This window comes from Ambystoma mexicanum, chromosome 14, assembly GCF_040938575.1.
Source record: "Ambystoma mexicanum isolate Mex_15411 chromosome 14, UKY_AmexF1_1, whole genome shotgun sequence".
NCBI lineage: Eukaryota > Metazoa > Chordata > Amphibia > Caudata > Ambystomatidae > Ambystoma > Ambystoma mexicanum.
In genome coordinates this window covers 21440458-21512546 of record NC_090940.1, presented here as the reverse complement: position 1 = coordinate 21512546, position 72089 = coordinate 21440458, and positions in this window count along the sequence as shown.

Below are 72089 nucleotides of genomic sequence, written 5' to 3'. Positions count from 1 at the left end.
ACTTCTGATCAATTACCTCTTTGTTGATGCCTTCAACTTTCTTAAGAATCACCCATTCGAAAATTGTGTGGTCATGTTTCATATCTACAAAATGTTTAACCATGGGTACTGCTAGCACCTTGTTTTTAATGCAGCTACGATGTTCAATAAGTCGAATACGACATTTACTGTTAGTTTTTCCAATGTAACGAAGTCCACAAGGACAGGTGATCATGTAAACCACATTCTGTGTATTACAATTAGTCATACTACTCATAGTCCATAACACGTCTGGATTAATCTGGACAGACTTGGTGGCTTTGGTAAAATCACACATGACACATTGGCCACACGGAAAATGACCCAAGACGGGAGGGAGACCCCACAGAGTAGTTTGTTTAGCTGGCATACTAGGTTTAATGGTGACATCATTCCTAATCAGTATATTCCTTAGATTCTGACGTCTTTTGAAAGCTACCAGCGGGGGTGATACTTCTTTGTTGTTGTAAACTTTCTTCCAAGTCTTGCTAATAATGGTCTTAATCTTATAAGACAAATTCGAGAAGGTGTTGACAAATACAATACCCACTTCTCTTCGTTCTTTGTTGGTCTTTTCCAAAATCACATCTCTATTATTGTTATATGCCCTTTTGGAAGAAGTCTTAACCAGTTTGGCTGGATAAACCTTATCCAGCAGTTTGCGAGACAGAAGAGTGGCACTCGAAACAAAGTCTTCCTTAAGGCTACTGTTGCGTTTAAGCCTTAGGAACTGTCCAAAAGGCAAATTAGACTTGAGATGGTTGGCATGGTGACTGTTATAATGCAATAAGGCATTTTTATCAGTCTTTTTGCTGTAGGTTTTAATTTGAGGAAACCTGAATGATGGAATATGGTAATGTCCAAAAAATCAATTTGTTGTTGTTTCCTGTATGGTACCAGTGAATTTCAAAAATCTGTTTTGTAGGTTGAGCCAATTGACAAAATCATTAGCCTGTTGTATAGATCCGTCCCAAACAATACAGATATCATCTATGTATCTCAGCCACTTTCTCAGAAACTGTTGAAAAAACATACATTGTGTAATTAAACATCATGCTGTCACTACTTTATGATGATTGACGCTAATATTTGAGCATTCAGATACATTTTATCTCATAGCTTTTCCCTCTTTTTGTCCCCCCCCCATGGTGTGAATTTGTGAATTAATGAATTACTACTGGACAAACTCTTGCTCGTAAATGTATTATATATTTGATATATAAATATATATTTTGTGAGTGATGGTCTAACCTGACAAATTACTGCCTGTGTGATTGTGCAATCCAGTCGTGTCTATGTGTGTTCTTTCAATATCGTGCACCATAGGGAGCTCTACTAGTTGTTGGCCAGTCAACTTTTGTTTGCCATTTTTACTTTCAATATGGCGCGACCCGGACATAAATATCGGGCAGTGTCCTAGTCCTCTTTTGCTGTCCCTGATTTTCTGACAACGCGGAAGCTGCAGGACCGCACTGTGCCAGACGAATACGTTCCACTGCGACACTTGGCTGTGTACTTTCCTAGTAAGTTTGACCGACGGGCGATCTACTTCAGAATAATGCTGTGACTCATCTTTGCAGTCTGTTGTAATGTGGAGCGGACCACGGTTAGGGTTGTGGATGTTTCCTTTAGCCCGGACACTTCTACATTAGGCGGCATTCATTCACAGGTGCCGTGCTCATTTAAGATGTTTTCTTGTAAGCATACCGCCCTGCATATGTTTTGTGTCTACACATGTTGCTCCTTATATAAACCCAGTACACACGTTGTCCATCTATCTATTATATTTGGACCATGGAGTGGATTCAGAGTACTTTTAGTAGGTTGCTGACCCCTCCCATACTACAGTCGCTGTACTAGGCTGTTTTTCTATTTTATTAAATTGGCCCACTCCCCTCTGTTTTCAGAGTGACTAGTACCAGTTTGTTGGAGCGGAGTGAGTTTACGCGGGATTGATGTGGATCGGCTCTGCGACATCAAGGCCGTTAGTGATGATATTTGGCTGTTGAAAACTGATCAGCCTTTGAGTTATTCCAGGTAGTTTGCAGTTGCACTTACCTTGATTCTTTCCTTCTTCTTCTTCTGGTGATGGTACTTTTCTCTACTTACCTTAGGTGACATGTCCACCTGTTACATGGAATTGACCACATTTATAGTGGTTAGGCGAACTAATCTAGTGATGTATCGCCCCAGAGGAAGTGATTATTAATAACTCTTCTTAATGTTGTGAATCCTTTTTCACGTCGAGGGTGACTTATGAGACTCTTGAGAATACTATCATGGTGATGGGTTTTTACCTTCTCTCGCGCTTGAGGCCTTAGGTCCTCTTCAGAGGTGAAGTTGGTAAATGGTGTTTAGTAAATTATATGTGAATTCTGGGAATTTAAGGCGGTTTTGCCTCTTGTATCTTGCAGCTGATTTGAGGACATCCGTTGGTGGATGTTTCTAGGACCCCTACTGCACAATATTGAAAGAATTTTAAAACAACAGAAAAGAAGTGTTTGTTTCCACTGAAGAGAGTTCGGCCACATAAAGGCATCAAGAACTGAAACATGTTACATGTCGGGAATATTGTCAAGAACACATTTGTTTTATGATATTGTGATGTGTTGCTTTGTTGTGTTTATGTATTTGTTCAAATGTTTTTTATGAAAACTGAGTAACTTTGTTGTATTTTATATGATTATTTGTTGTCCCTATTGTGGCTCATTTCATTCATTTTTTCATTCTTGTATAATAAATTATATATATTTTTGGATTTTTTGTACTCCATCTATTTTTTCAAGGTACGAGTATGCGGTTTATAGCAAGAAATACGTGTAGGTTCCCAGGAGTACATTTGGATTTGATGATTTTGTTGTCCTATCTCTTTGTTTATGATTATTATGCATGCTGCCATTTGTCATTTACACATTTAGTGGTGGTTCCCACTGCCATCAGTGGTGCCACTGTCATCTGTAATGTACACATTTGGTGGTGGTGCCCAATGGCAGCAAGCACCAGCCAGCTGCCAGCAATGGTGCCTGCTGCCATTTGTGATTTACTCTTTTGATGGTGCTACCCACTGCCATCGATAGTGCATGCTGCCATCGGTAGTGCATGCTTTCCATAGGCAGCGCCTGATATTATCAGTGTTGCCCCTTCCATCAGTGCTGCCCGCTGTCTGTGCCCTGCTGCCGGCAGTGGCGGCTCTGGGGCCTGTCGTGTGCACTTGGAGGAATGTCTTGACACAATACAGAGACTTTTTGCAGCCTGAACCTCCTGCCCTGGCCCCTCTAATACTCCCCTGTAGCCCTGCGGGGTCTTTGCCCGTCTCATTCAGGCCCTGAAATGCTCTGCAGGGCGGCACCTGCACAATGGCCAGAGCCTGACCCGGCCGCTGATTTCCTCAAGTGTCCCAGGGTGGCACCGTGACATTGTGCGGGCCATTTTCCAGCCTGCCAAGCCCTCCTCTGAATGGAGAGACCCTGGCAGCGACTCCCCTGAACCCCCTCCCACAAGCCCCTGCTGTAGCACACCGCATTCCCGAGCTGGGGCCTTTGTACAGCACACTCCTGGCATTTCACAGACTCGAGGCGCTGCCCATCACATTCCGAGCAGTTGAATAGATGCTGTGGGGGCGGGGTGCAAGTCTTGGTGGTCTGACCCTTGAAGCCTCTTAATGCACATTTAATGATCTTGGAATGCACTCTTTCTGGCGCTCGCTCAGGGAACACCCACCCCAGCGCTGCTGGGTCCTTTCCCATGGTCCCCACTAGCCTAGTGCGCTGCGGGCATAGTGTGTAGGTGAGAAGTGGATCCCTGGATCCACCGTGTACGGGACCAGATCCTCTTTAGAGATTCCAGCCCATGCCAGGGCTAGGACCTTGAAAGACTTCAGGCCTGCAGTGCAGGCTATGTTCCTTATGATTAGATTAGAATTATGGGACAATGCTTGAGGAAGAACTGTTGCCTGGTGGGGGGGGGGCGCGGAGGGGGGGGGCAAGGGACAGCCCTTTCCCCGAAGATACCCGCTTTTGAGCTACTTTGCACACCCAGAGTGCATCGCTCAGTGGAGCAGAGCTTCCGGGGCGGGCCAGTGTGTGGCCTTGCATTATGTCTGTGCTTGTTTGCTGAAATGGCCTTTGGATATTCACATTTCAGGTGCAACCTTTATTTTGTGTATATTTCTTAAACCCACCATAACTTTGAAGGTGTCCATTGGACGTGGGAAAATGATCCAATCAAATGCATTTGTAACAAAAGGGACCGCCTAAAGTCGGGCAGGACGGAAGGCCTGAACTGGTATTTTGCACTAGGGGGTAGTCCTGTCCTCAGAATTTTACAGACTGCAATGATTTGCAGTCTGTAAAATCCTGAGGACAGGATCCCCCCCCCCCCTGCAAAATGCCAATCACATGCGTGTCAGACTGCACCTTGAAAACTCTCCTTCTTGGCTTATTCAACTATGTATACATCTATTTAATCCATACATGTTAGATCTCCAAGACAACCAAAAAGATGTAAGAGGCTTCCACCAAGAACCCAAGACAAAGATCTCCCCTGGTTCCTCTATGCTGATAAAACCCCTGTAGGTCTACAACCCAACGACTTAAAGATAAGTGTGTGCAAAACCTATGTTATGGAAGCGACTAGCCTTGCCAAACAATCACGGAGAAATAAATACAGATTCTCATTAAAACTTGCAGACGAAAAAATCACCCAAACAAACGTGTTAACATACTTGGCTGTCTTAGTCAATAAATCAACAATCGACCTAGATTGGCAGAACCTGTTACGAGTCGAAACCAAACACCTATCAGCACGTGCAAAAGTTATTTTCAGTCGCTACGGGTCTTACACAATAACACCAGCAATCGCGTGTTATAAACAAAAGGTCATTCCGGTTGTCACATATGGTGCTGAAACAGCCCTAACACTACCGTGGGAAATTTGGGGGTGCCTGGAAGGCCTATTTTGGAGAGATCTACCACATCTACTAAACAGCTTACCCATATACCCATAGACTCGATTCGCTATGAGCTTGGATTCAATCATTGGAATCAATCGTCCTAAGGAAAGCTCTCTCCTCTACAGAAACACCATGATGATTGACCACGTTCCACTAGTGGAAATGATCAGAAACGCGGCTCTCCCGAACACCGACCCTATAATTAAAGAATGCGGAAACAAATGGGCGCTCTGGCTCAGCGCCATCGGGACCACACTCCCCACACTGCCCGGTTACCCTGATGCGGTTAAAAAGAAATGAAAAGAACTTGACTGGATTCTAACTCAGGAACAAAGACAGAAATATAAACTGACAATACATCACAGTCTGGAAAGGAGACCGATCAACTCAGTCCCCACTTACCTGACGAAATTTCCATCTCGACACTACAGAAACGTATTCCTACGTTTCCGGCGTAACATTCTACCTACAGCTGAAGTCCTCCATCACAGGAATCACCTTAAAGAATCCACTCCCCGGTGCCGATTCCGTAATGATGGTTCAACAACTGATTCACTATTTCATTTGATAACAGAATGTAAAACACTTTGCGAAAGCGAACCAAGCACCTCGACAAATTTGTCCAGGAATCGACATCCCTAAATGCCATAGAATGGCGGGACCTCTATCTCGCAGCACACACCCCCAAGATCCTAGCAGCAATGACGTTTCTAGAAGAGAACATTCTGAACCTCGAAACTACCACGATTGCTGCAGTTTGCTCAGGAAAGCCTAATCAAACCCAGTAAGGACCAGGATTCAGTCTATGTTCTATAAGAAGTGCTGCAGAGTCCTACATTGTAAGGTTTATAATAAACCAACCCATAAAAATAAAAAAAATGAAATTAAAAAATAAGTCTTTGGTAATTAAACTATGCATAGAAGTTTAGAAGTGTGACAAAAAACCTCTCTGTGCAAGACTTGATTCTAAGGTGCACCTAAATATCCCCTCTGTGCAAAGTTGAATAGAGAAGTGGGCTTAATAGTGTTCCCCAGTCGCCCCCAAGAGTCTCCCTGTTCAAAGTTGAAATTAGAAATGTGCCTAATAGCGTGCCCTGGTTGAATTTAGAAGGGCACCCAATAGTCCACCCTGGTTGAATTTGGAACAGTGCCCAATTTCCGCTCTATGTAAAGTTGAAATTAAAAATGTACCGAATATCCTAAAACCATACCTGTGGTGTTGCTACATTCAATTTCTCCCTAATAGCTTACCTGCATTCCAGCTTACTAGAAGAAAGCCTACCCAACAGCGTAACTGTGTGGTAGTTGCAACTAAATAGGCCGCCTAACCAACATATCCTAAGGTCTAGCTACACTTCAAAACAGCCTAGTACAACTAATACACTAAAACCTAGCATAAGTGAATAATATCACCCTGCTTAGTGGAACCCTGAAATCAAGACTAAACTCACCCAGTAATATAGCCGAACTTATAAAGTTCAATAAAGTGTAAGTTGCACCTGAAACTACACCTAATAGCTCGTACTAACCATGAGTGCACACACTCCACCAGGGTTTGCCGGAAACGACCACTGTGGACTGCCTCCGCTCTCTGTCTGCCTCGCCTCCGGTCCCCCTCTTCCCAAATCATACCACTCTCCTTCACATCCCCTACCCTTCCCCTTTCCAAACACCAAACCAGAGGGGCACGATGGCGAGCCAACCATCCTAAGACCACTACTCCCCCGAATCCCACCACCGACCAGCACACATTGATCATGCCCGCTCCCCTCACTATCATCCCGGGCACACCCCACTCTGCAATCACCTACCCCGCACCTTTCCCACAAACCCCCACCATATTCCCCCCAACCACACCCTTTCCCCTCCCTAAAAACTGCACACCTAGCCCTAGCAAGAACAGAAGCTTCATCCCTCTCCCCCTCTGACCCCCCTACCCTCTCTCACACACCAATCGCAACAAAGACACTAAAGAGGAAACGTACCTGGTCCCCCTCAATCTCTCAGCACTCCTCGCCTCCCCTGTCTCGACCCACCACCTCTTTCCCCCAATCACCACCTTCTCCCCTCGCATCACCCTTCCTGAAACCCCTCTCCCTCGATTTCTCACCAACTTCAACTGAAACTCCTAAATGCCCACACCCCACCTTCCAATCCCCCCGGCCAAACCCAATCATCCTAACACACGCATCCACCCACTCCCACCCGAAACCCGCCACCTTTTCTGCTCACCCACTTTTCCCATCGATCATCAACCACCCTACCCCTCTTCCTCTCCAGCTTCCACTCTCTCACCCCCACCCCCTTCCGCTCCAGCTCCAACACCAACCTCACCTACCGAAGTGAACTGCATCCTATTTAATGCCCGATCCATAGCAAAAAACAGACACTGCATCTTTGACTTCCTTGCCTCTGACAAACCAGACCTGGTTTTCATCACCGAAACTTCGTTCTCTGACGACTTCGCCCCAATCGTCAATGAAGCCTTCCCTCCTGACTACTCCATCATCCCACTGAACCATCCCTCTAGAGGTTGGGGAATAGCATTTGTCTTCAAATCTCACTTCCACGCCTTAATCATCGACAACCAACCTTCCATTCCTTCCTGCGAATCACTCCTCGTTAAACTATCCCTCTCCCTGTCGTTCTCAAACAGCTTCCTAATAATCTACAGACCCCCTGGCTACGATAGACAATTCTCAAACAACCTCTGTCACTCCATTGCCACCCTTCAACTAAACATCCCAACCTCACCCTCCTTGGAGACTTCAACTTATGGCTCGACATCCCCACCAACCCTATGACACACTCTCTGGTCGAAGGTCTAGACACAATAAACCTCCAACCCCACATAAACGGCCCGACTCACTATAAAGGACACACTCTTGACGCCATCTTTATCTCCCACAACCAAATACATCTAAAGCAACCCAACCCCAATCATCTGATTCGATCACTTCCTTGTTTCTTTCGACATTCGCTCACCCGATCCCCTTCCTGCACTCGAATAGGAACCTCCGAAGATACGCAAATGCGGGAAAAAACTAATCATCGTTCCTGACCTAGCCGACGCACTCCTCTAATCTCCACCACCTATCTGCCAACTCAACAAACAACTAACCCCCGACGCCTTTGACTCATGGCTCAACACCTCACTAATGCGACTCACACCCTCTTGCAAACCATCAGCCCGCCGTGGCCTGTTCCCTAGATGGTTCACACCTGAGTTGAAGACCACTAAACAACTATATAAATACCTAGAACGCAAATGGCAGAAAGACAAAACCCAGGAGAGCAAGGCCACCTTGGCCCAACACCTTCATCAGTACAAAGCCAAAATCTGGAAAGCAAAAAAAGCCCACTTCAACTCCCGAATCCTAAACTGCAAAAACCCCAGCAAAGAACTTCACAAAATCATCTCCGAATTCACCAAACCAGCATGCACTACGACCGTCCTGACCCCGTCACAATCACTGTGCGACTCTCTCTCTCTCCAATTTTACGCCACGGCTCTCGAAAGAACAAATGTCCTAACCACCAAACTGGCTCTCTTACTTCCACCAGGCTACCCTCCCCCTATTCCGGCCAACCCACCGCCTGCGACCACTACGCAACCAACGTTCAAATCCTTTAGTCCAATATCACCTGACCAATTTCTCAAACTTCTATCTGCCTGCAAACCATCCGGCTCTCCGCTAGACCCTCAAAGAAATGTTTGCTTCCACCTGCGCAGGAGAACACGCAAGATCCATCATAAATGACTCCCTTTCCTCCGGTATCTTTCCAGATGCATTCAAAACGGTTCATGTCAAACCTCTAATAAAAACATCTTCACTCAACCCTCTCGAGCCCATAAACTACCGCCCCATCTCAAACACCAGGTTCCTTGCCAAACTCATTGACCGAACCCCCTACTCCCAACTAAATGCCTTTATCGAAGCCAACAATCTCCTAGACCCTGCACAATCAGGTTTCAGAGCCCGTCACAGAACTGAAACCACCCTAACCTCAATCTGGGATGAACTTAAAATGACGGCAGACTCCGCGGGATGCGCCGCATTAATCCTTCTTGACCTATCCGCCGCCTTCGACACAATCAATCACTCAATCCTCCTTGACAGCCTCCACTCCCTACGAATTTGTGGAACCGCTCTTAAATGGATAGCTTCATTCCTCAAAGATAGGTACCAAATAACGATACTCTCCACCTATTCCTCCCAAGCCCAACCAGTCGACACAGGAGTCTCTCAAGGAGCATGCCTATCTGACCTCCTGTTCAATCTCTACTTGATCACCCTCCCACCATTAATGCGTTCACACAACATCCTGTGTTACAACTACGCTGATGACACTCAACTAATTCTAAAACTCCTGAACTCAAAACCCAACTACCGACCTGACCTCGCCTCCTGCCTCCTTGACATTGAGCTCTGGATGACCCAAAACCACCTCTTGTTAAACCCCTCCATAACTGAAATCATGGTATGTGGCAACTCCAAACTTCTTCCACACCCACTACCGTGGCCATCCGCCATGGGCAACTCACCGACCCCTTCTAACTCAGTGAAAAATCGTGGATGCACCCTTGACTCTGACCTAACGCTCTTGCGCCAAGTCAATAATGTCTCAAAATCCTGCCACTACCACCTTAAAACCCTTAAGCGCATCTTTCCATATCTCTCCTTTCCCAACAGACTCTCCGCAGTCCAATCAATTGTTATATCAAGACTGGACTACGCAAACCCCCTCTACCTCGGAGTCCACGCCTACCAACTGAATAAACTTCAAAGGGCACAAAACACCGCAGCCAAACTGCTACTTGCACTCCGCCCAAGTGACCACATCTCCCCAGCCCTTAAGACTCTGCACTGGCTTCCAGTGGCCCGAAGGGTGACTTTCAAAACCTTATCCATCTCCCATCGAGCATTGCATAAAACCGGACCTCAATATCTTCAAGACAAGCTAAAACCCTATCACTCTCCATGCACTCTAAGATCAAGCTCAGCCGGCCTCCCAGTTATACCTAAGACAAACTCAGTCAGGTTAGGCAGATCATCATTCTCAGCCTTGGCCCCCACGCTGTGGAACGCACTCCCACCTCACATCCGCCTAACAGAAGATCTAATGTCTTTCCGCAAACTACTGAAAACCTGCCTCTTCCCCTAAAACCAACCTGTACGCAAACTAACCCTAACAGAATAACAGCATCTCAATGAAACCAAACCAACAAACTACTAGATGCGAGAAATTAGCATCTAATAACCGCTAATATAAAATAAAAGGACAAACAGAATTAAACGAGTAAAGTAGATCAAAGCAGTGAAGTGGATAATAAGAATAAATCATACAAAAACAGTAACAAGATTTAAATTAATGAAATGGATGAAATGCATGATGAATGAACAAAGTGAATGGAGTGGATGAAATCGTTAGAATGGATGAAACGTGTAGAACGGATGAATGCGCTGAGCGGATGAATGCGTTGAGCAGATGAGTGTGTAGATCGGATGAGTGTGTAGATCGGATGAATGTGTAGATCGGATGAGTGTATAGAGCGGATGAATGTGTTGAGCGGATGAATGTGTAGAGCGGACGAGTGTGTAGACCGGATGAGTGCATAAGTACAGAGAAGTGTGTAGAATACAGGAGTGCGTAGAGCAAATGAATGCATTGAGCAGATGAGTGTGTAGATCGGATGAATGTGTAGATCGGATGAATGTGTAGATCGGATGAGTGTATAGAGCGGATGAATATGTAGAACGGATGAATATGTAGAGCGGATGAGGGTGTTGTAACGCTCACCTGGTTCCCACGGAGGCGCGGCGTCGAAGGCGCAGAACTCTGAAGATGGACAGGAAGGGCCCCTCTATTCTGGCTTCCCTGGCTCGTTGGATACCCTCCTGTGCGTGAAAAGGGAGTATTACCTACTGACGGAATAATGCTCAAGCCTCCCACTCCCTTCCAACCCTCCACGATACCCTTCCACGATTCCCCGTGAAGCCTCACCTTAGGGTTTGGAAGGATGAGCTCTCCATCCTGCTTCTGATGCAGGGGCGCGTTGAAACCCAGTTACTTCACTGGATTGAGGATTGATGGGAGTTCAGGTAAGCTTGACTGTTCAGGTAAGGCGCTGTAAAAGTTCTGTTCAAAAGTTCAAGCTTAATAATAATGTTCGTTGTCTAATTGCAGCAAGCGCTAATGCTTATGTCTTTTTCCCCTTAGGGGCCGGGGTTCGGAGTGCCGGAGATATGGCGCCGACCCGAAGTGAAACAGTTCTGGATGAGCGCTCAGGTAATGTCTTTGCATTCGCTCATTCAATGTCTTTGTCTTTTTTCCCCATAGGGGCCGGGGTCCGGAGATGCCAGGAAGCGGCAGGACCCGAAATGCAGTGGGAATAATCCAACAGGTAAGACTTAAAAGGAAACTGAGCTTTCCTTATTCCTTTTCTCCCTCTCACCTTTGTTCTCGTCTTTTTTCCTCTAGGCGCCGGGGCGTAGCTGAATCCGGAAGATCGCTGCTGAAGATGGAAGCGCCTTGCAAAGGTGAGTAAAATGCAGCGCTGCAGCGATCGAAACGAAATGCCTTTAAAATGATGTCTTCCTTTTCAGGGCCGTTGGAGAAATGACTCCGGGATGCAGATTTAGCAGGTAAGGGCTTTTCTTCTCCTATTCTCTTCGTTTCTCCCCTTGCAGGTGTTCCAGGGTGCTGGCAGGCGTGGCTGAAGTCAGGATGCAGGAGCTGACACGGTGAGCGTCCAGCTGCTAGGTGCAGAACAACGCGAAGCATGTGTGGCTGTTCGGGTGGGGTTTAAATAGCCTTGGAAGAAGTTCCTGGTATGTATCCTTCCACCAATCAGGTATGTATCCTTCCCCGACCACACCCGGGTGGTGAAGTAGTCCTACAGGTTAAGTAGTCCCATTCAGGCCTCAAGAGGGCCTGGATGAAGCAGCAAGGTCTGCATCAGGTAAGTGTGCACCCAAGCACTTAAACACATATCCTCTTCTATGAGCCTGGCGCCTAAGGCGCCAGGACTGGGGTCCGCTATGAGCCTGGCGCCTAAGGCGCCAGGACTGAGTCCAAAGGGCCCCGACTTGGGCCCGCTGAGACTTCCCTGGGGAAAATGATGTCTGCCTCTGGGGTTGCTGGGTCCGGCCTGGCTCCTTAGAGGTAGGCATCATGACAGGTGTAGAGCGGATGAGTGCAGAAATGCAGAAGAATGTGTAGAACACTGGAGCAGATGAATGTGCAGAGCGGATGAGTGTATAGAGCGGATGAGTGTATAGAGCGGATGAGTTTATAAAGCAGATAAGTGTATAGAGCGGATGAGTGTATAGAGCGGATGACTACTTATGAGCGAACGACTTTGTAGAACTGATGAGTGCATATAGCAGATGAATGCGTGGAAAGAACAAGTGCATAGAGCGGATGAGTGTGGGGAGCGGACGAGTGCGTGGAGCAAATAGGTGAGCAGAGCGGATGGGTGAGCAGAGCGTGATGGGTGAGCAGAGCGTGCTGGGCGAACAGAGCGGAAAAGTGTGCCGAGCGGAAAAGTGCGCCGAGCGGAAGAGTGCGCAAATCGGAGGAGTGTGTAAGAATGGAGGAGTGTGTAGAGCGGATGATTGCAGAAGAGTGCGTCGAGCGGAAGAGTGCGCAGAGGAGAGGAGTGTGTAAGAATGGAGGAGTGTGTAGAGCTGATGATTGTGTAGAACAGACTAGTGGGTAGAGCCGACGAGTGTATGGAGCAGACGAGTGCGCATGAGCGAATGAGTGCGCAAGAAAGGAGGGGTGCATAAGAGCGAGTAAGTGCGTAGAGCGAGTGAGTGCATAGAGCGAGTGAGTACGTAGAGCATCTGAGTGCGTAGAGTGGGTGAGTGTGTAGAGCGGGTGAGTGAGTAGAGCAGGTGAATACGTAGAGCGTGCAAGAGCATAAAGCGGATGAGTGCCTAGAGCGGGCGAGTGCCTAGAGCGGGCGAGTGCCTAGAGCGGACGAGTGCCCAGAGCGGACGAGTTGCGTAGAGCGGATGAGTGCGTAGAGCGGATGAGTGTGTAGAACGGATGAGTGCGGAATGCATGTAGAGTGGATGAGTGCCTACAGCGAAAGAATGCATAGAGCGGACAATTGCGTAGAGCGGATGAGTACATAGAGCCGCTGAATGCGTAGAGCAGACGGAACAGGTGAAGTATGTGGATGGAATGAGTGACGTATATGGACAGAACGAGTGATGTATGTGAAACGAACGGATGACGTATGTGGATCGAGCAGGTGACGTATGTGGATGAAACGGGTGACGTATATGGAAGAAACGGGTGACGTATGTGGTTGGAACGTGTGAAAATATGGATGGAACGGATGAAGCATGTAGATGGTACAGACGAAATACGTGGATGAAGTGCATAAAACAACTTAGAATACACGGAACGGATCGGAGTAAATAGAACAGATTCGAATGCATGAAACGGATTGGAGTGCGTGGAACAGATTGGAGTGCGTGGAACAGATTGGAGTACGTGGAATGGATTGGTGTGCGTGGAGCGGACTGGTGTTCGTGGAGCGGACTGGAGTGCGTGGGGCGGACTGGAGTGCATGGGGCAGACTGGAGTGCGTGGAACGGATTAGAGCACATAGAATTGCGTTACGTACGTGGAATGGGTTGAGTGCATGGAACGTACAAAAGAACGTGTAACCCATCATATCACATCACCACGCTTACTCTCTTCTTTACACCACCATTCATCTAGAACACAGAGGTACTATGACACCATTCGGTATAACTGTTCTCATACTAACATCCGCCACATACCTCCCATCACTCTAAGTAAAAACTGCTGGTTACACCCCCCCCAGCCAGGCGTTCTCCTCCAGCCTAACGCAGCCACATTTGGTCTGGATAAATCCTGCCAGAACGAACACATTCTCCTGATCTCTCAACCACCACACCTACCACTAAGAAGCAGCTATTACACGAATGCCACACCAGCTGCACACATATCCAGTGCTCCCACGCACCTTTGACTCCCTCTACTCTCTCTACTGACTCGAACTCCGGCTCCCAAGGTCGTTCAACCTACCAACGCCTTCAGACCATACCAATAAGGCGCTATATAAATGCAAAGTAACATAGCATAACATAACGTAGTGCTGCCATATAAGACTCACATGGAATAAAAACGCATGGATGCCAGCAAATGTGCACACCCACAATGCATTGCTGCATGGTCCTGGGGTGGCTGCTGGGTGGTGCTGTGGTCTGGTGCTTGTTCGCTGGAATGGCATGGTCTACTCCTACTTTTCTAAGAAGCAGAGATTAACAGGAGACCTTGAGCAACTGCTCTCCAAAGGGAGGAAACCATGCACAGACAGAACTGGAGGAAGAAGCCAGGAGGCCAAGAAACTGGTGTCACAAGCACCTGCGCCCCGCCATTGGCCTCTTTCCTGCCCCATGCGGGTCAATGATGGAAATGAAGCATGTGGCCGTGAAAGCACCAACCTGATCCCATGCATCAGGCCCCCAAAATGATGGGGATAACCCTACTGAACATCAGTGCTATTTCTACTCTCGAGGCACTCTAAGACCCACCTAGGCTTCCTTGCTGGACCCGGCACCCCCAAATATCAGATTGACCAAGAGGTTGTTTGGGGCCATACTGGAATGACATCCTGGACTAAGCACCCCCTAGCACCCAGACATCCTGATATCCTAAGCTATGAGTGCCCCACCGCTCCATACACCCAGAAATTACAATACACCCCCACAAAGGCACCATTGGTATAGGCTTGAAGACTCCGTTACTGTGCTCATCTAAATAAAATCCCTTTAACTTGGTTTTCCTTCTGCAAAAAAGAGTAGGCTCAGGGGCACGATGTGAGTAGGCCTCAGGCACCTTAACAGACTTAGGAAGCGTCCAGTCTGACACTGCAGCCGCTCCCTACGTGGGGTCCTTTGACACCCAGACCCAGAATGCATACTTGCCAACCTTCTGTGACTAAAAAGATGTAGGATTTTTTAAAGTTTATATATATAAAATTTGCATAACAATGACATCACGGGAAAATACAAAACATACATTGTTGGCACGCTTCAAGCATTCTAAAATACTCAACTCATCAAACAGCACAAAATGTAAAAATGTACAAATTCTGAATCGTAAGTTAACACCAAATTCAATTACCTGACTTTACAGAAGTAGGTAGAGCTGGTAGGCAACGTTTGCCACTGCTCTGTAGCAGCAGCCTGGGCAATACATATTTATTGCAAGTTAAACACTGAATGACATGGAGACTGATACCCCCTCAGTCTGATAGGCAGATGTTGTGTGATGGTGTTACACTCTGCCATTTGCTTTCACTGCTGGTTCACCTAAGGGTTGTACCGGCAAGAGTGCAGGACAGAGTCACGCAGCTGTCGGGTCAATGGATTGGTCTGAGCCCAATCAAAGTAATCACCTACCAGCCCACTGCACAGACAGACTAATGTGTTGCATGCTCTGTCCTGGAGCCTGCCTTAGAGTCGCATAAATGACCTGCCACTGTAAAAAGCAGTAGGATCTGTACCCAAATCTGTAGGCGGTAGGACTGCTTAAACAGCAGTAGCCTACAGCCTAAATCTGTGGGTTGGCAAGCATGAGAATGTATGAATCTCAGACATTCAAGGCCTAGTTTTTCTGGCTAAGCTAATAACTGATTCACACATACTCGCTCTAGAACTTTGCACACATGACAGAATTCTCCCAGAGTAATCCGCATCCTGAGCCATGCAAGTATGGCGTCAAATATTGATGCAGAATTGTATGGGTATGTCGCGCAGTCTAGTGTGGTAGCAGAGTGTTGTGAGACTCTCATCGGCGAAACAGCGTCACTGTGCGCTGTCCCTTAAACTGCTGAACGCCTCCATAAAGACCTTCAGGCAGGGAGCGCGAAGTGCAAGCTGGGGCAGCAGAGTGTTGTGGTGTTGAGGTGTTGAAGGGCTGGAGGGGGCGCCCTACACCTCGCCGATACCTCCTGTCCATGCTCCTCAGAGCATACCAATGCGAAGTGCAATGAGGGGTGAGTCTGCAGGCAAAACCACCACGTGAGCAGCGACTCGTCTGTAAAACGACAACGTTGAAAGCCTGTTCAAGGGGGTCACGGGGGCAGGACGGCGTAAAGGAAAAAAACGGCACCGCAGCAAATGCCAGTAAAATGACTGACTTTATATGCAGTGCAAACGTGGGCAGCAGGACGATAGGCCCCCAGAAAAAAGAAAGACTGGGGCTGTCCCTAAGGTTTCTAATTGTGGCTTTGGCGACATGGACAGCAACTCGCTGTTGGCCATGTGCTATACTGTGCAGGAAATGCCTAAGCGTGCTGAAACAGGGGTGCCTCCCACAGAGGTTCTGATCTCGCATCCCGAAAGTCCCAAAAGTCTTCAACAACACCATTCCATGACATGCTGCCCCCCCCCCTATGATGAGAGCCAATGGTTGTCTATATCCCCTGGTTTGTATCAAGCATTGGAGCCGGTTCACAGGCATCTAAGTATCTCAAACGGGTGGGATGGCTTCAGCCTACCTGAGGCAAACAGAAGCCTGGCCGACGTGGGGCATTCTAGGGTAACGCTGAAGCTTTCAGGATAATATTCGAGGGTGTGCAGTTAGAGCCGGGGAAACACCCTGGCCTTATTGTGCAATAGACTAGAAGAATGGGTGGAAGCAAGCCTGAAAAAGGGGGGGGGGGGTGATTAATCTGGCGCAAAAGGGCTGTTTTGTAATGGATCTGACAAAGGTGGGCCCCTCTGAGCCTCTCTATTAATGAATGCAGCATTGTCTGGAGCATAGATAAGGCTGGCAAAGAGGGCAAAAGCGCGATCTTGCACTCCCCAAAATGTTGCAGTGGGCACTGAAGTCCTTTCGCCTGAACCTTTGAACTCTAGGGCCATATCCCACGAGGTGGGTTTTAAAAGGTAGGCTAAGAGAAAAGTGTCCAGAAAACAGAGGAGGCTGCCGGAAACCACCGGCACATTGACTAGCTGGTTATTGGACGATGGTGGTCCTCAGTGTCAAATTGTGCTTGGTGTATGCGAAGCTGTGGAAACCATCCAACCCCCGGCTCCAGAAGTAGTCGAATGTGTCCTTGTAAACATTGCCCTGTGCCGACCACCCACTGACCAGCCTATAATGTCCATGTGGTCATTTACCACAGGCAGTTGCCGGCGAAGGTGAATGCGAGAGATCACCTGGGCACCTGGACGAAAAGATTTTTACTCTGGGAAGGGGAGACCAGACTTTATCTGGAAAGAGAACAAACAGATGTGACCTCCTATTAATCTGTAACAAAGTGCTCCCATTGCAGGTCTTGTCTTCGGCTGACTTTAGTTTTGTAGAACCAGTGACCCCGGAGGGTGGCAGCTATGTCAGGGTTCACTGTGTTACATCTGAAGTATCGCACTTGCCCGAGTGCACCAAGACTCTATCTTAAAGGTGGGGTCTCTGCTGGATGCACCATCCCAGGCCCAAAGAAAGAGCCAATACAGTTGCTCTCTCAGGTCGTAAAGGCAGCCCAAGGAGCTCTAGGTGCACTCCCTCACAGGAAGATGGGGGACGGACAAGCCTCGCAAATGAGCACAGACGATGCCCAGGGATGGGAGTGGTTTAAAAGATTCACGAGGAAAAACCTGACGGAATGTGCATGAACAGTAAAGCTACTAACATGGAACACTAGGGGGCATAGTCATTTCCTGGGCAAAACTGGGCATTACCATTTTTGTGTGAACATGATATTTTATTTTTCCAGGAAACCTGGTTGACTAAACCGATACAAGTAGAAGGGAATGTGGTGTTTGAATGATCGGCGGTAAAAGGCCTGTGTGGCCGGCCATCCAGGGGATTGATTGTGGCAATCAGAGACAGTTTGGATTTGGAGAGTGTGAGAATGTTATTCGCATCTGACAAAATGTTGGCCATTGAAGCACGGGTTGGAAGTGGCAGCGCTTGTTGCCCGATACTATTGGTAAACCGGTATATGCCACCAGTACTAGCAAGCATGGAGGCTGAGCAGGAATCCCTAGACAAAGTGGGTGCCGAGTGGCACGCCACCAAGGGCAACGAATGCGCAATAGTTGGCGGTGACCTAAATGCACGCTGTAGGGATCCCGAATTGTTTGGAGGCTGCGAGTCTGTATACCCAGTTAATGTGTTAAAACAGAGAGGAAATGCTGAGGGGGACAGTTGGGTATCCCTGCTGAAGGAATGGGGAATGTTTATACTAAAAGCCAGAACTGAGCGTGATCAGCCGGGGAAGCCTACATGGTCTCCAAATAACAAGACATCTACCCTTGATTGCCTCTTTCTTAGCAATGAGTGTGCTGTGATGGTTGAGTCACTAAAGGTCTGGGGTCAAAGTACAGTGATCACTCTATGATGGTATTAGCACTCAAAATGGGTTCTGTACAACAGGGCAAAAAGATAAGGGTGGGGCCGGTGCAACCAAATTATTTGGACACAAAGAAATATCAGCAAAGCTGTGTGGGCCACAAGGTGCCTCTATAAACACGAGTTACCCAATTTTGCTTTGCTCAGTGCATCCAATATGGGTGATCGATTAAGCAAGCTGGCTGAAATGACAGGTTCTCTACCACAAAGACAGCTCGTGGTTCGCCCCCACAAGCACAAAAATGCATTTGACTATGAAGTCCAGGTAGGAAACAGGAATAAGCACAAAGGGCGGTGGAGCCACAGAATACATCGAGATGCAAATGAGAAAATATAAAAATCAACATAAAAAAATAATCAAATACAAAAATGGCTTACAGGAAGGCGGGGAAAAATAAAAAATGCCCACTGGCAGAACATGCTACAAGCTATGTGCCGTAAAAATACCCTAGAGATTTGGCAGCACCTGTCAAAAGCAAAGGGTGACGAGAAACGGGATCTAGTAAACCCTGTCCCGGCAGCAAAATGCGTCCAATACATAGTGTCTAAACATCCAAACACTCAATCACAGGACCAGGGACATTTGATCACACCCCACCTGCATCCTGGCTGCTACAATTCACGACAGAAGGATATACAACAATTGCTTGTCTTAGGATCCTGTGCAGAAGGGCTAAATGGTTTGTCAAATGCTGTCTTGAAGGCCATCCCTGCAGATTGGGCAGAGTTGCTGAAGATACTGTTCAATAAGATTTGTAACGAGGGTGCATTATTAAAAGCCTGACAGCGTGCTATATTGTACAAAATAGGCGGTGGGGAAGCACTGGAAAACTACGGATTGCTTTCTCTACTCCATGTCTCTGGAAAACTATTCTCCTCTGTGGTTCTGGTTGAATTGCACATATGGGTAGACAATTTAAATGTTCTGCATCTCACACAAACTGAGTTTAGGCCTGTGAACTGGAGTTCCTAGCCCCTTAAAATGAGGTAGCAATACCCCTGAGATGGATGGTGGCTGCAGAAATTATTCAAACATCAATAATAGGAACGACTCAGGTAGTTGGTAAAAGGATGACTGTTTTAATATCAATTATCTAAAACAGGGAGCACAACGGACATCAGCAGACGTCCCTCATGACGATCTCAACGCATTTCATAAAAAGGCTTGTTTATATAACAAAAAATCATCATAGGCGACGTTAACCCACATACTACTAACGTCATCCTGCGTGGCAAAATGCTAAAACCTGGTGGCAAGTGTGATAGGGTCTAACAGGATCATCTAGGGCCGTGGAATAATCTGATTCACTTCTTAATATCAGGTGGGGCCACTAAGCCCTCCCCTAAAACACGTCACTATGAACGTCACTAAAATCACAACGTTCATTTGGCTAAATAACTATAGGACCCTTAATCGTGTGGTCCCCTATCATTGGTTGGGTTCTAACCTCTGTCAGTACCTTCCCACCTACGTATAGCAGCACGAATGTTGGGCGTCCAGGTGCTGGTGAGCTTGTTTTAACCACAGCTTCCCACCAATTAATATATCCATCCATCATCACCTCAGAGGTCTGCTGTCTATTAGGATTTTGAACGTGTCATTGCAAGTGTTCTTTGCTCTGGGAAATTCAGGGGAGTGAAGGTACGCTCTGCCCTCGTGCGTAGGTGTGACCATCATGCTCGTCCAACTTCTTCCCCCCACGTGACTGAAGACCACGGAATTGAGATTCTAGTGTATTAAAAATACTATTTTCTAATAGACCTCTGACTTCTTCTTGTTTTTGTCCATGCCTTCTGAACAGAAGCTCCATTCATTCACAAGATTTGTATCCAATATCAGCTCAATCCAGCCTGATGCGGCCTTGGCTTCTTGGCTCATCCAGCCTCGCCTTTCTGAGATTCACCTGTAATTCACTTGTTTTTCTAACTGCGACATGCTGGAAAAATGGCCTTACTTCTTTTGCTCAGCTCTGCTATTGTACGTACTGGAAACATCTATTCTTTATATATATATATATATATATATATATATATATATATATATATATATATATATATTGGCGCATGCCACAATCTATCCACTATAAAGCTAGCCTCAGGAATACTTCGTCTGCTTGCGTTTCTTTGCATACATACACGTGTAACACAGCTCGACATTTTCATCTATCTCGTTACATAAGCTTCTTCATTTTGATTGATCCCAAATGGCACTTATCTCCAATACTTTCTTGATGCCTTATAGAATTTTCTATATCATCTGGTCTCTGCATCTCTTCTATGCACGTCAGCTCGACTCTGTACGACGTCACCATTCATCTTCGCCATTCATTTGTCCTGTTTCTTCTGGAATTTCATTCAAATGACCATCGTACTGTCTCGTATGTAGATATGGCTTTCTCAATGGGAACCTTGCTTCCCAGATTCTCCTATGTATCAGTATTTTCACTGGTACTACGCATGTCTGAAACTGACTCGCAACATATAGGCACTATGGGCGAAGTGGTTGAGGGGGTTACTTGACTCCTTCTCTACACCCCCCCTCTGGGCGATTCATCGACCACTCTCCCCTCATTCTTCATCTCTAATACACCAAAGTGCAAAAGAGAAGTACAAGGTGATCAACATCCATTGAGCCTGACCCCACGATACAGGGCGGCAGCCGTACACAGATGCAAAAGTCAAATCAGTGGGCAAGTACATGGTGCCTACTCCCTGTTACAGGGCGGCATCAGCACACAAATGCGAAAGTCAAATCAGTGGGCAAAAGGTGCCTACCCCATGTTGCAGGGCGGCAGCAGCACACAGGTGTGAAAGTCCAGCAATAGGCAAGTATATTGTGCCTACCCAATGTTGCAGGGCGGCAGCAGCACACAGATGCAAAAGTCAAATCAGTGGGCAAGTACATGGTGCCTACTCTCTGTTACAGGGCGGCTGCAGCACACAAATGTAAAGGTCAAATTAGTGGGCAAATACATGGTGCCTACCCCATGTTGCAGGGCGGCAGCAGCACACAAATGTAAAGGTCAAATTAGTGGGCAAATACATGGTGCCTACCCCAAGTAACAGGGCAACGGCAGCATGCAGATGCAATACAAACATTAAATAAAGGGCATTATCGGGCTAGGAAGAAAGGGATGGGGGTAGGGGCACACACAGCAACACAGGTGACCGGGGTGGCGGTGGGCGGCACACACAGCAACACAGAAAACCGGGGGGATAGGGGGCACAGGCAGCAACACAGGCGACTGGGGGGGTCGGAGGCACACACAGCAACTCAGGTGACCAGGGGGGTTAGGGGGCACACACAGCAACACAGGCAACTAGGGGGGGTCTGTCTCTCCAGTTCCCACCTGACACTCTCCCCTACTCTTCTTCAGCTAGAAACCTCAGCATCATCTATGACCCCTCACACACCTGCTCTACCTTCATCTCCAAAATTGGACCAGCAGCTCGCCTCAACCTCCTAGATATTAGGAAAATCAGGCACCTCCTTCCTTTCAACACTGCAAAGCATCTCTTAATCACTCTTGTCTTCTCTAAACTGCCCTACTGTGCCAGCACCCATTGGTCTCCCCAACTATGCTTTCTGTCCTCTCGACAGGATCATTAACTTTGCTACCCTGACTCTCTTTAATCTGCCTCACTTCACACCTACTTACTCGTACCGTCACCAGGCTGGATGGCTGATGATGAAAAACAGGGCCAGATTTAAATTTCTTTTCCTGGTTCACAAATGTATCCACGGTAAGGCACCACCAAATATATCCTCCTCTATGCAACTCTGCAAGCCTTCTTGTAATCTCTGATCTGCCTCCTCAACTACCCTTGTGGCTCCTGCCCTCCCTGTGCTTCCTCTCGCTTCTGCTCCTTCTCTCTTCTAGCTCCACTTGCATGGAATTCCCTTCCCCTGAACATCTGAGAAACAGTCCACATAGATTTGTTCAAAACCAAACTGAAAGCATACCTCCTCACCTCTGAGCTACCCTCTTAACCTACCTCTCCCTGCTAGTTAACATTTTTCCCTTGCTTCTAACCTACCTCTGTCCCTCACTTCCTCGGCCTGCACTCTAGCACTTCACACATCCCGAGCACAGCTGACCGTACCGCCTACCTGCGCTTAAAAATGTACAATGTTGGTTGTCCTTAATCTATGTATGTTAACTTGTATTGTCCCTGGTGACTGTTCCATTTACTCCCCTGCACAACCTTTTCAGAATGTCCCTCAAACTCACCCCATTGTAAGAAGCTCACTGCTTCCCAGAAAATCTGATTTCTTATCTATTGTGTGCTCTTTTGGTCACATATAAATACATTAAAAAAATATCTTGGGAATCTCCACTCAGAGCGCAGAATGCTTACACTTCCATAATATCTGGGTGAGAAGGTTAATATTACCCCAGAGTAGGTCTGTAAATACCTAGGGCATCTCCACCCAGAGCACTGAATACTGCACTCCCATAATATCTGGGTGAGCCCGTTAATATTACCCCAGAGTAGGTCTGTAAATACCTAGGGCATCTCCACCCAGAGCGCTGAATACTGCACTCCCACAATATCTGGGTGAGCAGGTTAATATTACCCCAGAGTAGGTCTGTAAATACCTAGGGCATCTCCACCCAGAGCACTGAATACTGCACTCCCAAAATATCTGGGTGAGCAGGTTAATATTATCCCAGAATGGGTCTGTAAATACCTCGGGCATCTGCACCCAGAGCATTGAATACTGCACTCCCATAATATCTGGGTGAGAAGGTTAATATTACTCCAGAGTAGGTCTGTAAATATTACTCCAGAGTAGGTCTGTAAATACCTAGGGCATCTCCACCCAGAGCACTGAATACTGCACTCCCATAATATCTGGGTGAGCAGGTTAATATTACCTCAGAGTAGGTCTGTAAATATCTAGGGCATCTCCACCCAGAATACTGAATACTGCACTCCCACAATATCTGGGTGAGCAGGTTAATATTACCCCAGAGTAGGTCTGTAAATACCTAGGGCATCTCCACCCAGAGCACTGAATACTGCACTCCCAAAATATATGGGTGAGCAGGTTAATATTATCTCAGAATGGGTCTGTAAATACCTCGGGCATCTGCACCCAGAGCACTGAATACTGCACTCCCATAATATCTGGGTGAGAAGGTTAATATTACTCCAGAGTAGGTCAGTAAATACCTAGGGCATCTCCACCCAGAGCACTGAATACTGCACTCCCATAATATCTGGGTGAGCAGGTTAATATTACCTCAGAGTAGGTCTGTAAATACCTAGGGCATCTCCACCCAGAGCACTGAATACTGCACTCCCATAATATCTGGGTGAGCAGGTTAATATTACCTCAGAGTAGGTCTGTAAATATCTAGGGCATCTCCACCCAGAGCACTGAATACTGCACTCCCATAATATCTGGGTGAGCAGGTTAATATTACCCCAGAGTGGGTCTGTAAATACCTAGGGCATCACCACCCAGTGCACTGAATACTACACTACCATAATATCTGGGTGAGCAGGTTAATATTATCTCAGAGTGGGTCTGTAAATACCTAGGGCATTTCCACCCAGAGCACTGAATACTGCACTTCCATAATATCTGGGTGAGCAGGTTAATATTACCCCAGAGTAGGTCTGTAAATACCTAGGGCATCTCCACCCAGTGCACTGAATACTGCACTCCCATAATATCTGGGTGAGCAGGTTAATATTACCCCAGAGTAGGCCTGTAAATACCTAGGGCATTTCCATCCAGAACGATGAATGCTTACACTCCCATTATATCTGGGTGAGCAGGTTAATATTATCTCAGAGTGGGTCTGTAAATACCTAGGGTATCTCCACCCAGAACGCTGAATGCTTACACTCCCATAATATCTGGGTGAGCAGATTAATATTATCTCAGATTAGGTCCGTAAATACCTAGGGCATCCCCACCCAGAGCACTGAATGCTTACACTCCTATAATATCTGCGTGATGTAAGGAACTCATGGTGGCAACAGTAAAGACAGACACAAGTGATCACACTTCAAGGGTGTTTATTAAACTGTAAAATGGGTGAGATAAACGCCTAATCTAAACCTAAATCTAAATGGGAGCAAGCTACGACCATCAAATAATAATAAGGCAGTCCTAGTGGTCTCTTGTCAAATAAAAAGGGCCTATACTAAAAAAACTATTGCCAATCCTTAGTGCTAAGTTACTAAATAGTGTGGGATAGTATTCATCAGAAAAGAAAGAAGTGTTCTCAAAATAATAAGTCAGGATGGTATGGCTGGGGTCTCCCTTCCCCACGTTTTTAGCACTGGCCAAGGTGGGGCTCCTGAGCGCAGCACACTCCTGGACCTCGCCAGCACGAGGTTACAGTTTGTTTCCAAAATATCAGGGCCTTCTGTGGCCAAGTCTCTTTTACATAAAGTCTCTTGCCTCAGAGGACCTGATGTGTTACAATCAACAAAAACACAAGTTCCTTCAATAAATCTTCATGAAGCAATTACTCTTCACCTTAGAATCCCCCTGTGTCGGGGTCCGATCCCTCATGCAGCGTGGGCCTCCCTCTGTTGGGTTCACTACAGCCTTTCATTCACAATGTAACATTCAAGAGTCTCAATGTCTTTTCAAACAACCATTCACTGCGGGCAACCCTCTGTCGGGTTCACTCTTGTCAACACAATGTTCACGGGTGTATTACTGTTCATCCCAATTCGCAGGCATCCCTCAGCCGGGATCACATTTGCCAAATATACAGTTCACTTTGCTTTCTCACAATGTGGGATTCACTTCCCTTTTCTCTCCTTCTTGTCAACGTGTCATAGACTTTCGATAGTAAAAGGGGTTTGACTCGACCCTTGTAGGACCCCCCTGACTCCTCATGCCAGCCTTTCCTCTGGCCTCCTGGTGCTTGTAGTTTCAACAAAGGGGACCATCCAGAGTCCTTCGCATGAGCACCCACGTGGCGCTTGACCACTCTGCAGCTGGTCTTTTACTGGACTTTCTTTGAAGCTTTCACACACCCACAGGTTCTTTGTTCAAAAGTTCATACAAGTTGCTGTTTGCAACCTTGGGCTCAACACAGTCCGGTTTTCTATCAGCCCTCTCTACAACTCACCAGCTGTGCTCAGCCCATTGTCGTTTCTTGCCCTTAGAGTCAAGGACTGCACCACGGTAGCAAGCGCGTCTCCCCACCTTGGTTATCAGTGCGGGAGGGCTCCAGGCACCGTTGACATCTGATACATGACACGCCATCTGGACTCCGCGGTCTTATGGCTTCTCTTTTGGATGCTTTGCAGGTCTGAGTGGAAAAGGGCAAGGGCAATTCCCTCCTCATCGTCATTTCAGGTCTCGCCGCCTTTCTCCTCCATTTGAACTGCCGGTCCGGAATAGTTGCTTCCTCGTGTGTTAAGCCTTGCTCGTAGCGTGCGCTCGTGCTCCTCCTTTTATCCCTGTGGGGAAGACAAAGGGTCGTCAGATGGCTGAATGCTTACACTCCAATTATATCTGGATGAGCACGTTAATATTATCTCAGTGTGGTTCTGTAAATTCCTAGTGCACCTCCAGCCAGAGTGCTCAATGCTTAAACTCCCATAATATCTGCGTGAGCAGTTAAATATTATCTCAGAGTAGGTCTGTAAATACCTATGGAATCTCCACCCAGAGCGCTGAATGCTTACACTCCCATTATATCTGGGTGAGCAGGTTAAGATTATCTCAGAGTGGGTCTGTAAATACCTAGGTCATCTCCAGCCAGAGAGCTGAATGATGAAACTCCCATAATATCTGCGTGAGCAGTTAAATATTATCTCAGAGTAGTCCGTAAATACCTATGGAATCTCCACCCAGAGCGCTGAATGCTTACACTCCCATTATATCTGGGTGAGCAGGTTAAGATTATCTCAGAGTGGGTCTGTAAATACCTAGGGCATCTCCAGCCAAAGCGCTTAATGCTTACACTCCCATAATATCTGCGTTAGCAGGTTAAAATTATCTCAGAGTAGGTTGTAAATTCCTAGGACATCGACAGCTAGAAAGCTGAAGGCTTACACTCTGATAATATTTGGGTGAGCAGTTAAATGTTATCTTAGAGTAGGTCTGTAAATACCTAGGGAACCTTCACCCAGAGTGCTGAATGCTTACACTCCCATTATATCTGGGCGTGCAGGTTAATATTATCTCAGAGGAGGTCTGTAAATACCTAGGGCACCTCCAGCCAGAGAGCTGAAGGCTTACACTCATCTCAGAGTAGGTCTGTAAATACCTAGGGCACCTCCAGCCAGAGAGCTGAAGGCTTACACTCATCTCAGAGTAGGTCTGTAAATACCTAGGGCATCTCCACCCAGAATACTGAATGCTTACGCTCTCATTATATCTGGGTGTGCAGGTTAATATTATCTCAGAGTAGGTCTGTAAATACCTAGGGCATCTCCACCCAGAATATTGAATGCTTACTCTCTCATTATATCTGGGTGATCAGGTTAATATTATCTCAGAGTGGGTCTGTAAATACGTAGGGCATCTCCACTGTAAGGAACCCATGTTGGCAACAGTAAAGACAGACACAAGTGATCACAGTTCAAGGGTGTTTATTGAACAATAAACGCAGGGTGTAAAAACACCTAAGCTAAACCTAAATCTAAGATGGGAGCAAGCGTCGACCATCAAATGAAAAATAAGGCTGTCCTTTTTAAACAAGTTTTTGGCCTTTGCCCCTTGTTACTGGTTTCCCTCTTCTGGGTTCACTCGCGCCACCTTTTGGTTGTTGGTTCCCTCTACCGGGTTGACCACTTTGACCTCTTTTTAGCTTCTGGTTACGGTAGTCTTTCTACCATTAGGTGATCGCCCAGAGTCTCCTGCTTGAGCACCCACGTGGTGTCGGCCTCCTCTGTTGCTGGCTTTGCCCCTCTTTCTTCAATCGTATCTTTACAATTTCAAAGTTCAAATGAGCCATTTGCTACTTCTCGTTCAAGACAGTTTGGTTTCTTATCGATTCTCGACTTACCGGCTGTGATAACCCGCTTGCCTTTCTTTATCCTTGGAGTCAATGTCGGTATCTCCGAGACCAGTGTCATTCCCTGGCTTGGTTATCAGCGGAGGAGGGTCTTGAGTACTGTAGACATCTGCTGCAACTCATGCTGGCTATTGTGCACGCTCTTATATTGTCTGCGGAGGTTTCACGGGTCTTGGTCGGAAAGGGCAAGGTCGCTTCTCTCCTTGTCCCCCTCTCTGTCTGCACCGTCTTTCTTCTAATTTTGAACTGCTGTGCTGAGTTAGCTCTTACGTCGTGCAGTCTCCCTTGCTCGTCCTGTGCTTTCGTGCTCCACCATTTATCCCTGTGGGGAAGGGAAAGGGCCATCAGGTGTGTGTGTGATTCTGGTCAATTGCCTGACTTTGCCTGACCCTTGTATTGGGACATGTCAGGTAAACGGCTCTGGTGTTAGTCCGTTGTCTTCTGTGTTGTGTGAAAGTGTTCGTGTTGGGAAAGGGGGGGCAGTGTTTTGGAATAGCCTACGTGGTAGGATGGGGAAAATGTGTCATAAGGAAGGGGGATACCGCATCACGCCCATCTGTGTGATATGATATGATAATGTATTTATATTGCGCTCGTACACAAGTGTTTCAGAGCGCGACATGGCAAGGGAGGGGAACAACAATCTTACTAGGCTCAGTGGCATTGAGAATGCGCAAGTGCATGGGAAAGGGAAAAGGAAAAAGTGCATGGAAGGTAGAGAAGTGGAAAGTGCGGAGCACAGGAGAACAGATAAATAATCAATAAAAATAAATAGATAATAAAAGCAATAAACAGTGGTAGTGCAGCCAGCAAGTGGCAAGTGCTATGTATAGGCAGCAGACAGGTTAAGTCTGATGAGTGCAGAAAGAAAAAGAAAGGGGGTGGGGGACTGTATGGGTACAGATACAGTCCGCAGTGCAAGAGTTGGCCCGGGGGCAGCGCAGGATGGTGGCAGGGTGAGCAGATACCTGGGTCCAGGGGACCGAGGGTGACCAGGTGCATGGTGCCAAGAGAGAAACAGATCAGCAGGGGAGAGGGGAGCGAAGGCAGAAGCAAAGAGGAGGGTCTTGAGGTGCTTCCGAAACCAGAGATGGTTTTCATAAAGTTTCAGAGTGGCAAGGGAGGCCCCAGCCAAAGAAACAGATCTACCCCCAGCTCATTTTTTTGAAAAATGACTGACGTTGAGGGAGTTAGAAGTAGAGGAACGAAGAGCTCGAGAGGGGAGGTATTTGCAGAGGGATAGTTGAAGGCATTCTGGACCCAGGCCCCAGAAAGCCTTGTGGACAATACAGAGGGTTTTGAATGTAATCCTTGCATCCACTGGGAGCCAAGCAAGGGATTTCAGAGCTGGAGAGATCCAATCATAGGGCTTGAGGCCAAGGACAAGTCTTGCACTCCTGTTCTGGATTAGTTGTAGAGGGCGGAGAGCAGAGGTAGGTAGATTTAGAAAGAGGCTGTTATAATAGTCCAACCTGGAGAGAACCAACCTGGAGAGAACCAGAGCTTGGGAGACAATGAGCTTCTGGGGGAAGGAGAGGAAAGGCAGAGTACCTACAGTACAACGTTTGAATTTTTAGAGACATCTGAGATGTGGGCGAAGAAGGAAAGTGTGGAGTCAAAGATTACCCCAAGGTTCTAAGCCTCCCAGGTAGGGGTAGGAGGAGGGCCAAGGGAGGCCGGCCAGAGAGTGAGGGGAAAGGATGGTGAAGATGCACCGATGCGGAAGATCTCATTCTTGTTGGCATTTAGACAAATATCATTGGCTGTGCACCAATCTTGAATTGCAGTTAGGCAATCAGAGATGAGAGAAGGAGAGGAGGTGGCCGAGGGTAGCCTGAAAATGAGTTGAGTGTCGTCAGCATAGCACTGGAAATTTGAGCAGAAAATGGCAATGCAGTGAGCGAGAGTTGCCAGGTATTGATTGAAAAGCCAGGGCGAGAGGTTAGACCCCTGGGGAACCCCACAGGTGGAGAGGTAGATAGTTGAAAGGAAGGACCCAAATTGGACCTGGGAGGGTCGGTTACAGAGGAAAGAGGTCAGCCAGGCCAGAACCTGATCAGTGATACCCAGGTTATCAGACGGTTGAGCAGGGTGATATGGTTGACTCTGTCGAAGGCAGAACAGAGATCGAGTAGGATGAGGACAGAGGGAATGTCAGAGTCAAGGTTGGAGAGCAGATCGTCACGGATGTTCAGGAGAGCAGTTTCTGTGCTTCTGGCAGATCTGAAGCCAGACTGGTGGTCATGGAGAGAGCCAACAGAATTGGAGTGAACATTAAGCTGAAAGATGGCCAATTTTTCCAGGAGTTTACCAAGAAAGGGAGTAATAGAAATTGGGCGATAGTTAGCCAGGCAAGAAGGGTCTGCTGTGGGTTTCTTGAGAAGAGGATGCACAAAGGAGTGCTTCAGAGGAGAGGGGAAGGAACCCGAAGCAAAGGAGAGGTCGCACAAATCAGCACGGGCCGGAGCGAGGATATCAATGTGCTCCTTGGTGGTTTTAGAGGAACAGGGATGAACCTGTTTTGATGAGGCTTTCATAGATCTGACTTGTCTAGCAACCTCTTGAGGGGAAAAAAGAGGAAAATAAGAGAAAGTGGGAGGGGGGTGGTTGAAGGAGGGTCAGTAAACGCAGGCTGAGGGGGATAGGAGGGGGAGGGGATGAGAGGGTGGACAGGATGTCCTGGGTTTTTGAGATAAAGTGAGAGGCAAGGGCATTGCAAGAGCCTGTGAAGCAGGAGAAGGGGTAGAGACTGCAGCAGGATTGGCCAATTCCTTGCAGATTTTAAAGAGTTTGGCCGAGTTGTTAGATGCCGCAGAGGCACAGGCTTGAATGTGGACTCTCTTCTTGGTGCGGACAGTGAGTCAGTATTGCCTCTGGAGCAGGCGACAGGCCAGTTTGTCAGAGGACGAACAAGAAGCTCTTCATTTCCTCTCAGCCGCCCTAAACATTCGTTTAAGTGTAGCAAGGTCAGAGTTGTACCAGGAATTGCACTTGGCTTTGGTCTTCAAGCGGATCCTCATCACAGGGGCAAGAGCATCGAGAGTATCATAAATAGAAGAGTAGAGAAGAGACAGGGCTGTGTCTGGGTATGAGTCAGCCAGAGGAGGCGGGGTGGGGAGAGAAAGTGGCAGGGCAAGCCTCAACTGACACACACTTCATGGGTCGGATGTCCAAGAAGGTAGGTGGCAGTGTTGGGGTAGGCTTGGCTTGGGGGGAAGAGAGTGAGAGAGGAGAAGAGAGGAGGCAGTGGTCACTCCAGGAGAGAGGAGTGGTCAGAGGGATAGAGAGGGGGAGGCCAGAGAAGATCAAGATATCCAGTGTGTGTCCTGCAGAGTGCGTAGGGCCAGAGGGGAGGATAGAGAGGGAAAGGAAATTGCAGAAGTCGCTAAAGAGCAAAGAGGAGGGGCAGGGAGAGTCGAGGTGGATTTTAAGGTCACCAAGGAGGAGGAGTTGAGTAGTTGAGGCCAGGAAGGAGGAGGAGAGGTCAGCCCACTCAGAGAGATAAGAGGTGATTTGACCAAGGGGCCGGTAGATAGTAGCAACCGTAATAGAGTGGCAGACAAGGCATTCGAAAGTGGAGTAAATCTGAGTGGGAATTATAGTGGCAGGAATCCACTCAGGAAAGATTAGGGGTACACCCCCTCCGGGCCAGGTGGATCTGGGTGCGGAGAGGATCTTGTAGCCATCAGGGAGGAGAGTGTCAAAGCTTGTGACAGAGCTGGCCATGAACCATGTCTCTGTAAGAGCAAGGACTTCAAGGTCCAGTTCTTCAAGGAGGTGGCAGATGTCAGAGGAGAGTTTGACAGCAGAGCAAGAGTTGAGAGTGGCAAGATGAAGAAGGTTGCCGGCCTTAAAGACTTTCCGGGGAGGGGTACAAATCAGAGGTACACCATGCGAGGTGTGGAGGTAGCCTGAAGAGGGGCAGAGGAGGAGGGTAGAGTTGGCCAGTTAGCCAAGGAATGAGAGGAGGGGACAGCCGGAGATGAAAGGAAGTTGATGAGGCGAGGGAACCGCTTATAAAAGAGGAGGCAATTGGCTTGAGGACCTTGAACCATGACAGTGCCATTTAGGTAGACCTTAAGGATGACTCAGGAAGAGTCGAAGGAATCCATGAGGACTTCCCAGCGTATGCCACCATTAATGGGAAAGGAGGAGACAGGAAAGAGCACAGAGATCATATATGGGGTCCATAGATCTGGCAAAGGAACGACAAAGAGGATGTCAGTGAGGGTCTGTCTGGAAGAGGTGCTGGAATATGTATCAGCGATAGGGAGACCAAGGTTTGATGCCAAGATATCCTTTTTAAACACAGACTTAGTGAGAAGGGAAGGATAGCTGATAGAGAAGCAGTCCGAATAGATGGGAGAAAAAGAAAGAACCATGGGTGGGAAGAGAGAGGAGGCAGAGGGAGGAGTATGCAAGTACAGCGGAATGGAACAGTCACTGGGCTAGCAGGTTACAATCAATTGCCAATCAATGCTGTCCCACTCCTACTCCCCAAAGACCCCTTATCCAGGTGATCCTCCCTCACTAGTCCACCCCCAGGAACTGGATCCAATAGCGATGGCCGTGTCCTGGCCACCTGGATGACAGATCCCCAGGGACTAGCCAGGGAGACACCTTCAGGTTTCTCACACCACCCAGAGCGCTGAATGCTTACACTCCCATTATATCCGCAGGAGTAGGTTAATATTATATCAGAGTATGTTTATAAATACCCAAAGCTTTTTCCCCCCATAGAGTTGAATGCATGTACTACCTTACAGGGGAAGTAAGTAGTCCTCATGCTATTGGGAGTCTGTAAATACCCAGGTCTTTACACACCATGAGAAATGAATGCTTACACCTCCGTAGTGTCTGGGGGAAGAGTGCGTTGTTGAGGTAAACCTCAAGCACAGATTCATCATATCCAGGGAGAACTGTTGGTTACACCACCTGCTTGCTTTATGTTACCTACGAGAAGGTTTGTCTTTACCCAAAGCACTGATAACTTAAAAACAGGCGGACCATTATCTGAGGGAGACTTGTAGATAACCAAAGCATTGATCATCCTAAGAGCTGAATGGTACTACCCACTGTAATATTATTCAAAACCAAACTAAAGGCCTACCTCCTTGCCTCCGGGTTACTGTTTTAAACTACCTCTCATCTGCTTGCTAGCTAACATTCCCTCCCCCGCCCTGCCTCTAACCTGCCAATGTCCCTCACTTCCTCTGCCTGCACTCTAGCACTTCACCCATCATGGTCACATCCCTAAATGGCTGCCCGTACCGCCTATCTGCACTTAGAAATGTCAAATATTGATTGTGCTTAATCTATGTATGTCCACTTATGTATTGTCCCTGGTGACTGTTCCATTTACTCCCCTTCATAACCTGGTCAGAATGTCCCTCAAACTCGCCCCATTGTAAGGAGCTCACTGCTTCCAGTCAAATCTGATCTATTGTATGTTCATTTGTGATGAAAACAGCATTGTTCCTCCTTTATATAAATAATCAATAAAATAAATATATAATACATTTATTTATACATTTGTATGGCACCCTTAACCTGTGGGCATCTAAACGCGAGATACATCTTAGGTAGCTCCAGCAATTAGCATGCAAATAGTACCACAAACGGGTCCTGCCCTTTTGGGCTATCACCTGCTGGATATTCCCCTTTGTCCACTGATGTTTGAATATCTGCAGTCTTGTCAGTAGGTTGTGATTCCAAAATCTGCGGAAACTGCAGGGACAGTGGTAGTTGGAGGCGGGGATAGAAGAGAAGGAGGAAAAGGAGGCGGTGGAGCTGGAATGTGTGGTACTAGCAGTTGCGGCTGCAGCTCCTGCGGAAGCACGTCTTGTATCAAGCCCTTGAGGATGTCTGACATGTGAGTGGATCTCATGAGATTTAAGAATCGCTCAGAGAACCTATCCTCACAGGCCAGTGAACTCTGTACCGTAGGCCGAGGCACTGCTGCAGTAGGGGTCCATGTAGATGGGACAGGCTCCCAGGAAATATCTTAAACGTACTCGAGGTTGGTGGATATGGGGTGCAACACGGCACATCTACAGTAGACCAGTCAGCCCTGGGTGTAAATTCCTCACCGGGTACTGATCTCCCCAAATTCATTGAGTCAGGGCTCTTGTGGATGATTCTGTGGCTTTTTCAGATGGTGAGGAGTCGACAGGTGACCATTCTCCTCTGGCTGTATTTTGTGTGGCTGGGGGCGCTGACTGGCTGCAGGCCTGCACAGGAAGGTTTTGCCTGGCCTACAGCCCTGTAGAGGAGGTCTCTATGGACCACCAGGACATTGCCATGTTCTCTTTGGATACTTGGAGCAGTCTTTGAAACACTTGCTGCTTTCAGCTGTAGAGCTGGTAGTCCCCGGGGCGAGGCTTGGCGGCCATGCGATAGGCGGCAGCATCTTGGAGCTCCCGTTAGATCCTGAACATAGATAGCTCAAGCTGGCCTGATTTATTAATGAAATTGTAAAGAAACATAACAGAAAGGTGTCGGATGGTCCAGAGAACAGCAGGGAAGAACCTCGACAAGAAACAGGACGTGGACGGACACAAAAAGGCCAGAGTGAAACCGCTGTGCCGACAATCAAAATGCCGGTCGCAAACAGTCAGGCCTGTTGATAAGCAGACAACGAGGTGGCGCCTGGCGGAGTATCGGAGAGTGGAAGAGGAGTACGCGACAATGCAGAGCAGGGGAGCAGAGCACACTAAGAGCGGTGGCCGATCAACATTACCCGCAAGCAGGGTAAGCCCACCAGACTCTGCGGCAGAGAACAGAGAACCCGATCTCTGCATGAAGATAGCAGGCACGGAGCCGCAGTGCACAGCGAGCTAGCAGAGGGACGAGAAACCCGCTGGCTGAGAGTCTTCAGGTGAGCAGAGGCCCGGCGACGAGGCGGAGTGGTGATCGGAGGGAGACCACAAGGACCCATGAAGGGAGCAAGGCCTCCCTGCCCCGGGACTCCAACAACATGAAATCCCACGCAGACTAGGGACGCAACTGAAAGCCGGTATCGCAAGCCAGCGTGTTCACAAGATCCTTGGCAGGCAACACTCCAGGCCACCGCATGTTCGTATTGGAACATACGCTGGGTTCACAACAATACACCCCCGACAAGGGGCAGCCGACGATCCAGAGTGGATACCCGGCTGTAACTCAGGATTACGCCGGAAGGCAGCACACACCGCACTAAACATTAGCCACACAGCAGGAAGGTAAGGGGAGGGATGGCAGAACATTAGACTGCAGCTCACAGTACGCTGTGGGAAGAGCCGGGCTGGGGCTCCCAACCTTGGAGACACGGAGCAGCGGAGGAAGCAGAATATGCGCACAGTGAGATCACCTCCACAGAAGCAACAGGAGCTCCAGGAGAAGGGAGAAGGCCCACCAGCATCAGCAGCAGAGCTCCCGCGACCAAGGCCATAGCACAATGAATAACGGAAATGTGCAAGCTCCGCAGCGCCTACAACAATCAGTGGGTGGCTCTTGAGGAAGTCGGAACCGGGAAGGAGCTGCAGCTGGATGCGCTCTGGTGCCACCGAGAGAACAACATAAGCGGGTGCCCACATAAGAGGGAAGAAGCACCCTGGTTGTATTTGAAAACAGTACAAGACTATGAGGGCGAGCACACCCCATTGACCCACCGTACCAGCGATGTAGACCACAGCGGGTAGCCGGACAAGGGCGAACAAGGACAGTGGGTGATACACCACTACGGCTCTCATGAGCTTACAGCTTCACCTCAACTAGCAGCAGGTACGGGCTAACGTACAGGAAGGGGGGGAAGCCTGTCCTCCACACAAGAGGTGCACCGTTGGAGCGGAGAACGCTCAGACAAACGCCGGCTCAAACAACACGGCAACAACTCCCAGAAACACCCGGGGAAGGCAAGCGAGAGTCATAAAGAGGACAACGACATGCAGCAGAGGCGGCTATCCAAATACTGAGTCGCATTAGTAGGGAAGAGGCGCAAGAGGGAAAGCTGAGCAAACTGATATTGGTGCAGAGAATCACCGACAAGGGGCACCGGAGGGGAGGAGTGCAGTAGCTCGCACAGCATCACAGCATCATGGTGCAGCAACTCACCCCAGGAAAGAAGACAGCACAGTAATCTCGAAAAGAGAGCTACGCCATCCAACGTGGGAGTGACAAGAATTAGTACACGCAAACCCCCTGGAGGTCTAATAAGACATCCAGAAGTGCACACAAGCAAGAGCCAGAGACATGCTGGATAAACAAAAGGGAGGAAAGGGCAAGCAGACCAGTATGGAAGCATACGCCCGTACAAATGAAATAAATCAGCCCTCCGCATCAGACGCCAGTATGAGCACAACAGACCCTAAGCAACCAGAAGAGAGGCACGAAGAGGGTCCCATACCTGAGGCTATTACGGCATTGAAAACATCACTTCAGCACAAATTGGATGCCGTCATAGTGGCGGTGGGCCTCCTTAGACAGGACATGCGGGCCCTGGCAGACCGAGTGAGCATGGCGGAGCAACAGGTGCAGACTAACACCACGAATATCACGACTGCCCAATCCCAAATTACAGATGTGCTGGATCGTATAGGCACCCTTGAACACAGGGCGGAAGATGCAGAAGGGAGGGCCCACCGAAATAACATGCGCATCGTAGGACTGCCAGAAGGAGACAAAGGCAGAGACCCCACAAACTATATAGAGAACTTACTGCTCCAAGAGGTGGGAGCCGAGGTGTTGTCCCAAGGCTTCATGGTGGAAAGAGCACACAGAGCCCTGACCAGAAAACCCCCGCCTAGTGTGCCCTCAAGACCCATGATTGCCAGAATCATGAAGTTTAAAGACAGCGAGAAGATACTGACATTTTCAAGAGAGGGCGGGGTGATCACAAGAAATGCTTCCAGGATAGCAATATACCTGGACTACATGGCATTGGTGCAAAAGCAAAGAGCAAGATTCGGCCCGACTAAAGAACGCCTCAGAACCGCTAATGTGAGATGTATGCTACTGTACCCCGCAAAACGAAAGGTGATACATAATGGCAGATCATACCTCTTTGAAACTATGGAAGGAGCCCACGAATGGATGGACCATCAAGAATCCCACAACTGAGAACCAGAAACAAGCATAATAATAGGAACGCCCCTCAATGAGGCATGGTTGCGAGACAGAGATTAGGACGACACCAGGAAAACGACATGGACCAATTGATATACAAGTAGGAGCTAAAACATTATGACAGCTGCCCGACGGATGCCACGACAAGGAACCCCATGGAGTGAAACGACTCAGGATGCCAGTTCCGAGGCATCACGCTGCAGCGAGCACACCCCCAGGAACAGAGGTGATGCGCGAGACGTGGCAGGGCCCGATCAGCGGGAGTGTGACTGGGCATTTGTTAACAGTTAAAGTTTGTTTGTTGTTTTGTTGGTTGGAGGACAGCATGAGAAGGGGAGCAAAAAACCATACATACAGAGGACAACAGGGAGGCGCAAGTGGCGAGGGGACCGAAGCACGACAGAAGGAGCATTTCCAAGGCACCTCCTCAGAACAACAAAACTTTGCAGAACCCACGCAGAGCAAAGATCAAATGTACAAGAAAGGAGAGGAACATCATGGAGGGGAATCGACCACACACAAGTGTGCTAAGCAGCTCGAAGGCAGGTTTGAGAGTGAGTGCATGCCCATGGGAATGGTCAGGCCTGGACATAAACAGGGAAGATGGGCCCGGAAGAGGTTACGATAACGACCTGGAATGTCTGTGGGCTGAACGATTACATCAAGAGGTTGAGAGTATCCTCCTGGCTAAATAGGTCAAAGGTGAAAGCGGCAATGCTGCAAGAAACCCACCTGACAAAAGAGAAGCAATCCAAGATAGCCAAGAAATGGGGCAGACAAATGTACGGCTCAACCTATTCCGACAGAAGTGTATCTGATAAACACGTATGCCCCCAACCATGACACAACCGTGTTCTTCAAGACACTGGCACCCAAACTTGTTCCATACAGGGAGGCGTCCTTCATCTGGGTGGGAGACTTTAATTGCACACTTAACCCGCTGAAGGACAGGTCGGACAATAAATACAAAAAGCCAGCACCACCAGCTAAGGCCCTGCAGATGATCCTGAACCAGCTGGAATTGGAGGATGTTTGGAAGAATATACATGCAGAAACCAGAAGGTACACGCACTCCACATGGAACATTTACACGTATAGACTATTTGCTCACGGGTAGAGAAACGCTGGGGTAATTTATGAGCGCGCACATTGGGGCACGAACACTGTCAGACCACGCCCCCGCTAGTGGCAGCGTGTGCTTACACATACAGGAAGGACCCCATACAGACATGGCGACTAAGGGCGGAAGCACTAATGGAAGGGGAGTTCCAGGAACACCTGCAGGACATGATAGATGACTACTTTGAGCATATCACTGAGGCTACAGTGCACCACCATGTTGGAGAAGCTGGGGAAACTAGATTACGGGAAATACATACAGAAACTACATGCAGAAGGCGATAATCCCAGGAGGCTTTTAACCTGTTTATCAAGTTGTTATACAAGGACCCCAGGGCAAGGGTTAAGACGGGTAGACATATTTCAGAGGCCTGGAGAATCTACAGGGGCACGAAGCAGGGTTGACCACTGTCCCCAATGCTATACATATTGGCCTTAGAACCACTGGCGGCCTTCCTAAAAGTAGAGTACATGGACACTGGGATTGAAATAGACAGCGTCATACATCAGGTCTCACCCTACGCAGACGACATGCTCTTATTTGTAGCAAATCCGCAGGTGCACTAACCAGTTCTACTGGAAGCAATGGACGCATATGCTAAACTGCCGGGCATCTCCATTAATAAAGAAAAATCGCCACTGTTCCCCCTGGCGGGACTGCGACAGGTCAACCTGGACCAAAAACCACACCTGGGTCTCACATGTGCGCCACGCACGTTCCTCTACCTAGGGATAGATATACACTGTGACCCCACAGAAACACATATGGCCAACACACTAGTGGCCCTAGACAAAGCAAGGAATGCTATGAAGTTCTGGAACACGCTCCCACTGGGAATGATAGGAAGAGCAGCCCTGTTGAAAATGACGGTACTGCACGCCTGTTTTACTACTTTACAAATATACCCCATAACATACCCGGGATATTCTTCTAACAGTTAAACACAATGGTACAGGAATTCCTGTGGGCAGGGAGAAGGAACAGGATAGCCCTAAACACTTTACAAAGGGACTATGAAGTGAGACGGATCAGATTGCCAGACTTCGAACGCTGTTATCTGGCAGGTCAGCTGCAATTTGTGGTCCGATGGCTGGCTGACGACATGTCCATTGACTCATTGTTATTCCAACCAGCGTTGCGACATTACTACCTGATAGAAGCATTATGGATGGAGACGTCCCTGACCAGAACCCTCCCCACCATGGTCAGACTGGCCCGGACCTTGTGGAACAGGGTGTGGAATGACCAGGGGATCCGGGAACCCTGCTCCATGCAGATCCCCCTTGCGAGACTGGCGGGTGCCCGGACCGAGACCCTTGTGACATATCGGAGGCACTGGGAAAGCAAAGCTGTATCTCAGATTAGGGACCTAAGGAGAGAAGGACTGTGGGTGGACTTCCGAACCTTGACAGAAGTGTACGAAGTGCACTAAGGCCAGTTCAAACTGCACAATAGTATGGTCCAAACGATCAAAAAGAGATGGCCAGAACTATCAGAAGAAGAGGAAATTGGTGGAGTGCTAGACGCATAGTATGATGTGTTGGAAGGAGGACATACAGTCTCCAGGCTCTACGAACAGCGTCAGAAATGTAACAACGGACGTGAACTACCGGCACGAGGAAGATGGGAGGAGGAACTTCAAAAGACCTTCACTGACTAGGAATGGTCAAGGGCCCTAAGGTACACAAAGGAGGTCTCCAGAAATTGGAGATTTAGGCAAGCACAGCTAAATCTCATACATAGAGCATACCTTACTGCTAGAACAATGTCTGCCATGGGAGACAAAGAAGCCTGAAACTGGCCATGGTGCGCAACGGAAAACGCGGACATGCTGCACATGTTTTGGGCCTGTCCGGTGATAACAAAGTTCTGGGAAGATATTAAAGAAAGTAGCGGCAGAGGGTGGAATTCACATGCAACTGTGGGCTCCGGAGTCTTATCTGCTAGGTTTGTTCCCAAGAGGAGGCAAGCAGAGGACACGTATAGCTAAAATGAAGGACTTGATGAGCATTCTGGCTAAATGTCGCATTGCAATGGCGTGGAAATCCAGTTTGAGACTGAACATAGAGGCATGGTGGGCCGACCTCAAGAAATGGACACTAGCTGAAACGACGGCATGGCCCAGAGCTTTGCAAAGAGGGGAGAGCGAGAGCGGGGAAACGATACTGGCATGGAACTCACTGATACAGAGACTGTTCGAACACAGAGATGCAAATGACACAGACAATCTAAGTGAGACAGGAAATGCTGACGGGAGTGCAGCAGGCACTGAAGAGCACCCCCACTGAGGAGTCGACCCAACTGAGAAGGGCCTAACAAGTATCGGATGACCCGGAGGGGTAAACATGCAGCTGTGCAGGACTACCAGGGATCCGTGCAATGACGGCCATGGCAGAGCGCCAGAACTAGGGACAATGATGTGCGAACCCCTGGCAAAAAGTGCTTGATTGTATGTCGTGTTATGTGTTGTTGGTTATTGGTCGTGTTATGTGTTGTTGGTCTGATCTCCAAACTGCATTGAGAGCAGGGCCGCTGTGCCCAAATTGCACTGTGTGATATTAGACTGCATAGTACGATATTCAGATTGCACTGCTAGACCTCTCTCCCACTATACAGGTCTCTCAAATCTAGCTGGGGTTCTGTCCCCAATTGCACCTGTGATATTAGACTGCATAGTACGATATTTAGATTGCACTGCTAGACCTCTCTCCCACTATACAGGTCTCTCAAATCTAGCTGGGGTTCTGTCCCCAATTGCACCTGTGATATTAGACTGCATAGTACGATATTCAGATTGCACTGCTAGACCTCTCTCCCACTATACAGGTCTCTCAAATCTAGCTGGGGTTCTGTCCCCAATTGCACCTGTGATATTAGACTGCATAGTACGATATTCAGATTGCACTGCTAGACCTCTCTCCCACTATACAGGTCTCTCAAATCTAGCTGGGGTTCTGTCCCCAATTGCACCTGTGATATTAGACTGCATAGTACGATATTCAGATTGCACTGCTAGACCTCTCTCCCACTATACAGGTCTCTCAAATCTAGCTGGGGTTCTGTCCCCAATTGCACCTGTGATATTAGACTGCATAGTACGATATTCAGATTGCACTGCTAGACCTCTCTCCCACTATACAGGTCTCTCAAATCTAGCTGGGGTTCTGTCCCCAATTGCACCTGTGATATTAGACTGCATAGTACGATATTTAGATTGCACTGCTAGACCTCTCTCCCACTATACAGGTCTCTCAAATCTAGCTGGGGTTCTGTCCCCAATTGCACCTGTGATATTAGACTGCATAGTACGATATTTAGATTGCATTGATAGGCCTCTCTCCCACTATACAGGTCTCTTGTGTGTTAGGGTTCCGTCTCCTTATTACATTGTATCATATTCATACTGCATTAATAGACCTGTCTCTCAAACCTAGCAGGGCTTCGATGCCCTGACTACATCAAGGAAGTAAGCCCTAGCTGTAAGATTACACGAGCCCAACCGGTCAATCCAGGGTAGAGATACCAACTAACCAATACCACTAACAATTTCCTTCTCTGCATACACCTCTCAAACTCCAAACCAAACACATCCACAAACCTCCAGCACAACAAACCGCACTAACTTCACTACACTGCAACAACAAAACAAAAAACACACATAGACTTGCACATCAGCACACAACGACTACCGGCCGCATACACCCCAGGCCCAGCCGACGGAACCACCGGGCTGAGGCTGCCAACAGCACATCACTGCACTCTTGCACTTTACCAGCCTCCACCCACTAACCCACCTCTCCCTCCCTCTTTCAGAGCCGCCAGAGCACCAGGGGACCACTCCGGTGGTGATAGTGCGCGGTACAAATGTCCTTTAACATTAACATTAACATTATATATTGTAAAACAATAAAGAGTTTTAAAAAAAAAGAGCTGGTAGTCCCAATGCGTACAGCCGCCCGCAGGCCGAGGCCTGGTGATACGACCCAAGGGCCCCTTGGAATGACGTCCGGTAGTAGAGCTCTCAAGCCCCTCAGTAGCATAGCCGGAAGAGTCCAAGGACCCTTTGCCATGTATGCTGGAAGCTTTCTGAGTATCGGGTCTAGTACTGGCAGAAGAGTCCTTGTGACCCCTCCGGCAAGAGTGCTCCCTGAAAAGGACTGCCCCTCCTGGAAAGAGGTGTACTTACCTTCTCTGTTCATGTCTTTCCGTGCCTGAATATGTTTACGTGATCTGGAGGCGACTGTGAGAAGATGTCTCTCCATTGTGCAGGCCTGCTCCTCAGCGACCTCAGTGTTAAGGTGTCACAGGCTGAGCAAGAGTCCCACCATGGCTGGCCCCCAAATGCTCCAGTAAAAATCCCAAGCCGGAAAGGGACTCTGGCATCAGCCACCACTGGCTAAATTAGTGAAGCCCAACATGCGCCGGAGGGACCGGGACCGAAGACCGGGGGCAGAAATGTCAAACTAAATGTCAAAAGTGCACGCTTTAACTGCATTTCTTTGAGTAGAGGAACAGCCAAGCAAAACATCAACTTGACTTCGTACAGGAGTTGGTCTCCAGCATGAGGAGAAAGGGACTGAGCTGTGGCGCTGGATGGCCGGGTTAGCGTGGGCAATCACGCCTCCAGCCACGCGCATGTTTGCCCAAAATTACATTTAAAGGGAAAGTACATGTTTTGTAGTGTTAAAGGCTCTGGTCTCGGCTCCATGAGGGGACACCCCCTACAGTTTGGAGAAAAGGGGATGAGACGTAGGAGTACACTCTTATATGAAATTATTATTACCCAGCAGCCAAAATGAATACTCATTTATCAACCTCAGGAGGATGATAGGTTGAGTCGATCTTGCTAGGATTCAAAACTGTCACCTGTAGGTCACATGGATCGCAGGTGTGAGCACCTAACCCTCTGAGCTATCTACCAGCTATTTCTCCTTCAAATGCATATCAAAGTATTTGGTAAGGCATTAGCTCTGGGGATTACATTTATTTTAGATGTAACTCTTATTATTATTATTCCAGTGCTTAGAATCAGGGGGAAAATGTTTTGGGCCCACTTGTAAGCGTGATAATAGTGTTGTTATATTTTCTTTTTAAAAAGACTGAACGGGACAAGAGACATCCTAATAAATGTTTCCTTTTAACTACAGAGTTAATTAAACTGCATGATGTGTTCCAACTGGATAGCTCAGGGAGTTAAAAGATTAACTCTGTCTGACATGTGCCAGTCTGCACTTTCCAAGTTCATATTTCAGCAGGGTCGAATCACACCTTCATTCACCAGAGGTTGATAAATGTAGCACTATTACATTTCAAAGTAATAACGACTATTTTTACAGCGCTGTGAAGCAGCAGGAATGTAATGTAACAAAAGGGAAGCCCTGAAAGGCGGGACCCAGGGCTGATAATGGAGTGTAACACAAGCGGGATGCCGCCAACAATTAGTGGCTCGTACTTCTAATTGTGCGTGATTTTATGTTTTTGAAGAAGAGTTTGGCACGGTTGTATCACCATACCGACCCATCCACAGTCTGAGATAAGTAGACAAGGTTACAGGTAGAAACGCAGCTGACTGTAACGCAAAACAGGACTTACTTAATCTCAGACTGCAGATGGGTCGTTATGGTGATTCAACAACGCCAAACTCTTCTTCAAAAACATAAAATCACGCACAATTAGAAGTACGAGCAATTCATTTTTGGCGGCATCCCGCCTGTGTTACACTCCGAGAAGCAGGAGGAGACAGGCATAAAGCAATGCACATAAACATATGATATAATACCAACTAGTCTACCTAGGCTACGGGTCTGCAACCTGCAGATATCCAGAAGTCTTGCCCTACAACTCCCATGATCCGTCACCATGGACTATGCTAGACAGGGCTGATGGGAGTTGTAGTCCAAGCATCCGGAGAGCAAAAGGTTGCAGACCCCTGATCTAGGCCATAGTAACATTAAAACCTGGAGTATTTTTGCACAAAATGGTAGCCCTCAGAAACATAAAAGAATGAAGCTGCCTCTAGATAAAGCCTGGGTTGGTGCACTCAGCCTGCCTGGCCAATATAGAGAAACACTAGTCTCCAGCTTTACCTTTGGGAGTAGATCCTAACGTGTAACTGCCGTCGCCCAGGCCATAAGGCCATTTCACAGGCCAGGGGTCAGATATTGGATGGGACTCACACTGCCCCGGCCCCTCCTGCGACTAGAGGCCTGCCTGGCCTGGGACTGACTCTGCCCCGGCTCCTCCTGCGACTAGAGGCCTGCCTGGCCTGGGAATGCCTCTGCCCCATCTCCTCCGGCGACTAGAGGCCTGCCTGGCCTGGGACTGACTCTGCCCCGGCTCCTCCTGTGACTAGAGGCCTGCCTGGCCTGCCCTAGCCTGGGACTGACTCTGCCCCGGCTCCTCCTGCGACTAGAGGCCTGCCTGGCCTGGGACTGACTCTGCCCCGGCTCCTCTGGCTACTAGAGGCCTGCCTGGCCTGCCCTGGCCTGGGACTGACTCTGCCCTGTCTCCTCCTGCGACTAGAGGCCTGCTTGGCCTGGCCTGGCCTGGGACTGACTCTGCCCTGGCTCCTAGGCCTGCCTGGCCTGGCCTGGGACTGACTCTGCCCTGGCTCCTTCTGCAACTAGAGGCCTGCCTGGCCTGGATTGGGACTGACACTGCCCTGGGCTTCTCCTGCGACTAGAGGCCTGCCTGGCCTGGCCTGGGACTGACTCTGCCCCGGCTCCTCCTGCGACTAGAGGCCTGCCTGGCCTGGGACTGACTCTGCCCTGGCGCCTCCTGTGACTAGAGGCCTGCCTGGCCTGGCCTGGGACCGACTCTGCCCCAGCTCCTCCTGCGACTAGAGGCCTGCCTGGCCTGGGACTGACTCTGCCCCGGCTCCTCCTGTGACGAGAGGCCTGACTGGCCTGGCCTGGGACTGACTCTGCCCCGGCTCCTCCTGTGACTAGAGCCCTGCCTGTCCTGGGACTGACTCTGCCCCAGCTCCTCCTGCGACTAGAGGCCTGCCTGGCCTGGGACTGACTCTGCCCCAGCTCCTCCTGCGACTAGAGGCCTGCCTGGCCTGGGACTGACTCTGCCCCGGCTCCTCCTGCGACTAGAGGCCTGCCTGGCCTGGGACTGACTCTGCCCCGGCTCCTCCTGCGACTAGAGGCCTGCCTGGCCTGGGACTGTCTCTGCCCCGGCTCTTCCTGCGACTAGAGGCCTGCCTGGCCTGGGACTGACTCTGCCCTGGCTCCTCCTGCGACTAGAGGTCTGCCTGGCCTGGGACTGACTCTTCCCCAGCTCTTCCTGTGACTAGAGGCCTGCCTGGTCTGGCCTGGGAATGACTCTGCCCCAGCTCCTCCGGCGACTAGAGGCTTGCCTGGCCTGCCCTGGCCTGGGACTGACTCTTCCCCAGCTCTTCCTGTGACTAGAGGCCTGCCTGGTCTGGCCTGGGAATGACTCTGCCCCGTCTCCTCCTGCAACTAGAGGCCTGCCTGGTCTGGCCTGGCTTGGGACTGACTCTGCCCTGGCTCCTCCTGCGACTAGATGCCTGCCTGGCCTGGCCTGACCTGGGACTGACTCTGCGCCGGCTCCTCCTGCGACTAGAGGCCTGCCTGGCCTGGGACTGACTCAGCCCCGGCTCCTCCTGCAACTAGAGGCCTGCCTGGCCTGGGACTGACACTGCCCCGGCTCCTCCTGCGAGTAGAGGCCTGCCTGGCCTGGGACTGACTCTGCCCTGGCTCCTCCTGTGACTAGAGGCCTGCCTGGCCTGGCCTGTAACTGACTCTGCTCTGGCTCCTCCTGCGACTAGAGGCCTGCCTGACCTGGCCTGGCCTGGGACTGACTCTGCCCTGGCTCCTCCTGCGACTACAGGCCTGCCTGGCCTGGGACTGACTCTGCTCCGGCTCCTCCTGCGACTAGAGGTCTGCCTGGCCTAGGACTGACTCTTCCCCAGCTCTTCCTGTGACTAGAGGCCTGCCTGGTCTGGCCTGGCTTGGGACTGACTCTGCCCTGGCTCCTCCTGCGACTAGATGCCTGCCTGGCCTGGCCTGACCTGGGACTGACTCTGCACCGGCTTCTCCTGCGAGTAGAGGCCTGCCTGGCCTGGGACTGACTCTGCCCTGGCTCCTCCTGTGACTAGAGGCCTGCCTGGCCTGGCCTGTAACTGACTCTGCTCTGGCTCCTCCTGCGACTAGAGGCCTGCCTGACCTGGCCTGGGACTGACTCTGCCCTGGCTCCTCCTGCGACTACAGGCCTGCCTGGCCTGGGACTGACTCTGCTCCGGCTCCTCCTGCGACTAGAGGTCTGCCTGGCCTGGGACTGACTCTTCCCCAGCTCTTCCTGTGACTAGAGGCCTGCCTGGTCTGGCCTGGGAATGACTCTGCCCCAGCTCCTCCGGAGACTAGAGGCTTGCCTGGGACTGACTCTGCCCCGTCTCCTCCTGCAACTAGAGGCCTGCCTGGTCTGGCCTGGCCTGGGACTGACTCTGCCCTGGCTCCTCCTGCGACTAGATGCCTGCCTGGCCTGGCCTGACCTGGGACTGACTATGCGCCGGCTCCTCCTGCGACTAGAGGCCTGCCTGGCCTGTGACTGCCTCAGCCCCGGCTCCTCCTGGGACTGACTCTGCCCTGGCTCCTCCTGCGACTAGAGGCCTGCCTGGCCGGGGACTGACTCTGTCCCAGCTCCTCCTGCGACTAGAGGCCTGCCTGGCCTGGGACTGACTCTGCCCCGGCTCCTCCTGCGACTAGAGGCCTGCCTGGCCTGGGAATGACTCTGCCTCAGCTCCTCCGGCGACTAGAGGCCTGCCTGGCCTGCCCTGGCCTGGGACTGACTCTGCCCTGTCTCCTCCTGCGACTAGAGGCCTGCTTGGCCTGGCCTGGCCTGGCACTGACTCTGCCCTGGCTCCTAGGCCTGCCTGGCCTGGCCTGGGACTGACTCTGGCCTGGCTCCTTCTGCAACTAGAGGCCTGCCTGGCCTGGATTGGGACTGACACTGCCCTGGGCTTCTCCTGCGACTAGAGGCCTGCCTGGCCTGGCCTGGGACTGACTGTGCCCTGGCTCCTCCTGCGACTAGAGGCCTGCCTGGCCTGGCCTGGGACTGACTCTGCCCTGGCGCCTCCTGCGACTAGAGGCCTGCCTGGCCTGTCCTGGGACCGACTCTGCCCCAGCTCCTCCTGCGACTAGAGGCCTGCCTGGCCTGGGACTGACTCTGCCCCGGCTCCTCCTGCGACTAGAGGCCTGACTGGCCTGGCCTGGGACTGACTCTGCCCCGGCTCCTCCTGTGACTAGGGCCCTGCCTGTCCTGGGACTGACTCTGCCCCAGCTCCTCCTGCGACTAGAGGCCTGCCTGGCCTGGGACTGACTCTGCCCCAGCTCCTCCTGCGACTAGAGGCCTGCCTGGCCTGGGACTGACTCTGCCCCGGCTCTTCCTGTGACTAGAGGCCTGCCTGGCCTGGCCTGGCCTAGGACTGACTCTGCCCTGGCTCCTCCTGCGACTAGAGGTCTGCCTGGCCTGGGACTGACTCTTCCCCAGCTCTTCCTGTGACTAGAGGCCTGCCTGGTCTGGCCTGGGAATGACTCTGCCCCAGCTCCTCCGGCGACTAGAGGCTTGCCTGGCCTGCCCTGGCCTGGGACTGACTCTGCCCCATCTCCTCCTGCATCTAGAGGCCTGCCTGGTCTGGCCTGGCCTGGGACTGACTCTGCCCTGGCTCCTCCTGCGACTAGATGCCTGCCTGGCCTGGCCTGACCTGGGACTGACTCTGCGCCGGCTCCTCCTGCGACTAGAGGCCTGCCTGGCCTGGGACTGACTCAGCCCCGGCTCCTCCTGCAACTAGAGGCCTGCCTGGCCTGGGACTGACTCTGCCCCGGCTCCTCCTGCGAGTAGAGGCCTGCCTGGCCTGGGACTGACTCTGCCCTGGCTCCTCCTGTGACTAGAGGCCTGCCTGGCCTGGCCTGGAACTGACTCTGTTCTGGCTCCTCCTGCGACTAGAGGCCTGCCTGACCTGGCCTGGCCTGGGACTGACTCTGCCCTGGCTCCTCCTGCGACTACAGGCCTGCCTGGCCTGGGACTGACTCTGCTCCGGCTCCTCCTGCGACTAGAGGTCTGCCTGGCCTGGGACTGACTCTTCCCCAGCTCTTCCTGTGACTAGAGGCCTGCCTGGTCTGGCCTGGGAATGACTCTGCCCCAGCTCCTCCTGCGACTAGAGGCTTGCCTGGCCTGCCCTGGCCTGGGACTGACTCTGCCCCGTCTCCTCCTGCAACTAGAGGCCTGCCTGGTCTGGCCTGGCCTGGGACTGGCTCTGCCCTGGCTCCTCCTGCGACTAGATGCCTGCCTGGCCTGGCCTGACTGGGACTGACTCTGCGCTGGCTCCTCCTGCGACTAGAGGCCTGCCTGGCCGGAGACTGACTCTGCCCCAGCTCATCCTGCGACTAGAGGCCTGCCTGGCCTGGGACTGACTCTGCCCCGGCTCCTCCTGCGACTAGAGGCCTGCCTGGCCTGGGACTGACTCTGCCCCCGGCTCCTCCTGCGACTAGAGGCCTGCCTGGCCTGGGACTGACTCTACCCCGGCTCCTCCTGCGACTAGAGTCCTGCCTGGCCTGGGACTGACTCTGCCCTGGCTCCTCCTGCGAGTAGAGGCCTGCCTGGCCTGGGACTGACTCTGCCCCGGCTCCTCCTGCGACTAGAGGCATGCTCGGCCTGGGACTGACTCTGCCCTGGCTCCTCCTGCGACTAGATGCCTGCCTGGCCTGGCCTGGGACTGACTCTGCCCTGGCTCTTCCTGCGACTAGAGGCCTGCCTGACCTGGCCTGGCCAGGGACTGACTCTGCCCCGGCTCCTCCTGCGACTACAGGCTTGCCTGGCCTGGGACTGACTCTGCTCCGGCTCCTCCTGTGACTAGAGGCCTGCCTGTCCTGGGACTGACTCTGCCCCGGCTCTTCCTGTGACTAGAGGCCTGCCTGGCCTGGCCTGGGACTGACTCTGCCCTGGCTCCTCCTGCGACTAGAGGCCTGCCTGGCCTGGATTGGGACTGACACTGCCCCGGCTTCTCCTGCTACTAGAGGCCTGCCTGGCCTGGGACTGACTCTGCCCCGGCTTCTCCTGCTACTAGAGGCCTGCCTGGCCTGGCCTGGGACTGACTCTGCCCTGGCTCCTCCTGAGAGTAGAGGCCTGCCTGGCCTGGCCTGGGACTGACTCTGCCCCGGCTCCTCCTTCGACTAGAGGCCTGCCTGGCCTGGGACTGACTCTGCCCCGGCTCCTCCTGCGACTAGAGGCCTGCCTGGCTTGGGACTGACTCTGCTCCGGCTCCTCCTGTGACTAGAGGCCTGCCTGTCCTGGGACTGACTCTGCCCCGGCTCTTCCTGTGACTAGAGGCCTGCCTGGCCTGGCCTGGGACTGACTCTGCCCTGGCTCCTCCTGCGACTAGAGGCCTGCCTGGCCTGGATTGGGACTGACACTGCCCCGGCTTCTCCTGCTACTAGAGGCCTGCCTGGCCTGGGACTGACTCTGCCCCGGCTTCTCCTGCTACTAGAGGCCTGCCTGGCCTGGCCTGGGACTGACTCTGCCCTGGCTCCTCCTGAGAGTAGAGGCCTGCCTGGCCTGGCCTGGGACTGACTCTGCCCCGGCTCCTCCTGCGACTAGAGGCCTGCCTGGCCTGGGACTGACTCTGCCCCGGCTCCTCCTGCGACTAGAGGCCTGCCTGGCTTGGGACTGACTCTGCTCCGGCTCCTCCTGTGACTAGAGGCCTGCCTGTCCTGGGACTGACTCTGCCCCGGCTCTTCCTGCGACTAGATGCCTGCCTGGCCTGGCCTGGGACTGACTCTGCCCCGGCTCCTCCTGCGACTAGAGGCCTGCCTGGCTTGGGACTGACTCTGCTCCGGCTCCTCCTGTGACTAGAGGCCTGCCTGTCCTGGGACTGACTCTGCCCCGGCTCTTCCTGTGACTAGAGGCCTGCCTGGCCTGGCCTGGGACTGACTCTGCCCTGGCTCCTCCTGCGACTAGAGGCCTGCCTGGCCTGGATTGGGACTGACACTGCCCCGGCTTCTCCTGCTACTAGAGGCCTGCCTGGCCTGGGACTGACTCTGCCCCGGCTTCTCCTGCTACTAGAGGCCTGCCTGGCCTGGCCTGGGACTGACTCTGCCCCGGCTCCTCCTGCGACTAGAGGCCTGCCTGGCTTGGGACTGACTCTGCCCCGGCTCCTCCTGCGACTAAAGTCCTGCCTGGGCTGGCCTGGGACTGACTCTGCCTCGGCTCCTCCTGCGACTAGAGACCTGCCTAGCCTGGGACTGACTCTGCCCTGGCTCTTCCAGCGATTACAGACCTGCCTGGCCTGGCCTGGCACTGCCTCTGCCCCCGCCACAGGCCCGCCACGAGGCGCTGATGGCGCCATTGTCAGCGTAATTAAGAGGCGCGCTATGCTCTCGCCGGGCGCCGCCTGATTAGGCGATGCTCCACCGTGTGTCCCCCTTGAAAGGATTTCCTCTTCACTTGGAGGGGCTCTCCAGGCCTGCGAGGAGCCCCCGCTGCGCCACAGACGGGCGACAAGAGCCTGATGGAGGAGCTAAGCTCTTCCCTGGGGCGCCCAACTTGCAGGCTCTGTCAGGGGACCCGCCCTTGATCATCTTTCAGCGTCTCGGGACCGGAGGGAGCTCACTCCCTAAGGTTTGCCCCGGGAAAGGCTGCAAGCCACCCACGTCTTCCCATTACCCCCAGTGCCAGTCTCAGGCGTCACTATGACCACGGTGGTAACCAGGGCACACGTCCTTGCAAACAAGCATGAAAGCGCCAACAGTTATTACTTTCAGGCGCGCCAAGATAAACATGTAACGGACATTGGCATGACGGTAGTGCCTGGCCATGAGATTGTAATAACTGGCAAATGGGCGTATGAAATCAGTCCCAGGCAAATCCAGATCTAATACCTGCACAAAAGCCAACATTGTAGACTTCAGTACAAGCAACGGATGTGAGAACACACACCGCTTATAAACATAGTTCCATAACACATCTTTATTACACCAGGAGCTCATTTACAGTTGCAAATAATCCAATAACCCTCAGAAGACTACTTAGAAATAACAATGGCAAGACACATACAGAACGCATGCTATTGTGCTACAGAGCTCAAGGAAATTCCACCAGGGTGTGTTTTGGGTGGGTGAGAATGGCCCTAGGGCAGTGGTCTTCAAACGTTTTAGGCCAGGGCAACCCCCCACTGAGCACAATGTGGGCAGGTCAGGCCCCCCAAAAGAATGCCAAATGGACAGTAAAAGGAAATGGCTATGAACTATCGCACACCGTCACCGCGCCCTACTCCTTATCCAAACCCTGCTCCCATAACTATCCCATGACTCCCGCCCGTCCTGCTCCCACCACAGTCCCTGGGCTCCCCCGTCCTGCTGCCAGTGCAGTCCCAGGCCCAGTGATGCGTGGTGAATTTTTTAAGTGGAGGGGCATAGGTATGTCTATCAGATATGCCACAGCGACTGAGCGCAGCGAGGGAGCCCAGACCAATCAAGGGAGGTTCGAGGGGTATCCCCCGTGAATGTTTTTAAAATAATGGGTTAAAATGTTGCATTTTAGAGCATACTTAAAAAAATGGTTAAAAAGCCAAACAGTTTGCAATTGACGCTGGGGGGCCGAGGCGGGGGCATGATCATTTCTACTGGGCATCTATGATAGATGTCCAGTAAAAATATACCATCCCTGTCCCCTGGGCATAACACAATCAACATGATCATGTGTGTATGCAGGGCGCTGGGTGGCCCAGGGGGAGAGCATGGTATTTTTGACTGGACATCTATGATAGATGTCCAGTAAAATAAATACCATCCCTGTCCCCTGGGCTCCACAGCGCCTCAGAAGGAGAGATGATTTTGGCTGGTGGGTAGGGGGATTGTGCAACAAAGGCATTTTTAAAATGCCTTTGATGTACAACCCTCCTTCCTCCCTCTACCCCCCACTCGCCAAAATCAGCTCAACGGACCAAAACAAACACACACACACACACACACACATTCACACAGCAATCACTATCATTCATACGAGCACCCATCACCATACACTCACTCATAACACAAGCATACACGCATCCATACACATATTTAAATAAAAAATAAATGAACATAAACCTACCTTCTGCAGGGGCTTCTGCAGGGGCCTGTGTGTAGGTGGTGAAACGCCCCGCTCCAGGCTGCTCTGTCCGTATGTGCGAGGAGGTGCAGGAGCTCTCTGTTGCACATGCAGACATGCAGTGCCCCAGCCAGCATTTCCAATGATCTATGCAAGGCTGGCGAGGCAAAAGGCCACCAGCCTTGCATAGCTCAGTGAGCATGTGCAGCTGGGCAACTCAACAGAACTGTCAAAGGGAAACAGTGTTTCCCTTTGACAGCTCAGCCAGCCCATGAGCACTCTCTCAGCTGAAAAAAGCAGCTGAGGGAGTGCTCAGTGTTTCACTGGGCTGGCTCCTCGGCTCCTCCATAATGGGTAAGGGGGCAACTGGGTGGATGCCCTCTTGTCCATCATAGATGAGCTGCCAGGCTCGGACTGGCCTATAGTGCAATGCCTGTACCAAAAATGCAAAATGCTACTGTGGGCCAGTCAAAATGGGCCACTTTTTTGGCCAATGTGGGCCAGTTTGATGAGTTACTTCACTATGCAGCTAGTAGTTTTGACCATTGTTGCTAAATAAATATTCTTTAAATTTCACAATTTGCTTACATTTTAACAAAAAACACTCCCTGGCGTACTATTCAAACAGTCTGTGACTAAAGGAATGAATATCTATTTGCAACTGCGGGACACTTTTTCATTGGTGCTTGAGACAGTTTTATGGTCCAGTCCGACCGTGAGCCGTCCCTGCCCATTTCCTCCAATCTAAAAATCTACACATTTCATGCTGGGCTCTCGCGCCCTCTGGGGATGCGGCCGCCCCACCCCCTTCCCAGGGGCACGCCCCATAGTTTGAAGCCCTCTGCTCTAGGGATTGGCATGGCCAACGACGGTCAATGGGTGAATAAAAACGTCAAACACCCACAGGCTGTGCGTCCCTCCTCTCTTCATAACTCCCTCCTATGCCTCACGTTTAGGTTTATATTTGTCGCTAAAGCCCAACCCAGTTGTCAAGACTAAAACCTATGGGAGTACTTTACGGTACCCAGTGGAAAGTGATATCACAGGACAAGCTCATTAAATTGGCCTTTCCTGGTAAAGTGAGCACACGTGACAAATGAGCACTTGCCTTTCACAAAAGTTATCATCAAACCGCCTGCCATTGCGGTCTAAAGGCCCAGAAATACACGCTGAGTCCTGAGCCTCGTCACACTACTTGCCATTGAGTTCCATTGCCCTAGAAATAGGGAATACGTTACTGACCTGTAACTCCTGTTCTCCAGCATTGTTATCTCTCATGCTGTTTGTCTATTCCTCGTCAGGCTGGGGATTCTCTGTAATATCAAAGCAGTTTACGTTTATATTTGATTAAACAAACAAACAAACATAAACCGTGTGTCACTCTATTAGAGTCATTTTGGGTCATACTGCCAACAGCCAATTAGACAGGTCCCCTTAGCTCCACCCCTGGTGTCCATGTTTAGATTTGGCAGTGCACGTAATGTGGCAGTAAGAACCAAGAAGAACTAGAGAGGGGTAGGAGGGAGGGTTGCATGTGAATCCATGAAAGAGGCCAATGCTGGAGAACAGGAGTTACAGGTAAACAACACACTCCTTCTCCAGCATTGGATCTTTCATAGATTTGCATGTTGTTTGAATAGGATTTTACTGCAGTACCTACATACATCCAAAACATGCAGAGGCACAGCTCAACAGAAGTAACCAACTCACGTCTGGAACACTCACCCCATGCGGACAGGGACAACGCACTGCCTGGCCGACGCGGTTCGCCTCCCTGGAATCCCTGCCTCTCTGGAATCCCTGCCAAGGAGGGCACGCCTAACAATTACGTGACTGATGACTAATAGGGCAAACGTGAATTTCTGAAGTGCTCAGCTACAGCAGTGTGCTGGAGAAACGTTGCAAGTTGGCGGTTCCCAGGAGAACGTAGCCGCAAGGGAATGGAACAAACAGATACCTTCGAGGCCAGCGAGTCAGGCACATGGGTGCTCGCTGAGAAGTGTTGAGAATTAAAAGTTAAATACAGGCAAAGAGAGGCAGCTCGTTGTAGATTTTGTGTAGATTTTGTAATGCCAAAGAAGGTATTGAAAAATCCAAACATTTAATACTGTATTTCAGAGCACTGGAAAGTATAAGAATTAAGTATCTTGCCCCCATGCTTACTGCTATACAATGGTCAAATGATGACAGTTTATGGAGATTGGGGGAGTGTGAACACAGGTTAGCAGTTGCTACTTACTTGAATTCCTTCAAACCTTCTGAATAATGAATTGCAATGTGTGTATTCATCTAATAATTATTCTTTGATTAATTTTTAACTTTTTGATAAAGTGCATGTTTTTACTGGAATATGTAATTATGATAATTGTGTAAATGTGTTTTTATCTAGTAGTGTCTATTGTTTAAGAAAATGTATTAGCATAAATCATTTCTTTTGTATTTCATGGAAAGGTTTATTTGAAACCATAAACATTTAATTAAAAAAAATGAAAAAATACAGGCAAATAAAATTCAAATCACAGCGGGATAAGCAGTTTGAAATCACCCTTGGCAGGTGGTCATGGGAAGAGGGTTGTGGGGCAAGGCGTGAGGATCGGGGAACCGCAAAGTGAGGTTTCAGTGTCTCTAGGGGGCAACAGTGTTTTTGTGTCTTTGCTAATGTCCGTGGGGCACGTCATTGGCCGGATGCCATATGAAAAGCTCCCCTTTTCAAAACTCATGTTGTCTTGTGTGTTCACTGGTAACTGACCAATGGCAGATTAATAAAGTTCCATTGGTCAGCACAGTCACGTAATGCTTTGAAACGTCATTGTGGGGTGCTGTGCGAAGGTTCGTGACATCGTGATTGGTGGTATTGGACATTGGGGGTCAGGTTGGCACAGAGCAATTACAATAATTCCATGTATGCCTGGATATAGGGGACTGACGTAGTCCCACCAATCAGCTTTGCAAGATGTTCCAACAAATGTTTCAAGTGTGTTCATACAAATGATATTGTTTGTGTATCAAAAGGTTGCCTGCAGTGGGCAGCACTGACAGCTCTCTTCACTCAGTTCTGTTTGACCATGATCTCACAGCTGCGTCTGCTTGGTGTACGCTCCTTCTTGGATTCCATGGATCTTCCAGTCATTACTTGCCTTAAAGGACACCCGACACAAAGGTATGGACAGACCTTCCCGTAGCTGCCCTGCAGTTGGCGGGCAGGGGAACACCAGACAGGCCTTGTTGGATGTGCTTCTGGTCTTCCTGGAAGGGGCCAGTTGGCCGTTCGATGACAGTGGGAAATGCGCGCCAACAGCCATCTAGCAACAGAAGACTTTGAAAGGGCATTGCCCTCGCCAGAAGGTCAGAAAGCAAATAACTTTGATGACTTTCGGAACTCCTTAGTGCAAGCCCCCTAGAATTTGAGGGCTCGGGCAACATCCAGGGAATGTAAGGATCGCTGTTAGGGAACATTGCTCTAAAGGCAACTTTCCCTCTATATTTGTGGATCCCCCAAACATTTTGCTTTTGTTATAGTGTGCTGACCTGACGTTTGCCAGTGTAGCACAGACCTCAGCTGTGCTCCCCTGGGCTTTTGCTCAGTGTTACAGGGAAACTGCCATGTCCTTCAGGCTGTCATTACTGAGAAACTTAGTTTCTCTTAGTCTTTCGACTGTGCTGCCAATTTTGGTAACAATTTATCATTGCGCAAAGCACATACTCAGAGAAGACAGAGCTGACTCCCGGTGAGGAGGTTTAGCTATCATAGCCAAATCAAGTTTAGCGATGAGAATAGCAGTGCCCCTGCACATCAACTCGTGCGAAGCGCTTACACTCAAGCTACCTATTTCAGACTCCCAAACTGTCACTATATATCTTATATATAGACCACCAGGCCCCATTGGCTCCTTCGAGGAGGACCTCTCTACGATCCTCTCTGACAAACTAAAAAATGCAACACAGGTACTCCTATTAGGAGACATGAACCTGGGCTTCAATGACCCGAAACGTATTCAGGCAACATCCATTGCCAATGTCCTATCGTAGCTGGGCTTTTCCCAAATAGTAGCACAGCCAACCCATGAGAAGGGTAGAATGCTTGACTGGGTGGCTGACTATAACTGCAATATTACCATCACCTCTGTAAGCCCATAGGTATGGACTGACCATTCACTCATAGCCTTCACTCTAGATGCCAAAATCAACTTGTCTCTTAACAACTCCACAGCACCGCCCATGCTAACCAGGAATAAAAAAAATGACCACTGACAAACTCTTACCGGTGATACTCCCCACCCTAAACTCACTTCCAGATTCAATAGAGCCTTCCACTATAGTCAACGAATTCAACAAAGTTATGACAGAAGCCCTTGACACCATTGCTCCATTGAAACTGCATAATAGTAAACCAAGAGGTCACCTAAATACGTGGTTTGTACCACACCTAAACTTACTAAGGAAAGAAAAACGTAAAAAGTGAAACCACCTGGAGACTAACACCTTCCAAGGTGAACAAAGGTAATCTCATTAATATCTTCACAAAATACAAATCCGAAATAAAACGGTCCAAAAAAGAAAGCTTTGACAAGAGAATACTGCAAGCTAAATCAGTCACGAAAGAACTTTTTGCAATACTGAAAGAACTGGAAACCCTTTCCCTGTACCAGACAACTGTGTTAAAGATAAGATATGGTGCTCTGGCATACAGAATGCACTCAAGGACACAATTGCTACTCTGCAAGTAAAAATACCTAAAAAAAGACTAAACATACCTATATCAGCCCCACAAGCTGGTAACCCACAAACTACGCTACCTAAACCAGCACACCGCTTTAAATTTAACAAAGTTTCCATACTGGAGGTTGAAAAAATAATACTCTCACTTAAACCTTCCAATTGCAGAGGAGATAAATGTCCAGCCCAACTCATAAATAAACGTGGCGAGGGACTTATCACACTTCAGCTCTAAACTTATCAACGCGTCATTCACTGCAGGCACTATCCCTAGCAACCTTAAAGAAACTTGGGTCCTCCCTTTCCTCAAGAAACAAACGCGGGACCCCGCTACACCCACACACTATAGGCCGATCACAACAGTGCCATTCCTCCTAAAGATACTAGATAGGGTGGCCTACCTACAGATTCAGCAATTCCTTGAGCAGAACCAACTCCTTTGCACCCGGCAATCAGGTTTCAGACCACAACATGGGACTGAAACAGCACTCACTGACCTTAAGACCCAGGTTGGCGAGCTGAGAGACCAAGGAAGATTTACCTTACTACTTCTTCTGGATCTGTCAGCAGCGTTTTACTTAGTGGATCACAAGGTACTCTGCAACCATCTTTAGTCAGCAGCCCACTTTTCACAACAAGCCATAGCTTGGATTGAATCTTTCTTAAGTGAAAGAACCATGAGAGTTTTTTCTACCTCAGCAGCAGCTGATCCCATTCCCATCACATGCGGTGTTCCCCAGGGGTCCTGTGTCTCTCCTACTATGTATAATATACTTACCAAGCCCCTCTTTGATGATCTGGACTGTTTCGGTGTCACCAACACTAACTATGCAGATGACACCCAGATTCTCATCCCCCTTACAGGGGATTACAATCAAGGATTTGGCCTTGGTGAATAGAATATACCTCGTCATCCAGGCATGGATGGCACTCCATGGTCTATGCCTGAATGATGACAAAACGGAACTCATCATTCTAGGGACCTCATTCAACATTAACAAACTGGGACAGAACTACACCTCATTTGATATTGATGGTAACACGATCAAAGTCGCCAAAGAGGTAAAAACTGTAGGTTTTTATCTTGACTCCAGACTCACCTTGGTGAAACAGGTGAATGCTATGGCATCATCTACAGCTGATCAGATCGGCCAAACCCTTCCTCTCACCCAGCAGTTGCATCACATTGGCAAGAGCACTTGTGTTGTCCAAACTGGATTACTGCAATGCCTTACACCTTGGCTCCAACAAATACATCACCAAGAAAATTCAATTACTTCAAAATAATGCCCTGAGAGCAGCATTTGGAATGACTAAAAGAGAACATATCTTAACAGAAAGGAGACAGGCGAACTGGCTCTGCATCACAGACAAAATTAGACTGAAAACTGCCTCACTTACTTTCAAATGTCTGAACAATGCAGCACCTCGATATCAGACGGAGAGGTTCAACAGAAGACTTACGCTCTGACCCACTAGAGCGGCCTACACTAACCATCTGACAGTCCCCTCCTTCAAACGAATGACAATTGGTGGCAACAGCTTCCCTGTTAAAGTCGCCCAACTCTGGAGTGCCCTCCCACCTACACTCAGGGCGGAGCAAACTTACCATCAATTTAGACTAAATATCATCAACTGGTTTAAAGCTAATGATCTTTAACTTAGACCTGGTACCTCATCTATATCTCTCTCGCTACAGAAACCTACTAACTCGTATGTACGGTCTCACCTACAACTTAAATAACCTGTATCATACCTGCACACAACATCACTTCTATGGACCCACATGGTACCTGCTGTACCTTGAGTATTGTTTGTCTGTAACTTATCTGATATATGTTCATCTTGCACCTTTCCTATATCCATGCATACTGTGCACATTCCCTTTAACTCTCTGTCTCATCTCGTAACTTATCTGTAACTATGTATATGCTGTATTTAATTTGTAACTATGTAAGCTGACAATGTCTTTGTTCTTGCGCCCTGCGAGTCTGGTGAGCGTTACAAATATAATAAACAAACAAACAAACATTACTGTACCGCGCAATGGGGTCCTTGTGTTTTCTGGCCCTAGTCATCCACTAAGGATCTTTTGGCGATTGTACAATGTGCCTAGGCACAGACTGGTGGCAGCAGAAGCTTTTCTTGTATTTTTACCTTTTACCAAGCGATACCGCGCTTACCGTGCTTGGCTCAGGACTGTGGCTAGTGTCAGTTATGGCCGTGCCACAAAGTATTTTGTCTGTTCCATTGGCCATTTTGTCCTTTGGCCTTCCCCCTGGCCTTTGTGACCCAGGACTTCCTTATTTGGGCATGCAGTTGCCTGTGAAAGCTGCTTCTTTCGCAGGCTACTGCAGGTCACGTGTGTGGGTACCCAGGAAGTGGGCTGGGATAGTCTGGTTCCAATCCACACTACTGCTGCCTGAATGTCTGGTGTACATGAGAGCCACAGTGGTCCCTGATTGTACCATTGCTGGTGTACATGAGTGGGGCAGATCTTCCCATTGGCTGACCGGGTGTGAGCACTCACCAGACTTTTAGATATGAGGAAGGGTCCTGAATTCAGACCAGCAGATAAGCAACAGGCCCGAATCGACCTGTGTACGGAGGCAAGTATCCGGAAGAGCCAAGCAGAACAAAGGACTATCCAGAGATGCGCTGCAGACGGTTGGCACCCTGAGTCCATTGTTGTCCTAGTAGAGCCCTGCTTTGCTCTCAATCTCAGAAGACCAGCAAAGGTGTTTCTTACTTTTGGAATGGTGGGAATAATCACTCTCGATGCCTCTTGGTTGCCCTGCAAAACAGCCTGTTCGGAAGTGTCCCTGGGCCATCCAGTGGACTGTCCATCTCAAACCTTGGCACTTTGTAGAAGCATTGCCATGTCGAGTTTTGACTCACAACTTTGAGGAATCCTAACTTGCACTGCAAAGCTTCTTTTCACTGAATTTCATCGTCCCAACCACTTAGGGCCGCAAGAGAGAAGGTTGCGTCAGATCGCGAGAGTTGGGTGTCCCTGTGTCACTGTGCTACAGTGACGGTCGCTGAAGGCGGTTTTCACGTGTTCCTTCATGTGCTCTGAGACCAGCTGCATCAGTGTTTTCTCTGTTCATGAACCAAATCACGAGATCCAGCTCCTGTGGATTGCCGGACCTTCATCTGCATTTGCAGCGCCCGTGCACTTTGAAGCCGAACCAAGGGCGGGAAATCGAATCTCTGATGACCCCTTCCAGACCTGCTAAGTTTGGACCCAAACCGAGCTAAGTGCGGCGAGTACTAAAACCACTTACGGGTGGCCCCTTGTTCATCCATAACATTTTACGCACAGAGGATTCCCTGTGGTCCTCTCTTTGGCTTGGGTAGCCTCTGCTTCCTAACATCTTCCGAAAGTTGAGAATAGCTTTGTTAATCACAGCAGATCCTCCCTTGATGTGTGATTTACGCGCGCATCGAACATTTAGCACAAGGCTTCATTCATCGTAGGGTTGGACTTATAAAGTTGGGCTTTTCCATTTCTGAAGAATGTCTATGCTCTAAATATTGTCTGCCCTTTTTCCCTACAGCCATTGGTAGAGTTTCTAACTTTATAGCGTTGATTCCAGTGACTGTATATATTTTACACAGTGTGTTGCTTGTGTGGTATTTTGCTATTCCTTTTCATTATTCATGGTGTTGATTCTTGGGCCTAATAAAAAATATATGTTTTGTATACTTCTGTCTAATGGTATTTCTTGGTGTTTCACTGTGTGTGTGCTCATCAAAGACCCCTAATCCCCTCACTCCTCCTGCGATTTAGCCTTCACTGCTCTCCAAGCTACAGTGGATTGATCTGGCTATCTCCCTAGAAGTGACCCCTCTTTAACTGAAAAGGGTGACCTCCTAAACATCCGTCCATTAGGCCAGAGTTTAGAAATCCATTCTAACAATGGCTCCGCCAGAGACAAAGGAGAGCCAAAGAACACTGGCAGAATCAAGGGTTCATTAAGGTGGCATGCAGAGGGGACCTTCAGCTTGAAGAAAGGGTTCATTCGATGGACCGCCTTAGGCTGATGAAAAGTCAAGCACGAGGCCTGCAGGAGACAGCCTGCAGTTTGCCCATCCATCTGGCTGAAGTCCTTTAAAGGATTCTTTCACCAACCTCTGGGACCAAAAGGTAGGAGTACCTTGGGCACACGTGTAGCGTGAAATGGCTGCCAAGTGCACCTTGGTAGAAGAGTGTGCTAAACCAGCCTTTGCCAAAGACAGGAGGTATGGCAGGACATCTGCATTCTGAACCTCTAACGGTTCCAGGCATTGATTTGTACACCAGAAAGTAAAGCGCTTCCCTTTGCCTCTGTAGCAGGACAGTGTAGATGGTGTTCTTGCCCTGGTCAAGATGTTTCTGCAGTCTGGAGGTGGCAGTATGTTTCTGAATTCTAGGGCTGCAGGAGCCAGGCCGTCAAGTTGAGGGACACTGGGACATGGTGTAGGATGAACTTGTCATCTCTGGAGAGGAGGTGCGAGAGCGGGGGTAACCTGATGCAGGTGGCCACCGACAGGTGAAGCAGGTCTGAGTACCAAATTTGTCGCACCCAATTTGGGGCCACCAGAATCATGGTGCACTGGTGTTGCTGAAACAATTGTGTACAAGCGCTCTGAAACACTTGTGTACGAGCGCAATATAAATAAAATATCAATTCAATACAATTCAATTGCTTGAGTGCACTGAGAACTCGAGGCAGACGAGGAATCAGGGGAAAAGGCATTTTGGAACAGTCCTTCCCATGAGAACAAGAACATGTCCCTATGCTCTCCCCCTGGGCAAAGCTGGTGCATTTTTTGTTGGTCGCCGATGTGAACAGATCAATCCCTGGATATCCCCACTTGGAGAAGAGACAGACAACCTGGCCTCGGTGAGGTTCCCATTCATGACAGGACCCTGCTGAGCGAGTCTGCTATTGTTTTATGGAGCCCTGGCAGATGGAAGGCAATTAGGAACATGTTGTGCATCAGTGCCCATGTCCACAACGCCTGGGCCTCTCCTGACAGAATCGTTGAGCGGTTTCCCCCTGGTTTGCAAATATTAAACATGGTGCGGGTGTTGTCCGTAAAGAGGCGGACCTCCTCGATCTGCAACTAAGGCTTGAAAGACTACAGAGCCAGTACACTGCTTGCAGCTCCAGAACATTGATGTGTAGAGCCTTTTCTTTTGGGCCACCGCAGACCTCTGGTGTGGAATTCTTCCATGTGAGCTCCCCGGACCCTCAAGTGAGGCATCCATGGTAACAGTGACCTGATCAGCTGGGAGGCAAAACATGGCACCCTGAGTGAGGTTGAAACGATGGCTCCACCATTGGAGGGCATCTTGAAAGGATTGCGTGAGGTGAAGTTTGTCCTCCCACAACCCTGAGATGTGCTGCCAATGGGCATGCAGGAACTACTGAAGTGGTCTAATTCGGTGTCTGCAGTGTGGGATGCATGAGGACCTCATTCCCAGGAGAGACTTGAGAGAATGGTCATTCCCAGGAGGGACTTGAGAGAATGGACCGAAGCAAGTGACAGGCGTGAAAGCTGCTGGACCTTCTTCAGGATGGCATTCACCCTGTTCTCTGAAGGCGTGGTGACACACGCAAGAGTGCTGAGGCGTGAGCCCAAGAACAGCGAGTTCTGAGCAGGACTTAAGCCAGACTTTGCAAAGTTCACAGAGTGACGTCAGCCATTGGATCATGTCCTTGGTGTGCTAGTGGAAGTGATGGAGAGCACACCACCCAGTCGTCCATATATGGGTAGACATGAATTCCTAAACACTGGAGGTGGGCCGCAACTGAAGCAAGATATTTAGTGAACACCCTTGGTGCTGACTTTAGTGCAAAAGGCAAGCCCCTGAATTGGTAGTGTTTCCCTGAAACCTTGAATCAGAGAAATCGCCTGTGTCGCTGATGCAATGGGGATATGGAAGTGCGCATCCTCTAGGTCCAGAGAGGGGAGAAAATCCCCTTCTCTCAGCTGGCCCAGGATGTGCTGGAGTATCACCATGCCAAAGGTTTGAGACTTGAGGAATTTTTTGAGTCTTCTCAGGTCTAGTATGGGTCTCCAGCCTCCTGACTTTTTCTTCACCAGAAAGTATCAGACATATATATTCTGGTGCCCCGCAGATGTGCTGGTATGACCTTGATTGCCCATTTTCTTAGGACAGACTTTACCTCTTATCGGAGCTGGGGCAGGTGTTTTTCCGCCTTTGCAATGGGAGGAATGGAAGGGAGGGGCCAAATGAACTTCAAGGTTTGGCGCTGCTGAATGTATAAAACGAATTTCTCGCAGTGATGGACTTCCACTGCGTGACACAGTTAGTAAGCCGCCGCCCTACTGGGGTGTTGAAGTGGAGGGTCGGGTAAAGAGCCTGGCCAGGCCTCCTTCGGCACTTGGCTTCTTCAGGAAACGCTGCAATGTCACTGGTATCCCCGATAAGCTTGTAATCTTCCTTGTAACCCTCTTGGGTGGTGCTGGTAAGGGCTGCCTGCGGATGTTAGGAGGATCTATAATCCCTCAAAGTCCTTGAAAATCTTGATTACCCTGAGCGACAGTACTGGCATCGCTGTTGCAGATTACCCAATGAATGAGAGGTTTCGGTATCAGTATTGATGGCCTGCAGGTTTTTTATACACCTTCCCAAATAAATCTATGCTATCAAATGGCATGTTAACTACCTTGGACTGTTTTTCCGGCTGGAAGTTGGTGGCCTTAAGGCCACCTTGACTGCGTAACATTGCCCCGTTACTCATCTGGCAGAATCCTATGTCTGCGATGTCCAAAGCAATAGAGATGGCATGATCTGATGCTGCTTCTCCCTCATACAGAAGTATAAGCGCCTCATCGCACTTATCGTCAGGCAGAAATTCAAGGATTGTCCCCAGCTTGAACCAGAGCTCCCAGTGGTAGCAGGAGAGGATTTCTAACGAGTTAGCCGTTTATGGTTGTAGCAGCCCTACAGATGACCTGCTTGGCAAAAGCGTCCAGCTGTTTGCCGACCTTGTCTGGGGCCACCATATAAGGGGATGGAGTGTTCTCAGAGCGCTTATGGGTGGCTGCAGAGACTACTGAGTCCTGGCAGGTTTTTGTGCGGAGGAATTTGGGTGCTGAATCCAGGACCTTGTATTTCTTCTCAAAGGGATCTTTCTTGGGTAGCGCTGAGAACCGATTTCTCATGACTATTTTCTAGCAGATTCCCACCTTTGATAAATGAACCCCCTCCTTTTTCTGCTCCTCCGAGAGAAGATCGAATAGCTACACTGCTCATGATATGAGAGCATGAAAGGAGAGACAATTTCGTCTGGAGGGGAGTCTCTCGGAGGTAGATCTGCTGGTTCACCTTCACCTGGTATCAGATCCTCAAACTGGTCCTCAGAGTTAGTGCGTGGAGAACTGTCCAACGAATAATCCTCAGCGCTGGTGTCTGTATCTGTGAGGGCAGCTGGTCGCAAAGTTAGGGGCCAAGGGGGGCAGTGGGTCCGGAGGGTGGTGGGGTAACTAAACCTTCTTTCACAGGAAAAGCACAAGCACCAGGGCCATCATGCTTTACTATGGAGAGCCATAAACATGGTTTTCCCCCTCCCCCTATCAAGGATACATTTTTGCTTTGGAGGGAGTTGTTGCCTAGTCACCTGCAATTGAAAAAAGTGTGAGAATACAAGTACCAGAATCCTTAGAGACATCAATGTGAATTAACCTGAAACACCTTCAAAGGAAATGCAACTAGACACGCCTGAAAAGGAAAAGAAACACAGCCTCCCTGATGATTGATGGAGTCAAGAAAACGTTTGGAGAGAAGACAATTTGTTGCTACAGCAGGAAAACTTGACTGGGAACCAGAGTGCGCGCCTTGTCATCATTTTTCCGGTCTGAAACCAGATTGATACAAATCCAGATTTCCCTGGTCCTCCAAGAAAGCCTGTGATTGAATCGTAACACTCTTCTCCAGAATATTGAATCTCCAGGATAGGCCTGCAATTGGGCGATAATTGGAGTTCACCTTAGCTGCAAATATTCTGGATTATCCAATACATTGCACCCGATGCTAAGATCACCCAAGATAATTATGTTTTGATAGTGTAGAGCTTCTGCTCCCAAATAAGAAGGAGCCAATTTGGACTGGAGGTCTATGACGCCACCAAATGAAAGGAGCAGTAGTGAGGTATGTGTAAAGGGTAATTTAAGAGTTGGGATGTTGTATCCCAATTTAAGATTTGAAAGTTCAGCAGTTCCAAGGAGATTCGAGCAATAATGGGCCCTCCTGCTGCCCTTGCACACTCTCTATTTGCCCCCTTAATTTGAGAATGTGTGCACCAGGAGATGGCACTGAGCTGCTGAGGCATCATTGGACCAGGACTCTGTTCTAAACAGGATGCTCAGGTTCAGGGAGGCAATACGGGCATTCATTGTTTTATAGCTGACGTTGCACTGATCATAGCAACTAGTAACAGAGCAATAGAGTGCCCCATTCGTGCATTATTATTATTATTCTTATTATTAGAAATCCCCAGGTGCCTCATTTTGTTCAGTGTCCTCAGGGTAATTGTTGCACCCCCCTTTAGTTGCAACTTCTGCAATTCCTCCATAGAATAATTCAACATTATTGTAACTTACAAATCGATACACATGCACCGCGGTATCCAGAAGCCGAATTCATCAGTCCATTAAGGGGAACTAAAGTTAGCAATATATTTTACCAAGAAATGCTTCCAAAGCAATAGACGTATTATTTCATAAATCAACGGCAGTCCCCCACGTCGACCGCCCAACTGGCCGAACAGGCCGAACTGGCCAAACTGGCCGAACAGGCCGAACTGGCCGAACTGGCCGAACAGGCCGAACTGGCCGAACTGGCCGAACAGGCCGAACTGGCAGAACTGGCAGAAAAGGCCCAAACAGGCTTCGCTTCAGCGCTTTGTGCTGGCACATGTCTTTTGATCCCACGGCGCATTTCAAAATCGTGGTCGCGGGCGACAGAGTTGGGAGAAAAGGTCTAAATCACTTTAAAAGGATACAAAAGGGCACTCCAAACACACTTATCAGCAACTTCAATCCCCTTACACATTATAGGCAAGAAGGGTTTAAAATCAATCACAAATATTAAAATAGGTTTTCAGCGCATAATTTGTAAATTCAACTAAATTAGATAGAAGCTAGCGTTTCTATTACCAATCGCAACGTTATGCCCTGTGTACAAACACAAGGCCAACAAACTGGTCGCTCGCGCTGAACCATATCCTTTTTTCACCCTCTTCCCACGGGAAGATTACTCATGGGACCTGGACCTATTTTATGAGGGAGTACCCTCCAGGGGCCTACTGTGCCTAGCAGAAGCATAACTGCAAATACAGGCCGAGTCAGGGGCCCCAGCACCATTGTCCAACCAAGCCAAGGATGAGAACGACTGGCAGATGGTAACTTTTTTGAAATCGTGGTCCGGATACAGACAGCAAAGGCATTTTTCACAAAGATCCTCAATGTACACGTTCCTAAGGCAGTGTCGTCACCAGGAATCAACTGTAGGAGGGGCACAGAGGGGGCCAAAGACAAAAGTAGGGGGTCACAGACAAAAGTAGGGGGCGAACATGGTCACTGCTCGTCTTAGGTAGGGGGGACACAAGGGGGGGCACAGGGTTTCACAGGGGGGGGCCTGCCCCCCAGGACCGCCTAGCGACGCCACTGTTTTAAGGTGACCTTCAACAGTCTTTTCTGCCTCCTGTCTCATGATATCCACTGACTCCTGAAGGCCTCAAACGAAACAGAAGCAGTACAATAACCTGGGGACAGAATGGGCCGAACGTTCACACCAGCCGGCGACAAGCGACACAGCACCAAACCAGATTGAAGTAGTGAAAAAACGAATCAAAAATAGACAAAATGTTGAATATCAGAAGAGAGATTTCTCGAAGGCTCCCAACACTTAATGTGCCTCATTACGACCCAGGCGCTAATGGGTTAACAGCGCCGTAAAAAGGATGCAGCGCCGTTAACCTATTAGCGCCTAATTACGAGGTCCCTTTGCAGGACCCGACCTTAAAGGATGTACACCAGCCGTTAAAGTAGGGACCCGCAAAGGGACCTTGGTGCTAATTACGGTTGCCGCAATTTGCGGCACTGTACTTAGCGCCTTCCCCATTCCCATTGAGCCCCATTGGGGCAAAAATGGGAACGGGGAAGGGCCATGGAGGAAGGGGGAATTACCGCCCCGCCAACCTTGTAATGGGGTGGTAATTCCCCCTTTCTCCATGGCGGAGTCGGTAACTTACCGGCATGGACCATGGTGCTAATAGCACCATGGCCTTCCGCCAGGGTCGTAATGAGGCCCAATGTGTGGTGCAAAATCTAGCGCTAGCTTCCCAACAATGGCTGCGACCCTCTGGAACAACCTCCCAGCCCAGATCAGAACAATCGACACTCATGCAGCCTTCCGCAAGGCTTTAAAAACTAGGCTCTTTGTCTGAAAGGGCTTATCCTATGAGTTCTGTACTGCATGTGTTACTTCTCACCACCTATTGGCTACACTTGGACAGATATGACACACTTGGCTATGCAGTATACAGTACTATGTAATATAAGCAGGTGAGCAACTGTAACCTAGCAAACGTTCTCTAAGCTTTATTCTTGGCCCGCTTATTGTAACCCTCAAGCAAACCTTCTTAAGTATCCGCTATAGCGCCTTGATGCCTGTGGGCTGTAGTGCGCTTTACAAATCCAAAAATAACAATAAATATAAATCTGAAGGTGGCCACCAGAGGTGGGGATAGGGGCACCTGCCTAATTGTAGGCGGGTAGTAGCCCCCAAAATCACTCTAATAGCACATTATGATGACGGGGAAATGTTCACAGCATGTGAACCTGTGAAAGATCGAATGCTGGAGAGTCTTTTGAGTTGTGTAGCTCATCACACTGCCTGCTGTAGAGTCCTGTGGCCCTGGGAATACGTGCAGTCTTTTCATCATTTTCACAGGCAGCGTGCCTGTAGCGCCGCTTGCTCTCTTTCTTCTCCCAGGGGATCACTCCACACGGCTTGCTCTACCAGTGATCACACTTACTCGTGTTTATGGGATTGTATTAGGATTTTCAGTGCATATAGTGTGGTTGACAAACTAAATATACCAGTTTGTAAAACTAGGACTGCACAGGGATAATTATGAGTGAAACTTGAGTAGGCTCAACCTTTCTAATGGTGAACTGGTTGCACCGGTGGAGAAGGGGCTACTGAACTAAATGCCTTAGTGCAAACTGGGTTTATACTGGGGCTTGCAAACTGGAAGTATGCTGGGATTGTGCAAACTGTGAGTAGACTGAGAATTGCAAGCTGGCCCTATGCTGTGGATGGATAGTTCCGTAATATACAGAGATGCTCAAATGGGGAGAATAGTATGAGTTTATGGTGAGGATTGTTAATCTGGGAGGAAACCATGTTTCTCAGCGTGGATATATGAAGGAATATTGCACACTGGGAGAGTACTAGAATCATGTAACTGGAAACTGGGACAATACTGGATTTGTAAAAACTGGAAACATGCTGTGATTGTATGACTAGAAGTGGACATGGATTGTACGAACTGGGAATATCAAACTGGATTTCTGAAATCTGGCTGTATATCTGGTTACAGAGACAGGGAGTATACTGGCAATTCCAATCTGGGAGTATATCTGGTTAAAGAGACAGGGAGTATACTGGCAATTCCAATCTGGGAGTATATCTGGCTATAGAAACAGGGAGTATATTGGTATTTCCAATCTGGCTGTACATTTGGTTAGCGAGACAGGGAGTATACTGGCAATTCAAATCTGGGAGTGTGTCTGATTACAGAGACATGGAGTATACTGGCAATTCCAATCTGGCTGTATATCTGGTAACAGAGACAGGGAGTACACTGACAATTCAAATCTGGGAGTATATCTGGTACCGAGACTGGGAGTATACTGGCAAATCCAATCTGGCTGTATATCTGGTTACAGAGACAGGGAGTATACTGGCAATTTCAATCTAGGAGTATATCTGCTTACAGAGAAAGGGAGTATACGGGTAAATCCAATCTGGGAGTATATTTGGTTACAGAGGCAGGGAGTATACTGACAATTCCAATCTGGCTGTATATCTGGTTACAGAGCCAGTGAGTATACTGGCAATTCCAATCTAGCTGTATATCTTGTTACAGAGACATGGGGTATACTGGCATTTCCAGTCCGAGAGTATATCTGGTTAGAGAGACAGGGAGTATAATGGCAATTCCAATCTGGCTGTATATCTGGATATCTGAGACAGGGAGTATACTGTCAATTCCAATCTGGGAGTGTATCTGTTTACAGAGATATGGAGTATACTGGCAATTCCAATCTGTGAGTATATCTGGTTACAGATACAGGGAGTAAACTGGCAATTCCAATATGGGAGTATATCTGGGTACAGAGACAGGGAGTATGCTGGCAATTCCAATCTGTAAGTATATTGGGTTACAGAGATTGGGAGTACTTTGCCAATTTTAATCTGAAGTGTGTTGGGTTAGAGAGACTGGGAGTTGTCAAAGTGCAGTGAAGTGTGATTGTTAAACTATAAATATACTGGTATTATGAAAAGTAGAAATATTCTGGGATTATATGTCTGGGGGTATACTGGAATTGTGCAAACAGGTAATATGCTGGAATTGTGTGACAGTAAACGTTGAAATTACTAGGCTTGTCTAATGGTAAACCTTGTGTATTCTGGGATTTTGCAATAGCATAGTAGGAGCATACAAACATTTTTCAACAGTCTGTTGGAACTGTGCATGTGGGGAATATACTGACATTGAGCTTACTGGGAAGTTCTGCTGAAAGGGAGAATACCAGGATTGTCAAACTGCTCATGGCATTCAGCAAACTGGAAACATGCCTGGTCGTAAAACTAGAATTATTCTGCCACCTCATGCATTGGGAATACACTGGTGGTGTCAAACTGGAAGTATACTGGAATCCTCAGACTGGGAGAGTGCTGCCATGTTAAGTGCTCATAATGTAAATTGGTAAAATTGATGTATGTGTATGTATTTATTATGATCAAGTTGCTTGGCCCATGAGAGCAGGGGGAGCCTGGCAAACTCTGGGGAGACAGTCGCTCCATGATACCACACAATACTCATTATTAGGACCATACAGCTCCAGGCGTACATTGCCGCTCACGTAAAAGCTACACATTCATTGTTGTTGCTTTCACACTGTTTTAATAACCAAATACAAGCAGCCTGTCATACTGCCACAATATTACCCTTTCTAGTTCCTCCTCTATTAAATCAACCGCTATCTGTTGGTTAACTCTGCTTCTATCTTTATGATACCAAGACAAGGCTAGGCACTACAAGACCACTATGGTGCTAAGGGGCGCAGCATACATAGATCTTAACATAACATGACACAGCCTATGAACTCCTGGGGCGGTAAATGGGGCTCTCTTTATAGGCAGAAAAGACCAGGAAGTGTGGGCCCTTAAAGAAAAGGACCCCTCTTTGGCGTAGGAGGTCCCAGGCATGCAGCGAGGAGGGCATTGCAATTTACAGACAACAAGCGAGGGAAAGCGAGATGGAATTCTCGCAAAGCCCGGCATGGATTGTGCACAGGGTGGTAGAGAAAATCCTTGGCAGCCAGGACAAAGACAGGAGGTGGCGCAAGGGGTGAAACTCCAACACAAGAGGCTGCAGACCCTAGAGTCCATGCTGAGCCAGCCCCGAGAGAGCACCTTAAAAAAGAGCAGCACGCACACAGCAAAAGGGGAGTAACAAGACCTGTAAGAGGAAGGACTCTTATGACCCCACGGGTCGACCATACGGGGTACCTGACAAGGCCCCAGAGGCTGCCGACGCTTTCTCCAAGCTCAAAGAAGCATTCATGCACCGACCGCTTGTGCCAGGCCTCGAGACTCCCACCCCAGGGGAAGAAAATATGGACACGGATGACCTAGGCTCAGAAGAAGAGCCAGCAGAGGACGGAAAGATCCTCGCTAGAAGGAGATGAGAAGGAGGAGGAAGAATGGGTGAAAGCCAGCGGGAAAAGAGCCTGCAAGCAAAAACACCTGGACGAAGAGCTAGAAGAAGATTCCGACATGTTTGATCCCAACGACATTCGTAACCCGAGAGCCTCCGATTGGCATCCCTCTCTGAGGGTGTTGAAGTACATGACCGCCAGGCTCAGAAAAGCCCTGGACAAGTAGGTGAGGCAACGTCTTCGGGCGGAATGCCATCGCAAGGATCTACCAGGCAAGGTAGCAGACACACCGGATTTAGACCCGAAGATGCTGGCATGTGTCTCGAAAACCAGCAAAGACCCAAGGAAGGGCATAGATAGATCTTGGCGGAACTGCCAGGAGAAGGTCCTGGACATTGCTGGACCACTGGCGAAGATTATGGACCTGGCCGAAAGGGCCAGGTACACAGGGGAGGAGATTAACCCCGAGGCACTCGCGAGCAGGTCCCAGAGGGCAGTGTGCCTTGTTGGTAATGTCAATGCGCCATCTCGTCCGAGAGAAGAAGTGGTCTCTTACTCAAAATAGACCCCAAGCTAAGTGACCTAGCTAATCACGAAGCCTGAGAATCGACCCAGGGTCTACTGTTTGGAGACACTTTTGGAAAGGAAATGGGCACATTTGTCACCACCTATACCTCCTTGGAAAAAGCCTGTGCGTCTTCCCAGGCAGAGTTTTTGCCGGGACCGGCTGTCATCGGGGTCGAACGGCCGGACACTACCAAGGAGGCAGAAGATCCCATAACCCAAGAGCACAATACTGGGAGTGCAAACAACAGGACACATTCTTCTCGACAAGAAGTCGCTTCCATAGAGGACGCAGAGGAAGAGGAACCGGCCGTGGCCAGAGCTTCACACCAGGTGAGAGAAGGGAACTACCCTCCAGTGAGTGGGGGGGGGGGGGGACTCAGCTCTGTTGGGGGAGCTGACACGTGCTAACCAGCGATGCATGGGTCTTGCAAACTGTAAGAGGGCTACACATAGATTTCATACAGGAGCCAGTGCAAGAGACGCGTCCTCGGGAAATACACATGCAACAATCAGATGGGGACAGTCTGCATCACGAGCTCTGTCAGCTACAGCTGAAAGGAGCCATAGAGAGGTGCAAAACAGAGCCAAGGTTTGTCAGCCCGATGTTCCTGGTGCACAGGAAGGAGAAAGTGCGACTCAATATAAACTTAAAGGAGCTGAACGGCTGTGTATTATACCGACATTTCAAAATGGAAGGCATACACCAGCTCCGAGAAACACTGAGAGAAGCAGACTGGCTAACCAGGGTAGACCTGAAAGACGCTTACCTCACGGTACCAGTGCAGCCAGAATTCAGGTCCTTCCTAGCTTTCCACTGGAACAGGCAGCTGTGGTGTTTCAGCACAATGCCCTTGGGCTAGCCTCAGCATCTTGGGTTTTCACCAAGTTGATGAAGCCAGTAGCAGCAGCGGTCTGGGAGAAAAGGATCCGGATTATCATATACCTGGACGACCTGCTACTCCTAGTGGAAGATCGACATACTCTGGTGTATCAGACTTCCTGGGTGCAGGAGCTCCTTCAGTCGCTGGATTCCTGGTGAACAGGGAAAAGTCACAAATGAAACCAGCACAAAGGCTAGACTTTCTGGGATTTGTACTAGACACCAGAAAAGCAACCCTAGAATTACCGA